Below are 72,089 nucleotides of genomic sequence, written 5' to 3'. Positions count from 1 at the left end.
ACATATTGAGCCTCTTAAATTTAACAAGACAAAGACTTTGGAATGTTTAGGCCTTAAAATAATATTTAAAATAAAACAAGAAGACGATTTTGAAGAAAGAATAGGACCTTTATTAAATATTGTACAAGGTTTTAGCTATGTAGTTCCTATTGTAGCTAGACAAACTTGTTTTCTAATATATTAAGTTTGTTGAAATTTGTACTCTTTCTTTTAGAATTTCATCTGAGCTTTAGACAATGTTGACCAATGTATTTAGGTTTTCTACAATATAAATACAATCCTTTCTAACAACAACAATTTTTTTCTTGCTCAATAAAAGATTTGAAACATATTGCATCAATTTTCATATCTTCTATTTTTAAATATATGTATTAAAGAGGCACTAATGTTGCAATTGAATTATAATAATATTGAGGTCATTTTTTCTAACTTTTGGATCAAAATTCAAAAAATTGATTGTCATGCTTCATAGCAAAGTTAATTAGTTGACTCAATGTTTAAGGATTAGATAAGTTGAACATCAATTTTTTGACCTCATATTTTAATCTATAGAAAAATTGGCTAATAAGTGCAACATCATTCCACTTGATATCAAGTACAAGTTGTCAAAATTGTGAAGCATATAATATTATAGATTGATTGCTTTGTTGCAAAATATAGATCTTATTGATTGCAATACGAATTGTATCATATTTTCCATATATAGATTAAAACTCTACCAAAAAAGCCTCCAAATTATTTATTATTGAATCTTGTTGTTTAAGAAAAGATGAAAACCTCAATAATATTGAATCTAAAAGAAGTATATCAATGAATTTAACTTGTGATCCTAAAATTGGATAGCTTTGGAATTGAAGTTCGATCACAAGTTATACATAATTAATAAATCTTTGAAATTTGGAACTTATGCCATCAAACTTCTCAAATAGGATATTTCTTGATTCTCTAGTACCAAAAGGATGTTCCACTATGGGAGAAGGAATATGATTTAGTGCAAATATTGAAGCAACTCTAATAATATTTATATCTTTAATTCTTATCATTCTTATTGCTCTTTGTAGTGATAAACCAAGTTGATACATAGTAAGCATCAACTCCCTCAATTACTCTTGCATTTGTGTCATTACACTTTTCATTTCAAAAAACTCTGCTATGATAATACTAAGAAAAAAAATGTCTAATATTACTTAAGAGAAGCAAAAAAAAGGACTTAAAAATAAAGAAGATATTAAAAATAATATTATTTTAAAAGAGAATAATTTATAACTTCTAATATGCTTATTTCTTATTAAGAAAAAAGAGCAATCTACTATCAATCAAGAGAAGATAAAGTTCTATTATTGTAAGTATAATCTTATCAATTCATCAAGGACATGAACTAACAAAGATATATAAATTTAAAAAATCTATATCAAAAAAAAAGTTACAAAATAAAAATAAAGTAGTATGTATATAAAAAAGAAATTTAAAATGGCTATTGCTAAAAGACAAGGAAATTAGAGATTCTTGAATCTAGATTAGAAGCAAAAAAAGAATTGAGAAGAGTGAAGAGGGCTTCATTCTTACTTCTATATATACTATTTAATTAGGAGTTATATAGCGATGCTCTATAAGACCTCTAATATGTGTTGACATTGCATGACACAGGTTTAGAATATAAGACAAGTTTTCTATATAAGTACCATTTAGTTAGCTTGTTTTTTTAAGCTACCAATATGTATAGCACATGGCTAACTTTTTGACCACATTTCTAACCTAAAAAATCAATTATAGATACTTATAAATTCAAAATAGCATCTATAAAGCTTTTAAGAAGCTTCTATAAAAGTTATTATGGAAATAATCTATTTTTACTTATTTTTATTAAATCATATAAGTAATTATTGGTTTACATATGTATGTTCATGATACTAGATGAATTTTATTTTCTATTCTCATTTATAATATTAAAATATATAAGGTAAAGTCTAATGTATTTGTTTCTATAAAGAATGGCTTAAAAAAATCGATGTGATACAAGATTGGTGCAAAATCAAAGGCTATCTTCAAAGCTTCAAATATTGCTTCAACTTCTTGATTCCATTGAAGTTTGTCTTTACAAATCAAACATATAAGTGGAATTGTAACTTGAAAAAAATCCTTGATAAGTTTTTAATAGTAGTTGGAAAATTCCAAAAAATATTGGACATTTATTGTTTTTTTTGAAATTCTCTAATCTATAATAGTTTAAATTTTTTAAGCATCTATCATAAGTCCATCATTTAAAATAATATGTACTAAAAAATTGATTTAAGTAGTATAAAATATATATATATATATTTCTTTGCATAGAGTTCTACATTTCTTAATTTTTATAATACATTAAAAATATGAAGTTCTTGTTTTTTTATATTTTTAGAATAGATTAAGATATCATCTAGGTAACAGATAATAAAGTCATCTAAAAACTCTTAAAAGACATCATTCATTAGATTTTGGAAAGCTATTGGTGTATTTTTAAGTCCAAAAGGCATGACATTGTATTTAAAATGTCTATTCGTAGTTTGAAATGCAGTCTTTCATTCATCTCCTTTTTTGATGCATACCAAATTGTATGCTCTTTGTAGATCTATTTTTGTATAGATTTTAGCTTAATTCAATTAATTAAGAATTCCAAATATCAAAGCTAGTAGGTACCTATTCTTGATGGTGATTTTGTTGACACTTCAGTAATTGACACACATTTATAATGATCTATCTTTTTTTGCACAAATAAAACTAAAGTTTTTGCTGGAGATTTGGAATGGCATATGAAGATTTTGGCCAAATTCTCTTCAATATATTCCTTGAGTTTAGGCAATTCATTTTGTGATAAACTATAAATTAGTCCAAATTGCAATTGAGCTCCTTCTTGAAGGTCAATTGAGTAATCATAGGAAAGATGTTTTGGAAGAGTTTTGACATTTTTTTTAAAAAAAATATATCTTAAAAATCTTGATATTAACTTAAAATACTACTTAAAGTCTTTTTACAATTAGAAACTTGTGCGACATAAATGTTACAAGGTAATCTTTCTTTTGTAGTATACTAAAAAGCTCTTGTACCTATATATATAGGTTTAGTTGCACAAGACTTATAACTTTCTACTTGATTAATTACACTCTTAGATACACTTTTAGAAAAGTCTAGATTCTAAGAAATCTAATTTATTTTAGAATTATATACTTTTAGCGATGATAACCTAAAATAATTAGATTAAAAGGAGATTTAATCATATTAAATATTAACAAAGCTACTATAACTATTACTTGTTACTTCTATAAGAAGGATTTTATAAATAACATCTCTTGAAGATAATAGACAATCATCTATGACTTCTATATGAACAAATTTAGTTTTCTTCACTGAAAGTATGCTACACCTTTTAGAAAATTCTTCACCCAAAAAACACATTGAAGCTCCTAAATCTAATAAGATAAAGGTTTTGTAATGTTTAGGTTCTAAATTAATATTTATTGTAAAATAAGGAGGAGATTTTTGAAGAGAAGATAGGATCTTCATTAGGTGTTGTACAAGGTTCCAACTGCATGGTCTCTATAGTAGTTAGAAAAATTTATTTTTTACCATATTATCTTCTTTGATAGCCATACTTCTCATTTTGTGGTTGCATTGCTTCTTTAGATAATGTTAATTAATATGCTTAGATTTCTAATAATACAAGCACAATTCTTTTTGATGATAATAAATCTTTTTTGCTCAATAAGAAATTTAAAATATATCTCATTAATTTGTATATCATCTTCTTTCAAATGTATGTGTTGAAGAGAAATTGGTATTGTCATTGAATTATAGTAATGTTGAAGGATATTTGTGTGAATCTCAAATTAAAATTCAAAAAGTTGATTGTCATACTTCACAATAAAGTCAATTACTTGATTCAATATTTGAGAATCTAGTAAATTAAACATTAATTTTTTTACCTCATATTATAATCTATAAAAAAATTAGCTAATAAATATAGCATCATCCTACTTGATATTAGTTGTAACTTATAAAAATTATGAAGCATATAACAATATTAATTTATTACCTTGTTACAAAATATGGACCTTGTTGGTTGCAATACAAATTGAATCATGTTTTCCATACATGCATCAAAACTCTACCAAAAAAATCTTTAGATTATCCAATATTAGATCTTATTATTTAAAAAAGAATAAAAATTATGATAATATTGAACTTAAAAGGAATATTCCAATGAATCTAACTTACAATCCTAAAGTTGTATAGCTTTTGAATTAAGATTCAATCACAAGTTATATTTGATTAACAAATCTTTAAAATTTGGATCTTATGCCATCAAACTTGTCAAATAATGCAACTTTAGGTTCTTTTTTACTATAAAGATGTTCCACTATAGAAGAAGGAACATAATTTGGTACAGATAATGAAAGAATTCCAATCATTTCTATATCTTTGCTCCTTGTCATTCTTATTGCTCTTTATAGTGGTAAATTGAATTGATGCATCACAAGCATTATCTCTTTTAATTATTCTTATATTTGTGCTATTGTATTCTTTATTTAAAAAAGATTTGCAATGATAATACTTACAAAAAAAAAAATGTCTAATATAATTTAAGACAAATAGAAAAGAAGATTTGAAAAAAAATAAAATACTAAAAATAATATCATTATAGAAGAAGATAATCTATAATTTTTTATGTACTTATGTCTTATTGAGAAAAAAGAATAATCCATCTTTAATCAAGAAAAGATAAAATTCTAATATTATAAGTATACTCTTATCAATCTATTAGAGACAAGAATCCAATGAAAGCAAATAACCAAGTAAGACTTTTTTCAAAGAAATATATCAGAATAGGAATAAATAGTATATATATTAAAAGAAAATTAGAATAACTATTACCAAAAGACAAAAAAAATAAAGATTCTTGAATCTAGATTAGAAAAAGAGAAGAATTGACAAGAGTGAAGAAGGCTTTATTCTTGCCTCTATATATACTATCTACCTAAGAACTACATGGCGATATTCTATTGGACTTCGAATATGTGTTGACTTTATAAGCCATATGTTTTAATTTGTAAAGTAAGTTTTTATATATGTACCACATAGTTAGCTTATTTCACAAGATATCCATACATACAACATGTGGCTAATTTATTGATTAAATTTTTAATCTAAAAGTCAATTATAAATATGTATATAGTCAAAACTATTGAAGAACAAGCACTTTAAAGACACAACACTTAGCATCAGCAAGGTTGCACACAAAGAGAGTATGGAATAAGATATCTCTCACTTCCAATATCCATTACTTATAGATAGTGGTTGCTGTCCTAAAAGACAACTTCTACTCTTTGACTTTTACACATGTGGCCCTAGAATCCTTTTGGCATCTCATGAGCCTTCAGGATATCTTATGATATATACTAATGACTCCTACTTAGTCTTTGAATATTCTTTTGTTAATACTTTATCTTTTTGACTTTGACTCTTGGTCCATGACTTTGTCCTATATCCATTGCATGCCCTTACTATATACCAAGAGTCAAACCTTTGACCACTAGCAACTTACCTAAGTTAATATCCTCCATAATGTAACTTATTTTACTTTTATTTTAACATTCTCACTTTGCTATTGGTCAAATGGCTTTTAATCCTAGTGCCTTTGTCAACATGTAGTGTCTATCTTTTACTAATGCCTTTGTCAACAAATTAGCAAACATTTTCTTTGTTGCACAATACTTCATATCAATCACTCTCATTTCAATCTTCTCTCTTGTAAAGTGATGTTGAATGTAAATGTGCTTGGTCCTTGAATGATGCTTTGGATTCTTTGCAAATAGAAGACATCCTTGATTGTGACACTCTATTGGAGTTGCTTCCATTTGTACATCTCCAATGTCCTCCAAAAGTTGTCTCAACCATATTGCCTCCATTGTACCATGGCTTACTGCCATGTACTCCGCCTCTATTATTGATCTCGTAATTATTGGTTGTCTCTTGTAATTCCATGAAATTACTCCCACTCCAACAAAGAATACATACCCCATTGTTGACCTTCTATCATTTGCATCTCCAATCCAATCTGCATCACAATAACCATGCAAACTAATGTTATCACCTCCAAGACATAATTTGAAGTTCAATGTACCTTTTAAGTACCTCATGATTCTTTTGATGGTTGTCCAATGGATTGGTCTAGCCTTTGACATGCATTGACTCACAACACTCACCGCATATGTAAGATCCACCCTTGTACCAACCATTCCATACATAAGTGAGTCCACTGCAGCCTTGTATGGAATACCTTGTATTTAACTTTCAACTTCAAAAAAATCTTTATCCGTGAACTTCATCAACTTTAAGTTTGCCTCCAATGGTATTCCAATAAGCTTACACTCATCCATATTGAATCGTTTCAATACCTCTTCAATCTACTTGCTTTGGCTCATTATAATGGTCTTTTTAGCAAGATCTCTTATAAACTCCACTCCTAAATAATAGTGAAGCTCTCCCAAATCACTCATTTCATACTCTTTTTATAACTATGCCTTCAATCAATCCATCATCTTCAATGTATTGGTTAAGATGATCAAATCATCAATATAGAAGATGAAAATCAATATGAACCTATTTGATTGCATTACATATAAGGAATGATTAGCCTCACTCCTTACAAATCCTTTACTCATAAAGAATATATCAATGCATTGGTACCATACCCTTGGTGATTGCTTTAGCCCATACAAAGATTTCTTCAACTTAAAAACAAGGTGTTGTTTGCCTTCTTCAACAAATCCTTGAGGTTGTTCCATGTAGATATTTTCTTCCCAACTTCCATTGAAGAAAGACGTCTTCACATCCATTTGATGCATCTCCAAATCCAATGCTGCCTCAATTGCCACAATGGTTCTAATGGTGGTGAATTTGGCCACAAGAGTAAATGTTTCATTGAAATCCACACCAGCAACTTGTGAATAGCCTTTAGCAATCAATCTAGACTTTTATCTTACAATATTATCTATTACATCTCTTTTGGTTCTAAACACCCACTTACAACCAATTGAAGATTGATTTGGTGGAAGTTGAGTCAATTTCCATGTTTCATTGTCTATAAGTGATTTGTACTCATCTTCCATAGCATTCTCTCACTTCAACGCATCCATGGACTTCATTGCATCACATAAACCCTAAACCACATGATTTTCTTTCTCTCAAAGGATATCTCTTTTTATTTGAAGATCCTTCTTCTTGCATTCTATCCTCTCTACTAACCTTCTTCTTCCTTAATGCTTATCTTTTCTCACTCAAAGGTTGATATTCTTTATCATCATCATCACCTTCAATATCTTCATGGTCTTTATTGTTGGTTCTAGCAATTGAAGGCATACTATATTTTACCTTCTTTGGCACTTAATCTTGACTTCTATTTCTTCCATCCTCATTATCATTATCATTTTTTTTTTTTTTTTTTTTTTTTCTTTGGTGAACTTGAAGATGTGTCCACAAATATACCTTTACTCCTACTTGGACACTCTTTCAAGTGCTCAAAAGCATTCTTATGCTCCAAAAATTCTACATCACGACTTTTGATGATCTTCTTGGTTTCCAAACACATTAGCCTATATGCTTTGGTACATTCACAATATCCAATAAATATACATTTTGTACCTTTTGCATCAAGTTTGGACCTCATACAATCTAGAATCTTTGCATAAGCAATGCATCCAAAAATCCTCATGTATAAAACACAAGGTTTCTTTCCACTCTAAGCTTCTTATGGAGTCATTGATGTAAGTGCACTTGTAGGGTACCTATTCCTTGTATACACCGCATTTATCACAACTTCCACTCATTACTCATGCCCAAGGTTTTGTGTATGAAGCATACTCCTTGCCATCTCCACAATTGTCTGATTTGCTCTTTCAGTAACTCCATTTTATTGTGGAAGATAAGGAGTAGAGGTTTGTCTTGCAATATCTTTAATCTTTATGAATTTATCAAAATGCTTTCATATGTATTCACCTCCATTGTCTGTTCTCAATACTTTGATCTTGTACTTACATTGTTTCTCTACAAGAGCCTTAAACTCCTTAAACCTTGAAAAACATTCACTTTTAGCTTTAATGATGTAAATCCACACCTTTCTTGAAAAGTCATCTATGAATGTCACAAAATACCTTGCTCCTCCATATGATGGTGTCTTCATTGGTCCACAAACATCAAAGTGCACAATCTCTAACAATTTTGTTACAAGTGTTGCAACTCTACTTGGAAATGAAGCCTTTTGTTGTTTGCCTTGTATACATCTTTCATAAGCAAGTGTCATGGCATTGTAGTTGAATTGACTAAGATCCAAGCCACTTACTATGGATTGGTGCTCCTTCATGCATTTGACATTCAAATGACCAAGTCGTTGATGCTAAATTCCAAACTTGTCTTGATCTTCTGGGAAATCAGCAAATGCCACCACTTCAACTCCATTCACCTTCTTGCAATTGATGAAGTAGAGATTTCCATCTCTAAGGCCTTTGGCAACATGTTGGCCATCCAATGTCTTGACAAAACATCCATTCATATCAAATTGAACCTTATAACCATGTGATACAAGTTTGTTCACCAAAAAGAGGTTCTTCTTCATTTTTGGCACATGTAGGACTTCCTTTAATGTGATCCTCTTGATTTGGTCCTTCACAAAAATCTCCACTATAATGGAGCCAATTCCAATGGCTTGTACCATGCCATTGTCTCCCAACCACACTTTTGTTGCTAAAATTTCTTCATAAGTATTAAATAAATACTTGTATGGTGTCATGTACTTAGTAGCACTTGAATCTATAATCCACTTTAAAATAGCAGCCATGGAAGTCCCTTTTCTTGCAATGAAAGCATAGTCATCTCCACCAAAATTATCACTAGTATTTTGTGCATTCTTCCTATCTCCTTTATTAGCCTTGTAGCAATTTCTAGCAAAATGACCTAGTTTTCTATAAATATAGTAATTCTTCATATTATTTTTTAAATTATTATGTTGGTAAAAATAGCTACCTTTGCCTTGACTTGAAAATAGAGCTGAATCATCACTTACAAGCTCTTTTTCTTTTTTCTTGGTCACTTCATGGGTAAGTCTTGATGTGACATAGTTCATGGTAAGCTCTTTCATATTGATGGACTTCAATGCCACAATGTGATAGTTGTAGGATTTGAAAAGGCTCATGAGCAATGTCAACACAATGTCCTTATCATCAATTGGTTTGTCAACAACTGCTAGTTGGTTAGCAAGTACTTTTACCCTATTTACATGAGCCATGAGGTCATCTCCTTCTTCCATCTTTACTGTCAAGAACTTCTTCCTTCTTCAAAGGATGTTGGAAAGGTTTCTACTCTTATAGATGTTGCAAAGAGTCTTCTATGCTTCTACTAGTCCATTACAAGCTATAACATGTGAAAAGTTGGCATCATCAAGGTTTATTGCAATCATTCCAAAAGCCTTCTTTTCATGACATTTGTACTCTTTCTTCACCTTAATATCAGCATTGTCACTTGAAGGGTCTTTATTTTCATCAACAATGTTCCAAAGATCCAATGAAGCCAATAAAAGCTCTATTTTTTTCTTCCAATGGTAAAAGTTGTCACCTCTAAACTTTTCAATCACTCTTAAGCTTTCACCTTGACTTGAAGCCATGTCTAAGATAGGGATGTGTGAAAGAAAATTAAGAAAAGAGAAGATAGAGCTCTCAAAATCAATAAGAAGGTGTTGCTACCTTAGAAACCTAAAATGCCTTCTATGTAATTATATAAGTGATTTCACTCTTGTATCACTCTCAACTTCACATATAAGACTTCTCACAAGTCTTATACTCTATCTAAATCTCTTGCATAAGCTTTGCCACTCTTCAATCACCCCTCTTCAATCACCCCTCTAACTACACAAAACACATCTTGTAACAATAGAAGAATCTTTTATAAAGTTAAATATATGAAAGTACAAAGTTAGAGCACCAATGATGAAATTCAGCAAAGAAATATAATATTAAAGTTCTAAATCATCATTATATAGAGTCTAACAACAACTAAGACTATCAATGCAATTAACAATAAATAAGAATAAAAACTACATCAATAATTAGATGCATAAGAAGGATTAGAGGAGAGCAAACTCAAACTTCAGCAACAACCATAAGATCCATTCATCACAACAAGAAAGACTTCAAAGTACTTTAAAACTCACAAGTAAAGGTGAGTGGATCCATAATCTACTAAAGAACAAGCACTTTGAAGACACAACACTTAGCATCAGCAAGATTGCACACAAAGAGAGTATGGAATAAGATATCTCTCAATTCTGATATCCATTACTTATAGGTAGTAGTTGCTGCCCTAAAAGACAACTTCCACTCTTTGACTTTTATACATGTGGCCTTAGGATCCTTTTGGCATCCCACAAGCCTCGAGGATATCTTATGATACACACTAATGACTCTTACTTAGTCTTTGGATATTTTCTTATTAATACTTTATCTTTTTGACTTTGACTCTTGGTCTATGACTTTTTCTTATATCCATTGGATGCCCTTACTATATACCAAGAGTCAAACCTTTGACCATTAGCAACTTACCTAAGTTAATATCTTCTATAAGGTAACTTATTCTACTTTTAGTTTAACAAAAATCATATCTATAAAGCTTTTAGGAAGCTTTTCTATAAGATATTATAAAATTTATCTATTTTTATCTACTTTTGCCTATATCTATCTAGTTATATAGGTTATTATTAAAGTAAATATGTATATCAATGATAAGCTAAAGTTGAATTTTTTGAATATATCATATCTAATAGAGGTTTATTAATGGATCCAAAGAAAATTAAAGCTATTAAAGATTAAATAATTTCTAAGATATTACAAGATATATAATGTTTTTTAAATTTTATTTATTTTTATTCAATATTCATTAAAAAATATTCTCAATTAGTAATTTTTTATTTTTTTGACATATAAAAATAAGTTGAGAGGCTTTAAGTAGAAAATGATTTTAAAGACATTAAAATAACTTTTATTTCAACTCCAATTTTAGTATATTTATATTTTTCAAAATATTTTTATATAAAAATTAATATCTTAGATTTTGCATTAAAAATTCTACTATCACAAAAATAAGAAGATAAGAAATTACTTCTAGTGGTATTTTATTCTTAAAAATTTACATCCACTGAGATTAATTATGAAATCCATAATAAAGAATTTTTTTTACAGATTCATTTTAAGAATGGGATTATTTCCTTGAAGGTACTTTATATCTATTGAATGTCTATATAAATCATAAGAATCTTAAGAATTTCATAATTTCTTATATTTTAAATTATTATCAAGTCCAATAAAATATACTTTTATTTAATTTTGACTTCAATATTACTTATTGACCAAGAAAACAATAAGAGTTGTCAAATACTTTATTTAGGCAATCATATCTTATATCAAAAGAGAAAAAATCAACATATTATGATTATCAAATACTACTCTTAAAATACAAGAATTTTTATTTTTAAATAATTATTATATTAATTCCAATGGATTCTTTATTTTTTAATCAAGTCCATATAATATTGACTATGGACCTTCTTATCCTTTATATCAAATAATATGCTAATAAGATTTAAGATAATTTTAATAAATTTAAGTTTAAAAATGGCCTTCTTTATTTTAAAGAATATCTATATATTCTTGAAGGATATGTACACTTTTGTATTTTGCAAGCACATAATGGCTTTCATGTTGTTAGTCATTTTAGATTTGATAAGACATTGGAACTTTTTTCTTGAGACTTTTAGTGGCTTAAGATTTAAAAAATTAATATATATTTTGTATTTTCATGTGATATATGTTTTAAATCAAAGAATCTTCAATATCACCTATACAAACTTTTTTAACTACTACCTATTCCGAGACAATTTTGGGCTTCTATTTCTATAGATTTTATTACAAATCTTTTTCCATAAAATTCTTTTGATGCCACATTTTGGATCATTGACTAATTTACTAAGATGGTATATTTTATTCTATATAAAAAGATATTCATATAAAAAAATATAATTAAACTATTTATTAATAAAATTTATTGATATCATAGATTGCCAAATAATATTATATTGAATGAAGGATTGTAATTTATATCCAAGTTTTAGAAATTATTCTTTGAATTCCTTGAAATAAATATCAAATTATCCATAATATTTTACTAGAAAATTGATAGTCAAATGGAATAAGTCAAACAAATTTTAGAGTATTATTTAAGATATATTATTAATTATCAATAAGATAATTGAACTTTCTATTTTTTACTTATTGAAATTATTTATAATAATATTATTTATGCCTCTAATATTATTCATGCTTCTATTCAATAAATGCTTTTCTACATCAACTATAGATATCATCCAAAGTTAGATATATTACTATCTTTTAAATAAAATAATCTAGCAATTGAGGAATTTACTACAAAATAGGTAGACTTGTATTCAACTACAAAACTCCAATTAGAAGAAACTCAAAAGATATAAAGTAGTTGTAAATAGACTTCAAAAATAACAACCTTCTTTTGGAATTGGTGACAAGGTATGGCTCCTTTGGCATACTATAGGGAACATTTAAGCTTACAATAAATTAGATGATCAAAAATTATGATTATTTCTTGTTAAAAAAAATATTATCTCTTACTATTTGGAATTATTAGCATCAATAAAAATAAATCTTATTTTTTATTTTATTTTTTATCTTTATAAAGAATTAAGCATAGCAAGAAGAATACAAGTGCCATTGCCTTGTATTGAAATATATAATCATGAAAAATTTAAGATGGAGATAATAGTTGATTTAAAGATAAAATAAGAATAACTAAAATATACTATATATTGATGCAATTATACTAATAGTGACTACACAAGGGGGCTTACTTAAAATTTAATAAATGCGCTTCATAAGATACAAGATTTTTATCAACAATATCCTTCAAAATTAAGAATGGCAACACATGTGACTACTACTAGATAACATTGTCATAATATTTAGCCTACAAATATTAATATTATACTTCCAAAGTTTTTTAGAATTCTTATAGAAAGATAAGAAGCAACTAATGAGACTTTATTGATAATATATGTAGCAAATCAATCCATTCTATCATACCTTAAATTTAGAAGTATATCTTATTTTAGCTTAGTAGTTTTAATAATAGATAATTAAAAAAATAATAGTTTGTACATTAGACCATCTCAACCAAGTAGTTCACATTGTCAACCTTGAGACAAATAATTCTCTAAACTGTAAAGATGTCAAAGAATACCAGGTAATTGATCATTATTAATTATCATTGAAGTAGAACCTACTCATGAAGATTATCTAAAAGTGGTGTTTGAAGGAGGTTTTTACAATGAAGATACTAAAATACAAGCTTGGTTTTAAATGGAAGGTTTTGGTTATTATCTTTGGTTGCAAGGATCAATGAGTCTTTTGATCCCTTAAGAGCAACTAGAATATGTTGTACATACTATGATGTATATCTTTGATTTTTTTTGCTTTTAAGCAATTATAATTTAACTACTTCTTAAAAAACTTGAAGCTAAATGATAAAGTGATGTTATAAACATCTATTTAAAAAATATTTTGGAATATTTAAAAGCTTATATAAGTTTCTAAAAGATTTTAGAAGATCTTAGAAGATTATAGAAAATTCCAAAATAAGCTTGTAAGATTGCTTAATTCCTAAATAATATAGGAAATTACAAGAGAAGGTTCTTGAAATTGCTTTACAATAAAGTAACAAGAAAATTGCTCAAAAAGCATCTTAGGATGACTTAGGAATAGTCCTTCAACAAGAAGTTATCTAAAAGCTTCTTGAATCCTAGTATATATAGGTGTTGGTGATGAAGGGCTCTTTAGTCTCAACAATATATGTCTTATAGTCTAATTTTGGACGTTTTAGTCTTATTATTGTTCTATTATTGCATTGTTTGGTAATAATACTCATGGATCTAGTTATCTTGCTATACTTTTGCATAATCCTAAGATCTTATACTTAATAAAAGATTTGATTCTATTTATTAAATTCACTTGAAATAAAATTTGATACTTTATATGTTTCTAAATATCAAATATTAGATTATAATATTTTCTTAGTTTAAAATTAAATAACTTCAATATACATTATGTTCTAAAATAATTGAAGTAATAAGGAGTCAATACATTGACATATAGTACTTGCTAAAATCTACAAGTTAAAGCATATTTTAAGTAAATAAATAAATAAATTATTAATCATTAATTAACATTGCTAAACATATTAAGTATTAGTGCTGACAAGGACAAGAGATAGAGTAAATGAATCATGACACGACAAGAGAGAGTGTGGTGTTAATAATATTGGAATGTGGCTTTAAAAACTTCATGTATATATATATATATATATATATATATATATATATAAAAAATATTATATTTTTAAATATTGCTAAAATTTTGTAAATTTATTGCGTAATGGTATTTTAAAAAGAATATTGTATGCCTCCATATCCAAATATATCATACTATTTTGATGACATGGCATATCTTACTAAAACTTTATCAAAATTTTAATTGCAATATATTTTAATTGCAAAATTTTACAAAATAACTTATAATTGCAATTGTGCAATAACTTCTAATTGCACCTTGTGTAACATACATGAGATTGGCTAATTCTTTGAACGTTTTGGAACTGCATTGAATATTTTTACAATGTAAACAACAACAATGTAGAAATTGTAGTTGGAAGTAGAGAAGTTCACACCATGCTACCATACGTATAAATAATACAGCGATCATTTTGAAAAGCATAAGATAAGATTCGGAAATAGAGTATCTCAGGACTTAAACGGAGAAGAATGAGAATAGTTTTGCCTTCAGAAGCGTAGGTTACTTACGAGAGGATCCGGTTCATGAGTCTATTTTCACAATGTCAAGAGCTCCTTCTCCATGAATTCTGGTTATTGATGCTAGCTGTGGCAATGTGCTAGTAGTTCCTTCAGGTTACCTGCGAAAGCGAAAGGTTCTAAATGCTGTTTTTATTGTTTTTTTAGCTCAGATATGGAGTTTACTGTGGATTGTGACTGTGATTTCCAATCACGTGTTAAAGTCAACTCAAAATAATCCCCAGGCTCGAAAGACTCTATTGCACCTCTTGCGTTGGTCCATTTTTTGATGTCAGATGGGGCCTGTACAAAAAATCAATACTCGGTTATTCATCTCGGAAAAGATCGGTAGTAGCTCCTCGCAACCCACTTACCCCACCTCACACATAGTTAAGTGACGGGCCCAACATTATAAATTTCTCACTTCAGTTAATTTTGAAGTAGCATCCAACACCGATCAGCAACATGGGCTGTTGCATCCTTGTCCACGCTGTGTGTAAGGGGTTGGCTTTATTTACCAAGATGCCCAGAGCGAAGGTATCATATCCTCGTGACGTTTCTGGTGGTGAGTCTACATTGTCATCTCTTTGTCTTACTCTCCCTGGAATTTCTGTAGCTTCACATGCATCTGATAACATGGAACTTCCTGCTTCCAAGCTACAATCAACAGACACATCACATCATGTATTTGTGAGGAATATCAGGCTGTTACATGTTGAGTTGGTTGTGAAGACGAGATATGACGATTCAACTTGTTCATTTCTTAGCTAATTCACTTCGTTAAATTCTAAGAACCTGTGAAACTTGCACCACAAAGTAGAGGGACGAAAACCTGCTTGTACGGGGACCTAATGCATTTGAAGCCTGCAATTTTTTTGCGTGAGCCTCAAATGAATCTGCTACAGTTGCGACTCTGCCATCTCACACGCCAAATCAAGTCATTTGACATTCTAGGGACAAGTGGAGCTAACCTTCAGTGTAAGCTATGTAATCCTGTAACATACCTAGATTTTACGAATTTCACTTGAAGAGGACGATGCAACTAAATGAGAACTTGATAATGCTTTACAAATACTTACAGAACCATAATATTTAGTTTTCAATCATTCATTTAAGCCATGACTACTGGTGAGAGGTCATCGTCTGAGATAAATGCAAATTTAAGAGCAAATTTTGCAGCAGGAAGGTAAGTTAGCCATCGTAACCCTTTACTTCACAAGCACATGGCTCAATAGTTATGCTACCTCGCTTCATATTTTTCAGCTTCAATTATCATTCTAGACATGTTTTCCCCTGATGAATACGATTCTGTGAGTAGCAGAGAGAGCACAGAAGAGTGGACTCCTACTGCTGGCAATGTCGCAAGTTCTTGTTCTCGGGTGCTTTTTGGAGGGGTGTCAGCAGCATCTCTTATCGAGGCCTCAGGGTTGGATTTTTCGCCGCTGCAAAATAAGGTCGGCACCACATTGTCCGTCAAAGTGTTTTCTGTTGATTTCGGGACATTTGCGGGTGAATACATTGATTCCCCCATAGAACCTCCACTAGGTGTCTTAGATTCAGAAGTAGTCGCAGTTAAGAGCCCTAAAAGAGATTCTTTTTCTGCTGATGCACAGCGTATTCTACAGCTGATGGCGTCCAATTCCAGTTCATTTTCTCCCTTCGTGTTCCTGGCAGCTACTGCAGAAAGTTCTTTGGTAGAGGCGGGTAAAAAAGATGCCTCGGCGAATGTGCAAATGTACTCCAGAGCTTCAGTGTAACCTGACAACATGGTGACACCACTCGCGACGCCTCTTTGAAATATCCCCAGGAGAGCACAACATCGTTGCAAAACCAGATGTACTTATTAGAACATGCAAAACAGGGGAAATGCCAAGATGTTGGTCACCTTCATCGTTCGAATTTTCGCATTTTTTATTCCACTGAGCTGGTTCTTACAGAGGGTTTGGTTGCCAATTTTTTGCACATAGGTAAGTGCGGTTAGAAAGATGAAAGAATATGCGTGTGCGTGTGCGTGTGTGTAAATATATATATATATATATATATATATATATGTTTCTATATTCATGCAAATACCATCGAGAAATTAAGTAAAAAACCATCTGCAGGCATGGACTTTGTCCCAACGCACCAAAAGTTGAGTTCCTGGGTAATTTGAATTTCACACCCAGGGACTTTGCCTTTTCAGTGAGTTTCTCCCCTAAATGGTCAAGATCAACCTCAATAATTTCTAGCTGAGTCTGCAAGATAGTTGTACTGAACTTCAGATGAGCTTCGCAATGTTGCAAACGGTTGATGCTCTAATAATGGAAAATCTACCACATGTTTCGAAGCCTAACCCAGTGGACATAACAGCTTGTAAAATGGTTGAATGTTTCATGGAGCATGCACCTGTAGATACGAATCTGATAATGTGTTGCCACTATCCGACCTGAGTAGTGAATGAGAGAGTATCGATTTCCTTCCCTGCACAGAATTAAATATATACCGAAAGCAGGAATGATTTCTTTCTGGGAAAACTGAATGGAATTGAAATCAACTCTCACATGCCCAGATGAAAATAATGGCAAATGGTCACAGAAACGGAGTTCAATATCACCTGAGTTTGCTGAAGGATGACATGTTTTGCAGCTACTTGCAACTCTGCTTCTGAAACAGATTTGGTCATTTCTTCATATTGTCGACTCAAGGAATAAACCTGAAGTTAGAAGGTTGTCAACAGAAGGGCTCGGAATCACTTGGCATTAACAATAATCAAGCATAATATGCTTTTCATTTATATCATGTTTTCTTTTAAAAGCATAAGCAACGTCAAATCATAGATCGAAGATGTTGATCAAACGAGACAGTTCAAAGAGACCTAAAACAACAATCCGATCGGTTTTGGTGAAAACCAGTATTGCACTCAACACACTAAAAATTTCAGTAATTCAAATCACCTTCTGAAAGCAGTTAAAACTCGAACCTTACGTCTAAGTGTGACAACCTTCTCTGTCAACTCCACGAGCTTGTTGTGACATCTAGTGTTGAAAAGCACCTGTCTTCATGAAAATTTTCTTGGTCAGATCTTCTTCTTCTTTTTTCTTTTTTTCTTTTTTTTGTGATACAATGCATACTGAAAGAACAGCATGTCTTTAGATTACAGCAAATAAAACAAAATATGAAAAAGGCTAAACAAAAAGAAGTCGAGACTTCATAAACAATCAAATAGAGGCATACAATTTCTTGTAGCTTTGAGCGATAATACTCTGCCCTCTCCTTCTGTGACAGAGTACGCCTATTCAAATCAGCGATCTGTAAATGAGCGGTATCCACTTGTAAGCAAGAGCTAAATTTGCATTCAATTGATTAGACTGCTAGCTAATGTTGTTGCTGTCATTCGTCCACCACGTTGGCTCTTATTCCAGTGTGATTATTGTGGAAGATTATTTGAGATCCGATCTCTTGGTGCATCGATGAAATTGTTCCCCGCGAGGTTCCACACAGTGATAATGTTCTCAGTGTTAATGTGTTGCATCTAAATCGCCAATTATTTCAGAACTTGACATATGCCCTCTTACACGAAGGACGTACAAACCTGCTTAATAGGTTTGTCTGACAGTATCGGTGAAGGATGTGTCGCAGAATCTTCTTCAATATTTCACTTGTGATTTATGCCACTTGTGTCACCATGAGGGGGTTGAGGATTGTGACAGTCAAAGTCCCTTCGCGTAGCGGGTATTGAGTACTGGAGGTGCCCTATTGGAGTGGTGGCCAAAGCATAGCGTAAGTGCTGAGAGGCAGATAGTATCATCTTGTCAGGAGTAGGATAATCTTCGCGGTGACTGTCCGTCGGGAGTCTAGAAGGCAGGGGGTGGCCTTCCTTGGATTTTTCTAAGAGATAAACGGCTGTACAGAACTCACGGACCGACAACATATTGTCACCATCTTGATCCGCGAGGTTCCAAACATGCCTTAGCACATCTGGACATAAAAATCGTATCGCTTGAGATCCCCATCATTTGACTTCTCATCATCATCATGTAATTTCGCACATAAAAAAGAACATCATATGAAGAGTACTGCTATTTCACCTCTTGGAAGTTGCCAATTTCGGAAGAGCTCACGAGCTTGCTCTCCTGTAATCTTTCCATCCTGATCAGTATCCACCTGGCTAAAGATGCGGACGAATCGCTGTATATCTGCCAGAGTCATTCTTGGCCAAGGTGACATTAATGCAGGTGCCACTACTGGGCGTCCATCTTGAACACTTCCAGAATTTAAGATCGCAGAGAGGGCTTAAGAAGTTGGTGCGATATCCAAAGATTCAGACTAAGATGCAAAAGTAGGACGCACTGAAGAATTCTGTCATATCATCACGCGAAATTGTGCTGCAAGATCAACGTTGATATAAGCAGAAAGTGTTTCCAGAAATCCAGTTGTAGAATAATAGTCCTGAAGGAATCTTCGAAGGTGCGGAGTTGAGAGTAGAAAATTTGCTCGGCAATGTTGTTGATTGAGAGGTCTGCAGAGCAGGTATCCCTTCGGCGTTAGAAAGTGGCGATGGTGTCATGCGTGGAGGGGGAAGCTGTCCAGCGGCTGATCCTATTAAAGCTGCCTTGATCACCTCCAGCGTAAGCTCTCTTTCTGTCTGTGCTACTGTCGCAAGCTTCAGAGCATTGTATAACTTCTTTCGTGAAAGGAATCCTGTCTGCCCTTGATCGACGATTGCCTAGATCTGAGAGGCGAATGAAAAACACCATGACTGCAACAAGAAAGCTGAAGGTACAGTGTTACATCAGCAATCTCTTGAGTATTCCAAATGAGAAAACACTGGGAAATTGGATCGGCACATCTGCTGTAGTTTATCCCAAAAGTCTCAGACAGTTTATCTAGCCATGCTCTTCTAAAACATTGCATCAGAAGTCTTTGCGGTGCCAGGCATTTCGTAAAACTCCACCCTCTAAAATTCGGCCGCTCGCAACAGCGAAGACATAAAAAGGTTTATGTCTGCAACATTAATTTTGTGCTCCTTTTAAGAGAAGGTATGCTGTGCAAAAACAATTCTCCTTACCCAGATTTGTTTATTTAAATAAAAAAAAATCTAGGTTATTTATTTATTTATTTGTAAAGTGATTATTCATAGGGTGCAAATTAGCTGATTAATTCAGATTTTATGGCAAGGTATGTGTAACTGGTCAACGGTCTAAATGAACGCCTTTCTGACAAAGAGGCTTCTGAACGTACAACGTAAAGAACAGAGCATGAGTTTGAGAACAGCATGCACTGCCAAACAGAGCATTTGCAAATCTGCAATGTTTTGCGATATAAATAGTTATGTGGAAAACAAGTGTTCGTAAAATGCAGTCATAGACCTCGATTAATTGGTACCGCACGATAAGAATCCCCTTGAGTCCCGTTGACTTGTTCTGATCCATGTGAATGGTAAGGCAACAATGAGAGAAAGGAATGGAGTTATAAAGCACCTTGGCAAGAGTGGTCTGAGGCAGAGCAGCAGCTCGGAATTTTTTTCGCAGACTCAACACCACTGATTCGACCATCGCAGTCCACATCTGCCATGTGAAAGAAGGCATCGAGGACCTCTGTGAGTGCCAAACCTTTGGAATTTATCGCCTTGTAAGGTGGGATGGAAAAAAGCAAATGTGTGGAAAACAATGCGTACGTAGGTGATGCAATGGGCATGGAGGGACAGCATTGAGTGAAGCCCGAATGAGACGACTCACGGGAAGCTTGCTTGTGTTGTTCGAACAAAGTTCGATAAAGCGACCCTACGAAATTAGGTTATGATAAAGCTTGTTCTTGGATTTTCAGTGGAGACAGTCCCTTAAAGAATATGTGATGACCATTATCACGCATTATAGAGTTGTGATAGAGGAAGAGAAGTTGGCGTGGGACGAGTCAGACAGATGGAAATTGTTTAAGGAGGAGGACCTAAAATCGTCCCCTAGATGAAAGAGTGGAGGGTCCAGATTAGGAAAGCCTTGCGGGTGCAGGGCAGTCGGGTCAGACCAGGAAAGGGATCGAGAGGTACACCCTAAGTTCGACAATGTAACATTGCTACCCTGGGTTCTTATCCTACCCGCTTAGAATTGTAATGTCCAACCTGGTGCTGCTCCTGTCCTCTTGGTTCTCCCAACTTTCCACTATTGATTTCAGCCTTGACTTGTACAGATTATGGGGTGCTTGTGCTTCACATAGAACTCACGAAATTCTTCATCTGAAGCTCCTGTCACACCCCACTCTTAATTGAAATTAATGCTCATTCATACATATGCAGTAGACCCTTATTTTTCTTTTTTTTCTTTTTTCTTTTTTTAAATCAAAAAAACTTCATGCCTTTTAACGGGATCTTCCCTTCTATTTCCTCCCTCCCAAATGCTTATGAGCTTCTAGAAGTCGGTGAAGAGATTTAGTCATTATGTCGTATTGGCATACAAGTGGCTATGCCTCGATTGACCTTGTAGTGAAGTTTAAGGCGGTTTGAGATTTTAGGGTTTACAGTATGATTGCTGAGGTCATTAGTTGTCCTGCCGTATGCGCACAGTTGGTCATTTTGTACTACAGTTGGTCTGTAATTTAATTTTTCTCTGGTTTCGTGATGACACTATTAGAAACTACAGATGGGTTGAGTCTGTGATTCGACTCTGAACTATTGTGCTGCGTTTTCCTGACAGACTAAGCGCACCAAAAAAGCTGGAATTGTCGGAAAGTACGGTAAGGTTTCTTGAGTCTTATCGCAGTGAAGTTCGTTTGACATCACTATACATATGTGGTATTCTTATGTTATGCTGTTCCATGACATTACTCTATGTCAAGCTTGATGCCTTTTTCGGTGTAATTACGATCCTCTCAAAATCCCGTGATTTTCAGGCACACGATATGGTGCCAGTTTAAGGAAACAGATCAAAAAGATGGAAGTTAGTCAGCACTCCAAATACTTTTGTGAATTCTGTGGGAAGGTGAGTTTTCAACTAAATATAAGTATCTGTTTAATCATATCGTTATGAGGAATTTCCCATTTTCAAATCTTCTCAATTGACATAATCGTTAATTTTCGCACGCGCACACACAGTCACACACAAACCCCGCGGTTCCGGAATAGCTAGGGTGTATTGAATTCAAAATCTTTCTCATATTGCACTATATTTATGCTCACTCCAGTTTGCGGTGAAAAGGAAAGCTGTGGGAATTTGGAGCCGCAAAGATTGTGGCAAGGTGAAGGCTGGTGGTGCTTACACCATGAAGTAAGTCCGCAAATTATTCCTTGTCTCTAGTGAACGTGTATGAAGCAGGATTGGCGTCATCAAGAGTGTTCATATCTATTATTTGATGATTGTTGCTTTTGTTTAGGTTAACTGTTTCCAACCCCCCGCTCTTCAGAAGTGTATGTGGTCCAACTTTTGTTTAACGCCAAACTATGGTCATTTTCAGAAGTAATGTACTAACCTTAAACGCTAAACCTCGTGGTGAGGATACTGTGCTGACAACATGCGTCAATGTTGAAGAGGTAAATCTTGGATTATATGTCGTTCAAGTGTGTGGCTTAATCGTCTCGTAATGTGTCTTTGACTCGTGGACTTCATGCTTATCTGTTGATTTTTGGTGATGCAGCACGGCGGCTGCTGTTACTGTGTGAAGCACCATCAGGCGTTTGAGGGAAGCCACAGAAAGCTAGATCACATGTTGTGTCTGTTATTATTTAAAGATCGTAAATTATTTTTGAAAGATTTTTCTTCGCGTATTGCTTTCATAGAAATTGGATAATTGCTTACTTGAGTTCGTGCGATCTGTCATGGGCCTTTGTTGTTAACATCTAATTAATCACGTACATCTGTCCAGATTGTGGATCTAGATCGTGAACCTCTACTCATCGGTAAAAGTCATGGATTACGACTAACTAATGAATCTACGAAATTTTAGTATGAAAGCATAAACTAGTCCTTGTAATTCACGACGTGTAAATCCTACAAGTAGTCTACGAGCTGCACCATGTTACTGCGGCATTCTTAACGTACCTGAATGGACCGCAGCATTGTATGTAGGTAGTCTTAGTTTTGGACAATTTTCAACTTCTGTCGAAGTTGCAATTATGATAATTATAGATCTGCACCAACGACCTCTGCACATGATAGCTTTCAGTTGGAGATTTACAGGCAAACTTAGATATATCGTTCTTGTCGGCCTTTTTTTGGTTGATGTATGGGATGTAGTGCACATGGTTAGTAGCTGTGCCTCAATTAATTATCTGTCACAACAGAAATTTATTCACCTATTAGGTAGAATACTGCAGGAGGTGTACAACAGTGTATTACTGGGAGAGTCTCTTGCTTTGCTACAAATGCTGCATGAAACACTGTACATCTGAGATTCAAATAATCTTGTACAGAATGTGTATTTCAGACAATAGCTGTAATTTAGAAATATGATTATAGACTAGAATCTGTAATGGAAACGACCCTCATTCTTTGTCGTCAAGACAAAGTGTAACAACAAGAGATGTGAGATTCAATAAACCCACCATAATGGTGTGACTTGCCAACTGATTTGGATATCATGCTTCTATGCACATTTTAATTGCAAGTGGCTATACAGAACAGGCACTCACAAAAATCATAGTAAGTGTAAAATAATAGACTTGTCTTGGTTTAAAATGCTCTAGCATGTGTTCTGTATTTTTTCAATAGCACTTTCAACAAAGAGCTTATTAGGGAGGTACTTGATTGTCAGAAGTAATCTTTGTTAGCTTCAATAGGTCCAAAAACAATAACACTTTCAATCTCATCTTTTCTTGCACTAGCCAAAAATTTCAGTCTTAGTGAGCTTGTAGACCAACCTTGTGTGTGAATCATGAATTAGTCTTGGTAAGTAAGGGTTCCACAAGAAAAAAAAATATATATATATATATATATATATATATACACACTTTTCATTTCATTTTTTTGCCTTCATTTACTTCTTTTTATTTTCAATTATATTCAGATGTTTCATTCTCCATGCTCCCCTCTTCTATTTGGCCCTTCTTCTTCTCAAGTTAGTTTGAGTCTTGTACAATGCTTCAACAATGAATGGTGCTATAGATCCAAACAAACTTTGGAATTACAATAATAATGTTATCTTTTCTTATTATCTTATTTTTGTTTTAGTTTTTATAGGTTGTGTTGCTTGAAAGGATTGTGTGCAATAATTCCCCCTTGATTTTAAATGCAACATGTAAACAATTTATATAAAGAACATTTAAATCTTCCTATTTAATATTAGGGTTGCAATTACAATTGGAGTCTAAAATTGCACAATAGAAATCAACTAACCTCAAATAGTATGCTTTAATGCTAAAATTATAAATATATTAAAAATATTTAAAATATATGTAATAACATTTTAGTGCTTGATATTAAAATAAAAAAATAAATCATATATATAATTTTTATTTTTATTTTGGCTTTAAATAATTGATCTTAAGCTAAAATAATAATCATACACTATGTTAGTATCTAATGTACATCTAAAGGGATTTTTAAAATGATTATATATATATATATATATATTTTTATTATTACTATATATTTTTTATTGACATATAATTTATAAAGTTCTATAGTTTATCTGGATATATTTTAATTTATTATCAATTAAGGTAAAAGACTAATCAATATTTTGTATTAGATTAATGTCAAAAAATACTAACTTAATTACAACTTTTTAAAATACTTGAAAATATAACAAGTAAGACTTATACTATGAATAATCTATCAAAAATATAATATTATTTATTGTGATTGAAAAACAAAACCATATTTATACTTTTGACATTAAAAAATAAATAAGCATAATTTTTAATACTGAAAATATATATATATATATATATATATAATATTCTAAACATTTTTGAAGATTTACTCTCTTTTACAATAATGCAATGAAAGTGAAAATCCTTGGATATCTTCTTAGTTTATAGAAGAATATATATATATATATATATATATATATGCCTTGCAATCAGAATTTAATAGAGTAAAATTTGCTGGAATTGGTTATTTGAAAATATATTATTTCAATATATATATATATATATATATATGCATGTAATTATTGGATAATCTTATATTTACCTATTTCATTTTACTAAAACATACTTCAGAAGTTAAAACTACTTTTATAATTTTAAAAGGGTGTTTGTATATATCTTATGATTCAGCTTTCAATGAAAGATAAGATTTTTGCAGAATAGTTGAAAGTTTTTCTTTTGATTTTTCAAAAATTCAATTAAAAAGTTGCATTACAAAATTCTAGTTTTAGTACCACCACATTTTATCAGTCAGTCTCCCTAGAAGGTGACCTTCATTGGCACACACTCTAGGTTTGGTGCTATTGAGATGGCCTACCTCTGTTCTTAAGCCTGCTACACAGGGCGAAACAGCAATAACAATTTAAGTGTCAGATTCAGCTATTTTGCTTCGAACTGTAATGACCAAGTTTGCGGTTTCTTGTCAGGCTTTCATGAATCGGTTGGTACATTCCTTCCGGACATCATCTTCCACTGATGATAGATAAGATTTTGGACTAAACATAGACAATCAACAATGTAGATGCTCATATGGCACCTGTGCAAATTTGCAAATCAACACCTAGTGTAACCACACGGGGAACTCATGTTCTCAAGTTTATTTGTTACAGTTCGACCTCGTTGGTAGAATTACCTCTGGTTTGCCCTCCAAAGATTCACTTCAAGAGATCCCTCTGCGAATGCATTTTTGAAGAAAAAAAACTGTTGTTGAAAATCCAATTGAATAATTGTTTTGATGGTCTCGCCGGATGATAACCATTTGTATTCCATATAACCCTCAAGTTAATTAATATTGTCATCTGTTTGATATTGAAGTAGGAAACGATATAAATCCTGAAACAGAATCCCTGATTGATTGAGAACCCTAATCACAAAAAAATTGTTGAACATTTGAATCACATGCAAGCTGCAAAATCCTGGCTTTGTGGTAGCAGACACGAGATATGAACAAAGTTAAAATACTTTAGAGAGTATTCAGCAACTTTGAATACGAGATTTCAACGTGGATGGTATCCGGGGGGGGGGGGGGGACAATAGGGCCGGATTGTAAATTGAACAACAGGAGCAGCAGCAGCATAATAAGGTGGCGGTCAGAGAGGGCATGAAACTGCAGCTCTCAACTCAGATGTAATAATCTGTTAGTGTGAGGTGGGGAGTGGGCTTTCTAGAAGTCGTATTCCATGAATTTGACAGGCATCTCAGCAAGACAAGTGACTCCCTCATGGCATCCCAAGGGCCTAAGCTGCTTCGCTCGGCAGGCAAGACTGCGAGCAACCTTGTCATCTCCGAGGAGATGCTCGACATAGGCTCGATGTTTTACCACTTCATACGTTTCACCCAGACTTTTTAAAGCACAATTAAGGTCCAGCATGGCACCCTTCAATTGGTTCATGTAGGTTTTGAGGACTCCACGTTCCAACATGTAGAATCCATCCTCTGGATAGAGTTCCATGCATCTATTGAGTTCATTTAAGACTTCTTGGCAGTTGCCCAACCTGACTTTCACCACTCTTCTCATGCTGCAAGAAATAAAATCTCTTAGTCAGACCAAGGCACCATTGCATAGACATGATAGTGCCCACATCAGCTGGTGAATTTTTGTTTGTGATGGGTAGGCGCACCTTAAAATATTTCCCTTGTCATTTGGATTCAGTATGTGAGCAGCCTCCAGATCAGCCAATGCCGAGTGGAAGTCTCCCATCAAATACTTCAAGCGTCCTCGTGCCATCAAAGTAGCCGAGAAGCTCGGAGAAAGGTGGTGAGCAGTGTCCAAGTCTCCAAGTGCACCGTCGAAATCATTTAGTAATCCTTTAGCCAGGCTCCGTTCAGTGAAAATTGTAGCATTACAGGGTTGAACTCGAGATGCCAAGTTCAATTCAGCCAGCATCCTTACGAAGTTACCCAATTTCCTTTCGCGTGCACTGTTCATCCTCAATGCAATGCTTAAAGTTGCCCGACATTGCTCGGAAAGATCCGTAATGGCCTCCGGCAAACACTTCAATTCTCGACATCCTTTCAGACGTAGTTTTTGGAGATGAGTCATTAGACAGATGTTGTTTGGCAACCCAGTCAGTTTACTGCAATTTTTCAAATCAAGGATTCTCAGATTCGAAAGTTTATTAATGCAACAGGGTAAGGATTCCAACCCGGAGCAATCGTGCAAGTACAATTCCCGAAGTCGGCTGAGTTGAACAAGGTAGTCGGGTAGCTTTATGACGTCGTTGGAGAGACTAAGGAACAATTTTTTCAGCTCACAGAGTTCCGTGATACACTCTGAGGGTTTTTCGATCTTCGACAGGTATAACTCGTGTAAGTACTTGAAGCAGTATACAAAGTCGATGTTGGTATTGCTGCTTATGTCAAAAAGCTCGAAATGCCGCAAACCCGTCAAACTCTCGAGACAATTGGGAAGATTGGACAGTGCTTTGGTAGAGAGAGAAAGCTCCTGGAGGTTGGAAAGCTTGCCCAATGAAGACGGGATATACACAACTGCGCTGCAACCTGAAAGGTGCAATTTTCTAAGCCTCACCATGTGGCCTATGGTTTCTGGAAGTGATTTAAGCCTGTCGCAGTTGTCCATCATGAGCTCTCGTAGGTGGGTGAGTTGTCCAATGGACTCGGGCAGGCATTGCAGTTGTAAACAGTTGCTGAGGTCTAGCTTGGACAATCCTGTTAAGGCTCCAATGGAAGATGGTATGCTTCGGAGCGCACTACAAAGACTGAGGTTAATCGTCTCTAATCGCGTGAGAGCACCGATGTTCTCCGGGAGTCGCTCCAGCCGATCACAACCTCGACAATTGAGTTCTTGCAAACTTCGCAGTCGACCAATGGAAAAGGATATTTCCTGGATATCAATGTCCAGATGCTCGGCGTCCATAACGTGGAAGGTCTACTATTAACTGAATGTCAAGCGACAAAGCAAAAAATAGGGTCCGTCTGAAATAGCTCGACGAAGAGTAACAGGTGCGTACCTTATCGGCACTTTCATCAAAGAGGTATTCGATCTTGCTCGACCCCAAGTTGAGAACAGCTAGTTTATCAAGCTCCTGAATTCCATCTGGAACATAATAGAACGGCATTCTAGGCCATCTGATCATTGTCAAATTTTTAGGGAAGTATGAGAAGCGTTCTCCTGCGGCTCCCTCAACAATAAGTATTCGCAAATCTTTCATCAGAGCGAATGCCTGAGCTGGGAATACTGCCTTGCTTCCCAACAGTGACAGGCCCTGTGATTTGAAGTTGGTCTTCACCGCAATTTCAGCGTCTGGCATCCACAACCGAGTCAACTCTACACGAGACGTTTGGCGTCCGAGGTCACGAAGTAGGTCGTGCATCCTGAGCTTGCCAGTGGCGTCTACTTGTACCAGGCACTTGTCAATGAGGTGGCCTAGTGTCTTCATCGACCATCCAAAGGCATTCCAGGCTCGTTTCGCAGTGTCCGCCGTCTCTCCTAGCAGCACAGAAGCGACGTCCAAGAAAATCTCTTGTTCGTTACTTGGCAATGCTTCGTAACTGATTCGCAGGCGTTTTTGAGTTCGAACTTTCTCGTCTGAAATCAACAGTATCATTCGTAGCTTCGTCAAAACTTCGCCCCAAATGCTAGGGTTTATTTCACCGCATAAGTGTGCACCAGCTACTATAATCTCTAAGGGAATTCGTCCACAAGCCACGGCGACCTCTGTTGCGATTTTATCAAAAGAATGCGGAGGTTTTTGCTGCATAAAAGCATGCCAAAAAAAGAGCTCTACTGCTTCCAATTCTGTTAATTCTCTAACCTCGTATGTATCATGTATTCCCAATTGTGCCACAACTGTTTTGTCTCGCGTAGCTACAATACCACGACTGCCATATCCAAGCGCGTCAGGAAGCATCAGGTTTTCCACTTGCATGCAGTCATCTATATCATCCAAGATAATTAAAACCTTTACGGACCCGCGAAGATGCTCCTTGATCAATGCCTGTCCGTGTCTTGGATTGTCAATGTGCACATCGTTCAACTTGCACAAATCGTGGATGATTTGTTGCTGCATGCGCACTAGTCCTCGTGGATGCTTAGACTTCTCTTTCACATCCTCGACGTAGCTCACCGCAGTGAAAAGATGTGATACATGCTCGTATAAGGCCTTGCAGATAGTGCTCTTGCCTACCCCTCCTGGTCCCAGAACAGCAATAACTCTCGCGGCTGGGCCTATCCGCAGCATGTCAAGAACTTCTGCTTCTCTTTTATCTAATCCTACCTCGTACCTGCACAAAGAGCCAAGTGGTTTTCGCTGTACTGCATCCTGCACTCTGGACACTATCCGCTTCACAATGGTAAGGCAGCACCTGTAGCCATAACCAGAGTATCCGTTCTCAATCTGTCACCAAACTAGACGCCATTGAAGAGATCACGGTTGAAATTGGCACGAATCCTCGAGCAGAATAACACTACAAATATTAAAAAATTACTGTGCCCGATTCAACCACATTGATAATGTGAAACCCAAGCAAGTGAGAAATTAATTAGGTCATATCAATTCGAGTAGTTTGAGGCCTCACCCATTCAGCATCTCACAGTCCCAATTTGGAACATCCGTCGCTCTGCGCAACGCAGCCTGGTACAAGGCTAGCTTCTGCACACCATGGTGTTGTTTAAACTTCTGCAAAGCATGCTTCAAAGCGCCAGTATCAGGCATGAGCAGATCACTTGGGGCGATGTCATACAGACACGGGAGGAAGACCTTCGCGGAGGACAACATGAGGCTAAGCTCCTCGAGGCAGAACTTTGATTCCGCGAAAGCCTTCGACAGCACCGACACGCATACTGGTGCAACTCGAATGGCATGAGCAATGCAATTCCTTGCCACCTCTCCCTCCGAGATATCTTTCGAATCCACATACACCTTGAACCCCGTTAAGTTCAGCGCTTCTTGGAGGTGATCCACAAAATCTACTTTCACGCATGCTCCTCTGTAGCATATGAAAACATCATAATCCTCGTGGCCTGCAATAATGAGCGATCAATGGAGGGGTTATTCATTTGACTTAGATTGTCGACCAGATTGTCGATGAACACAACATTGCTCATCTCAAATGTAGACATTGTTTCTTGGCATCTTCAAGTCATTCTCGCATGTTAAAATTTTACTCTACTTTCAAACCGTCCAGAAGGTCATTTTTATTTGAATGCGGAAAGCATGGTTACCTTCACGACTGTTTTTTTTCTCCTTGATTAGTTCCAAGGAACAAGATTGCGACGCTACCAAGGCCCCACGTGAACAACCAGTAGGTCTGCTGTCTTCTCGGACTCGATATAATACACCAAAGATTGCCAGAAGGCCGGCCAACAGGTAGGCTTTGGACACATTTACTGTAAATCCCCAAAAATTAGACATATTCCTGCAAAACGTCCTTGCAGGTGCTACTTTTGCCAACCCAGAATATTCAAGCTCTTCAAGCCCTCGACCACTGTTTCCATTTTGTCGGTTGACGTCCAGATTCATCGTACAATCAGTCATAGACTGAGGAGTATCAAAATCCTCTGTTAGTATAATCGGGTGGTGAGCTCTCGGTGGAATAGATTGTTCATGGTGTAAGCCTTTTGCGCCACTCACCGGGCACATAATGAAATTGCATTTTTAAGGTCATGGAGATCCATGACCAGTTGTAGACTCTCCATTCTGTCTTAAAAACCATTTGCACTCCAACTGTTCCACCGTGGATTCAAGTCTTGGAGTGAAAAACGTGAAATTTCAAGGCATGAGTTTGAGATTGCGACATGAAAGTGAGTGTAGTTTAGCCTCATCAAAGTGAGCTCCAACATGCTCAGATTCCGGATCTTGGGCATTGGTGATGCCATACATTAAAGCATAATCCTTCAATTCATGCACTCCAACTTTGCATCATCAGCACCAACGATTAATCCACTGAGATCGTTTTAAGCCACTGACCAAAAAGATTAATGTCTAAAAAATAAGACGCGCAGAACTCGACTAACCCACTGATTCTTAGTAAAGCACACCAAGCTACTAATGGGTTAATAATATGGCAAAGCAATGTATTGCAAAGTGGTCAGAAACATGGCCAAATAAGCAGCTTTTGGAAAATGTATGGACCTTGCTCAACGTAAGCTGTGCGAATCCAAGTGAAATGAAAGATATTAGGGATCAAGGATTGAAAACAAAGTTGGTATTGATGCGTTGTAAGGGCAGTTTAAAAGAGCCGAAAATTAGAATGACGTCGCGATGACTGTGGCGCTATGGCATCGGCAACGAAGGAACAAGAGGCACGTCTGTTGGGGGCAGAAAGGAATGCCAAGAAAGTAGCAATCTCGCCAAACCCTCTGGAAGCAGGAATCCGACATATAGGTTTCACACCATTCAGTGTTTTTCTACAACACGATATGGTGATTCTTTGTACATGAGCCTCGAGCTGTGACCCCCTTCTCATCCCAATCTTGAACTTACTCTGTATGTGGATCAAAGGTGCTGGCTTTGATTTCACTACATCGCACAACATCGTCATGGAGAGTGCATAAGATAGCTCTGAAGCATCTGAGACATTGCTGCCACGGCTTTGATTTCACAATGATGTTGCGTGATGCAAGAACAAGTATGAAGGGGGCAGAGGGTAAGGGGTTTTAAAACAAAAAAAAAGACAAAATCATGAACAATAACTCAGGGTTCAGGGTTTACTAAAATGTTCTGGTGGGAAGAGCCATAAGGATTTTCCTTTCATCCAGTACCAGGTACCAGCTGGGTACCTATTCCCCTTAATTTGCACTGGTCATTTTCCCAGTAAAAAGCCACTCATTCTGGATTAACGACAGGAGGATGCATATGGCCAGCTTTGCCATGACTGGATAGATTGTGCATTGATAGTTCCAACTAGCTCAGATAAGAAGGGAATAGGCATAGTTCAGCTGGTATCAATAAATGTCCAGTTCCTGATAATAGAACGCGGCTTTACTTGATGCATAGGATCACTGCACTTTATTTATAGAATCTACTCGCACCGATGTTTTGTCAGTATGTAATCTGACCTGCTACTCCGCTTCACCTGGTGGGTCGATTAAGTCCAAGACATCTAAGACCCTCTGACTGAACATCCAGTTGCCCCGACTGTGAATCCGCATCACTTTAACATTATTTGCCCTATTTGTTTCAAGACTCCTAACAAGAAATCGAATAGTCTACTTCTGTTTCATGGTGATTCGTGTGAAATAATTCACCAGGTCCTATTCCCTACTATTTGACAGAATCATCTTTTCAATTGACCGTTTTCTCATAAACTGCACTGCGGAAGTAGAAGGTTAGAGACAACTGGGAATTGTCACTGTCGAAACGAGCCGTATTGCCGATGCTGAAGGCAGTGTGGAGATGTTGAAGAACCGCTGACCCCGGAGACGAAACGGATACATCGGTAATTTTCAGTGAATTTGAGTGTTACTAGACTGGCACATTTGAGTTACAATTATACCGGTGCATCAATCATTTCATCCTCGTCTTTCAAGAGTACCTCCATTTTTAGGGCGCAGGAAAGTTTTATTACATGAGTAATACTGGTAGCTAGTTGCGATCTCAAACCGGAAGAAAACCATATTGCCCTCGGATACTAGGAATTCTCTGGATACACATTCAACTGCAAAACTGAAAATTAAACATGCAATGGTTACTGTAAAAATAGTTACACATTGTCATTATTCATGACATTTGTTGCTCTCTGAAGTTTAATTAAACGCCCAGAAGACTCCATGCTGCAGAGATAGCCATTACTTTCCGCAGTCTCTTAGAGGAGAGCTGTCTGTCGGGGGCCATTAGATCAGTCCAAACGTCCGAATAGTCTCTGCCTGCCTTATAGCGTACTTCATGTATCGGAGAGCAACGGATGTGGATAGTTCTTTACGCTACGTACCAAAAAACTCTGAAATCTATATGCTCATTTCCGAATTGCTCATGTCGTATACCTCATTTAGGCACCAAAATGCACAGAAAGCAAATCAGCTTAATAATCCCCAGGTCTAAACCTTGCTTCAAAATTTGAGATGCAACTAAAGTCGCAGAGTGTACCCATCGAGAGATGTAAACTAGTAAAATCCGTACACTGAGTCTACTAACAAGACTAAGCCATCAATTCCTAGTTTGAAAATGAAAATGAAAATGAAAGAAACTGTAAATCAAATCAAAAAATCGCGCTACGTCTCAGAACAGAGATTTTAATTTTTACACTCCGAAATTCCGACGATGACATTATAAAAGAGCACGTCTTCCATGTTTCCTCGAGCGGCATTCCTGTTCGTCGATGGGTAAGGGATACATGCAATGGGTCTCGTTTGTCATACAAAGGAAGAGGCGCTCGTAAGCGGATGCCATCTTCTTGGCTGTGAACATTTTGGAGGCGTATGCAAGGCACGTCTGGCCTTTCTCCCACAACTTTTCCTTTCCATCTGTGACAACCTGCTCGAGTGCTGCGACAAGCGATTCGACGTTGGGAGAAAAGGTGTAACCGAATGTCGGATCGGTTATGACACTCCAAACGATACTTGAAAAATGGGTGGCCAGTAGTGGTTTACCACATTGCATTGCTTCCAAAAGGGTGTGATCCAGCCCTTGAGATCGAAGGGTCGGATTCACGAAGATGTCAACCGCATTATAAAAATCTGCAAGCTGCAAGGGCGTCAGAGGCCCAAGGGTTTTTGCATTCGGCGCAAGCTCCTCGTAACGATCACCCCACGGCCCGGATCCCGCTACTAACAAATACACATCCTTGTGCTTCTTCCGGATTTCAGAGAATGCCTCAAATAGGAGTGGATGACCCTTGTCTCGCACCAATCGTCCAGCAGCTCCAAGCACCAGACTCGCATTCTCCGGGACCCCATACCTATTTCAAATTAGTTTTATGAAGACAGTGTTGAACGTCAGGTGGCATCGATGATTGAATGCTCGACTGACTGATGGGTCGCTGGACAGACTGATGATTAGGTTCAGAACCCTAACTCTGATAATTAACTAAAATCCTGTTGCGAGAAAGACGCTTGAGAAACAGAATGAAAGAGCTTGTGAGACATCAACCAACCAGTGGTCAATCCAGCATTAAAAAAAGAAATTTGAATGGAATCGGATTTTGGGACTTTAATAAGGTAGTTCACTCACAGAAGACAGAACAAAAATGAAAGAGAGCAAGGAGGAAAAAACACGTACTTCGCCCTGAACGCAGCTCCTGCAAAGGGGTTTGGACGAAACTCCTGCTCGTTGACGCCGTTGAGAATAATATGTACCTTCTGTAGAGGAAGCTCATAGATCGTGCGCAGTACGTCCCCAACGTAGTCACTAGTTGCAACATGGTGCTTGTAACTAGGAAAGAATCGCACTTCGTCTGCGACCCGTGCCAAGCGCCCGCCCATACTCTGCGATAGCTCTTGAGAACGAGGCTCTCCAGGCTTGCGAATCAGGTCCTGTACGATATCACTGTGAATGACCTCGAAGGCTATTCCATGCCACGATGCGGCAAGCTTCTCAATTTCGCGCGCCCGCCAGTGAGGCAACGCGACACTCTCTGAGTGCACAATATCAAAAGGATGGGTAGCATTTATCTCAGAGAACTTCTCCCACGCTCTGCTGTGATCGAACCCACCTCCTGCGTTCGGCTTCACGAAATGTAAGTGCATGTTGGGATGCCGTTGCTCCTCCTGAGCTTCCTCATCCTCGTCACTTGTAGTTGCACCCGGCTGCCTCATCGTAAACACATGCACAACGTGACCGCGGTCCGCAAGCACCCGATGCAACGTCATGGCGTGGCGCTCCAATCCTCCCGGCGTACCACCAGTAGGCCACTTCTTCACGAATAATGCGATATTAATCCTCTGCGGCGGCTTAGATCCATAACACAGCCGGTTCCATGCCGTGGAAAGATCTCGAACATCCCCAGACCACAGTGCCAGATCCACCCCATCGGCACCATTTGTCGAAAGTTTCCCGGAGTTGGCAAAATTTCGGGCATCAGAACCCTCGAACCCCACGTTTGACCTGCACGAGGCAGATCCCATCAACACCATGACATAGCAGAGCAGCGAGCCACTTAGCATGACGGCCCACACCAACCTCCATGACACCGCCATCGCTCCAAGGTTCCCCTTAGCAGCACCACTGCGCCATCTAGGTTTTTCCCCCATCATGTAAGAATTTGGGAGGAGAGGAGAGGCACGGCGGTCCCTCCGTCGACGTTACCTTCCAGCTTCGCTTGGGCACTGAGGCCATTGACACTAAGTCGCCTTGTTCTCACACGCCCTGCATGTCGTGGCGAACCATGATGCTGCAGCGCGACGTCGGCAGGACAGGTGCATTCATCCCTCGTCATTTCTAAGCAAACTGCAATGTCGCAACCCTGCACACCTCAAAACGTGCGGCTACAGTGGCGGTGATCTTGGCACATGAGAGACCGTAGCCACTATTATCTGCTACCGTATAAGCAAGCGCAAAGGGTTGGGCAGGACGATGATGGCAACGACGACGAGGAGCTTCGTGAGGCGTTCCATTACCTTGAACTGTGAAGCTCGTTCATCCCCATTCGAACGTGCCACCATCTCCACACTTTGTGCGGCATCAAATTGGGATTCCGCGGTCGATCTCCCTCTCTTTCCTAATATGCACAAATTATAGATAGTGACGGAGAATATGGTTTTGCTTTTTATTCCCGCTTTGAAGATCAATTGCTTCCGGTCTTCGAGTTCTTGTTATGAGAGGAAGCCAAGCTGGGAGTTTAGAGAAGAAAGTAATGAAATAGTATCAACGCTCTCGTCCTGGAAAACACCATCACATGTTATTTCCTAATGCCGATGACAACTGTAGAGTGCTTTACACGTGCACCCGAGAAGGAGTTCCCACTGAATTTCATACATGGTGTTGTGAAATCACCCCAAATACACATCTGCACTGGAACCCAAGCAGGAAAGTCTGGTGAGGAGGTCGTGGATATGCATGTGCGGCTTAGGCTTGATTAGTCACTTAATAACCGCCGAGTTCCTGGACAAGCCGACTGGCTCAACGCACCTCGCAGAAGTTCCGAATGCCAGATTTGTACAATGGCGGATTCCTAATCTGCCAACTAGAGACTGCTGATTCTGCCTTGTATTATTATGGTCAAGTCACCGTCACTTTGTCACTCAATCAATCGTCAAACCCAATAAAGCTACTAAATCAAGAATGAATTGAAGGTGGTTTGATTTGTGTTGGTGGAATCTTAAAACTGAGTCCTCTGGTGGCCTGATCGTTGGAATCCCTGTGAATGGGCTGAAACTGGAGACATATTTCACGCTTACATTAGGTCTTGCATTTTTATATTTACTTGTTCACGGAGAAATCCACAGATCATTGCCACGAGTAAACGCCAATAAATGGGAGATAAAGGCAAAATGTATATCTAATCAATACTAGGCGAGACAACTATTGGCTGTCCAGTTCGTATCGTGAACGACTCTCATCACAAGTTTGTTCTCGAGACAGTGCCTCATTCTTGGTAGAGACTCCAATGTGGACTTCAAAAACAGCGTCACAAAAATTGATAGAACCAGGTTCAGTAGCACATCGATATCTGACACACCAGGGAAAACGTGGCAGAAGAGGGTGATAAGCTGACACCTTGGCACCGATAATTGTGCCTAAAAGCAGAAAGTTGCTAATGAGATGTGTCTGATGAGCGATGCCTCGGCGTTCCTTGAGATGACCTCGACTTGTTTGGATTAAATTTCTGTAACTCAACAAATAATGAAACCTTGAATTATTTATCTTTGAATTAATATTCTTTTTTTTCTAAATCTTGATTTTTTTTTATCAGAACAACTTTGTGCAAATGTTCATTTGACATTACAGATTGCAAATTATCCTCCTCTATTTGATTTGTGGATTTAATAAGTTGTTTGAAATTAGAAGAAAAAAATCATGGATGCTACATTTGGTGGATGTTAGAATAGATTTGCAACTATTTCAAATCTTTACAAGCTTATCAACACTCTTAACGTGGGAATTTTACACATTACCAATGTCAACTACAAAAACACTATTTCTATACCTATAAAAGAAGTCTAAAGTCTATGCTAAAAAATTGTGTAGTTGAAGGAAGCACTTAGATTAAACTAAAATTAAAATCATGTTAGATTATTATAAATTATGATAGTTATTATATTCTTTTTCCTTATTTTAATTATGCTATTTAGGCTTGTTTTCTAAATACCAAATTAATAGATAAAAATTGAAGTAAAATTTTATAATATTAATTAGATATTTAATTATAAATTACTTATGTATATTTATTATTAATTTTAATAGAAAATTAAAATTAAGATGTTAAAAAATATTTTAATAACATAATTTAATATTTTATATATTTATTTTTTATAATTATTTTCAATAAATTAAAAAACTCTTAGCTAGAATAGTTGAATATATAATATATAAAAAAATGTAATATCTTTTGTACATGTTAAAAGATATCATCAACTTCTAAAAATATGTGAATATATTATAAATTCCATTATTTTAATTTCAGCACATTTATCTTTTATTCCCTATTGTCTTTGGTTTATCTTTTATTATAAAATATTTTTATTGTATAAAAAATACATATTTTTAATTAAAATATAAGTACATAAAATTATTACAAATTATTTTAAAAAAAATAAAATACATATAAGAAAATTGTAACAAGTTTTGGTTATATTTTTGTGTTTATTTTTATATTTTTAGCCAAAAATGATTAAGATACTAAAAAAATTATTTTGAATATATATATATATATATATATATATATATGTGTGTGTGTGTGTGTGTGTGTGAGTAATTATATACAAAGGATAATATATTTTTACTTTTATTTCTATATTTATATAAATATAAATTTATATTTAAAATAAATTAGAAATAAATATAAAAAAAACTGTTTAGAAATAATAATACCATATTTTATTAGTTGTTTCAAACATAAAATAATTTTTTTACTAAATACTCTAAAATCTTTAAATAGAATGATTTGGATTTTTTTTCAATATTATTTATTTAAAGCTAAAAAAATTATAAGAAATTATTGGTGCAAAATAAAGATAAAGTGAGTTTATTTTATGTTATAAGAAAATGTACTACAATAGTTCAAATCTTTTTTAGATTATTATTTCAATAAAATTAAAGTTTTAAAAAATAAAAAATAATTTAAATTATACATATTTAAATTTTAAAATTATAATTTTATCTATTTTTAAAAATAATAATATAAAGTAAAAACCAACTTTTATGAGAAAATTTTTGAGAATGGAATTACAAACTTTCTTTGCAGTAAGATGCTAATATAAATCATTATAAGTTATAAAGGCTTTATAAATAATATTCAAATTTTCTAGGATTGTATAAGAAAATCTTACATATAAGACTATATCATGGTATGTGGAATTTTTATAAAGTTTTATGATGTAACTACATAGAATACTATAATAGAATATTTACAACAAGTGTAGATCTTGAATAAAAAAAAGCAAAGAATTGAAATTAGAAGAATTTAAAAATGAATTAGAATAAAGAGTATATCAATATTTTATAGATATTATATAGATTAGGAATTATTTTTAAACTAAGATTTAAAAAAATCAAATGATTAAAGAGCGCCACATTTGTTAAATTGGAGTAAAAAACTAATGTATTTCTTTGACCAAAGGTGAAATAGAATTATTTTAAAATAAAAAAGAAAAAAAAAATATATATATATATATATATATATTCTAGTATATTTTAGTGACATACCAATATTAATTTGTCTCAAAAGTAGAAAAATATCAATAATTAAAAACATATTTAAAGACAAACAATAACTTTAAAATCTCATTATTAAATGTTTTGTAGCTAATATTAATTTATTTTGTAAATTAAACGTAGCATATATAATTTTTGTCCAAGTTTAAAGTAGAAATGAAATAAATTTTATATTAAAATAGAATTAATTGAAAATATCTTATTTTGTATGACTTAAATCTAATTGATCTTGTCTTCCATATTGTGTATGCTATGTCAGCTTAGTAAAAAAGAAGCAAACAAAAATAAAAGGCTTGACAAGATAATCTTAAAAAATATCAAAAACTTATCTATAGAATTTACAAAATAGTCTAAGTATAAAATGTGAAGTTATTGTTAAGATTGTAAAGACTAATTTGGATGTAGAAGAAGACATGGATATTAATATTAGTGAAATAATACCATTAATAATACACAAGAAGAAAATAAAATATACTTAAATCAATAATAGAAAATACACTTTATAATTGGCAATGTCTGCCTTTAGTGTTAAAAGATGTATGAATTGTATTATCTTATTCAAATATAGTTAAGATTTGAGTTTTTGCACTAGTACTAATATTGCTTTGAATAGAAAAATATTATCTCAAATAAATTATTTTAGATAACTATAATATAAATTTAAATTTATAATACATTACATTAATTTATAATTAAAGAAACATGTATGTAAAATAAATAGATGTTAAATGAATGTCTTCTTTTTAAACACATTAGATTTAAAAAAAGTCTATTAATATAAAAGCAAATCTAGTTTATAATAAATTACTACTAATTTTATAAATATATTTTAAATACATTCCTATTATTTTTTTCTATTATAGATAATAATCTCCAAATTTAAATTAAAATTTAAAAAACCTATTCGTCTTTAGAATAGTTGAATTTAATTGTAATTGTGCCAATACTTTAGGCATTGTAAGAGGTGTTTTTTCTAAAAATTATAAAGAATATTTTTCAAAATTTAAAAGAAAATTATAAATTGTATATAAAAATAAATTTCTGATTAAATATCTGAAAAAATATATGGTCTTGTGGTTTAAAATCTAAATATCGTAAAATTCAAGAATACTTAAACATCACAACAAAAAATATAGAATAAAATTCATAAAATAAAACTTTATTGAACTAAGTTAGATAAATTTATTTCTATCTTTGTATGTAATTTAGGTGAGTTGTGTCATTTGTTACCATATTAGAGACAAATAGTGTCTGAAGTTGTAAATTTTAGATTTTTTTTGTTATGAATAATATTTATGTTGGATATTTAAGTAAAAAAACTATTGAATCTTAAATTATTTATTAACATTTGATTCTTTCTAAAAATACATATCATAAAAAACATATGATTGAAGTAATACTTTTTAAATTTATGATTTTATGATTTTTTTCTTATTGTTGTGTATATGATTGAAACTGTAAGAAAGTAAAAAATGACATGAATTGGTGAGAGGAGCCAAAGAAAGAGAAGTTTTTTACTCATACTAATTTATTTCAAAGTCTTACGGGTTTTTGATTTAATGTTATAAATAATGATTAACATTGATAAATTTATGTCTTTTATATGATTTTTTTTAAAGCTACATCTATGATTTAAGTATATTTATCTAATATTAATATTGAGACTATAATTATGAATGCTAAATAATATACCTATTAAAATATAAAATTATCTTAGTTAGTTAATAGATTCAGTTTGCAAAATGGACCAAGTAATAATAATTTTAAAGTTTTTATTAACATAATTATATTTTTATATTAAGAAAATTTATTTTAAAATTTTTTTACACGACAATTTTTTTTAAAAAATAATATAAGATCTTTAGTAAAAAAAATATCACATTTTTTATACGATCTCCAAAAAAATAATATTTATATTTAAAATTTTCATTGCTAGTGTTAAAAATAAATCTTGGTAGTTATTTTTTAATAATAAAAGAAAATATTATGATTTAAAATATTAAAATATAAAAAATTATTTAAATAATTAAATATAAAAAATATTCATTATATATATATATATATATATATATTAATTCAATGAATTATGATTTTATTTATTCTAGACTAATCTAATTGGAATTAATCCATATTGGAGGATTTAAACATGAAAAAAGACTATCCACATGAATTTTCACATTAAGATCACACAATTAATTGTCCCTTGATCAACTAAAACACCCAAGAATGCTATATGTCTTTTGTATTATATCAAAGAAAATATTGCAATTGATAATTCTATCTTATGTATGCATTGTTTCTTCTCCTCTCCAAACTTATGACAATAATAGGTTATACTATACTATCTTAAAAGATTGCATAAAACATTCCATAATCCAATTACTAGAATTTTCCAAACTAACTATCATTCCCATTAATTTGCTTTACACAATTCTAGACTCTACATACATCTTCTTGAATCTCAATATTCAATGTATTATAATTCTTTCAATTATATCCATACTTCAAAAACATCTTCTATTATTGACTTTCTAATCCTCTACTTATAATTTAACATATAATAATTTTAATTTTTCATTTAATATCATCAATATCAAATCTTTCTTTCATTCCAAAATATTACTTCATAATATTTAAAAATTATCTATTAGTCTTATTCAACAAAGAAAACAAAGAACAAAGAGGTAGCACTAAGCTTACCCTAGCTCATAACTATTACAGTCTAGACCTATCTACTTCTTCTTCAAACTACTTATGCTTTCTTCAAAATGCCATCCATTACATAACCAATGATAATTACTTTTTTTGACTATATCATCCTTCCTCCCTTCTAAACTATCTATTCATTAATTTATTAGCTTTTTTTTAACCTTACATACTTGATATTGTAAAACAAAAAAATCCTATTTGTTCTACATAGCTCTATTTCTAACTATGCAATGTCTTTGCAAATATAAAATTGGTAGAAACAAACTTCTTCAATGGAATATTTACAAAATCTCTAATTCTTTGGTTTGCTAGATTGATCAATCTCAATATTCTCCAAAGATGGTTCTACTAATTTTGGTTTTAATAAGAAGTCTTCATCTTCTTCTTATACTTCCATTGGCTGTCTCTTCAATTGGATTGATAAGACTTCATTATATGCTCTCAATTCACAAACTTGAGCCTCCAACTGAAGAATCTTGACAACTTTTGCTTCCAAATAGTGTTGGTGATGCTTCACCTTCTCTTTTAATTCATCAATTATTGAAATAGATAGAGTAGACATCTATGACTGACCAATACTGGCTAAATCAACCTTCAATTTTATCACTACAACCTTCAAGTTTTCAATTTTTGCTAGTATTTTTTTTATTTCAATTTTATATTAGTCACTTAATATTTTTTTTTTTTTGTTCAAGTAATGCTATCTTTTTTTATTTCATTTTCAACTAACATGTCGCCTTCTCTTATTCTAATATTGATGTACTTGAAATCTGTATTAGGTCTTGCCTTTGGACTTCCATGATACGTTGAATATATTCTTTTTCTTTTTTTCAAGCTTCTTGTTGCTTCCCAAATTTACACTCCAATTGCAACTTGGATTTTTTTACATAATTTGATCTTGTTTCTTAATTCGATGGCTTTGCTTCAGTAGCTCTTTCTTATTTGCTTCCAATTATTGCCTTAATTGTCTCTTCTCATCAAGTTTACTCATCATAAGCTGTAATTGAGAAATCTAAGTTAATATGACATCATTGAGATTCACTCTTTCCGGTATTCTATCATGTAGAAATGCTAACTAGTTGATGTCCATCAAAACTAGAACTTCAACCTCTACCTTGATTGCCAAATAAATTAGAACTCACTCTAGTAGAATCTCTGATATAGCATTTCGACTCAATGAGTTACTTGATTTTTTAATTTTGTGCACTACGACCTTTAGATTAGCTGTCAGTGCCGTTAAACTCTGAACACTTTTATTTAGACACTAGAGAGGGCATATTTTTCTCTCTAACTGGTGGTATTTGACTCAATATATATGCAATTATGGACTAAACATAATTGAAGCAAAACAAAGATACAAACTTTCTCATCTTTCGCTTGGCTCCCATCTCTGCATGGATTTTAATTGCTATAAAAGTTGCCCAATTAAATACCATATCTTCTAATATTCCTACTACAACAAATAATAGCCATTTGGATATGGTGTGTTGATTTAAACCTAACCGCTTTTGAACTAAACACATCTATTCTATAAGCTCTAGAATAAGTGCTTGTGCCATTTGCTAATCTTGATTCCTCTCGAATGACAACATTCCACCTTTAAAATAGCTTCTCGATTTGAAATCACTAAATGCTTTAATATCCACTACAAACTCACCAATTGGGAGGTGTAATATCTTTTGTTAGATAATTTCACCGATTTTATAAATAATCTCTTTGACAACACTCAAACCATCTTCAAGGTCATAATTGGTTATGTATTCTTCCAAAAATTCTACACCAATTGGTAGCAAATCATCAAACCATCACAGAAACTGATATAACTGCATATTTTGAAAATCTCTCTACTTTTGTGTGTTCGAGCAGAATTCCAATCTCATTGGCTATATATTAATAAGAACCGCTAGAGATGGCGATCTTAAACTATTCTTAGCTCTCATATTATGACAACTTTCTTCTCTATCTATAGCTCTCTTTAATCTTTCTATCTACATTATGGAATACTTGCTTGTCACACTCTTTGCTCACATTGACACTCAATTCTTGCTTACTAAAGAAAACCCTATACTCCAAATTGGTATGCTCCAAACTATAATATATGAAATATTGAAGACAATTGCCATTGTGTGCCTCGCTTCTAATCTTTTACTTGAGATATGGATCAAGAATCCTTAATCTTGTTTATCGTAATCCTACTTCTGATTATTCTTACTAGTTGGTATTAGGATCCAAAACTAACCATCAGCCATCTTTACTATCTATCATACACTATAATTCAAGAAAATCTATCATAAACAAATAAGTATTTTTTTTTTATTTTTTATTTTTTTTCAAATTTAATTTTTAAAATTCGTTCTAATTTTATATATAATAAAGTTGTAATTGATTTTTATTGATATATATATTAAATTGGATATACATAAAATTTTCTAATTGTATTGAATCATTAGAAAAACCTTCTGCTACACAATATAATCTATGCCAATGGACTTGAAATTTCTCCAAAAAATTGTTAAATTGGCTATTATAAAGAAGTACTAGATCATTGGGCAAGAATGCTTTAGGGCATAATTTATTATCATAATAATTCTTATGTCAACATTGCATAGCTTCTATAGTGAGAAGAGACGTAGTTCTAATTTCATCTAATTTTTCTAATTGTGCAAACTGACATTGGAAGGATTCCTTGTTGCCAAGATGTTCATCCAATGCTATCATGTTGTAATTTATTCATAGTGTAAAAATAAAGGTTATTATATTGATGTTATTTAATAATAACCTTAAAAAATAATGAGTTATTTTCTATAGAATTTCATGGTTTATAGAAATCTTAAATAACTTGTGTAAGTTTTATAAATAAAAGAAGAAGTATTAAGGTTATTTAATATGAAAGATGTAGAAAGATATGAGTATTGATATTATAGTATTGTCGCCTTAGGCCGTTTGTGTGGATAGATAAGGCAAAGATAAGAGGATCTTCACTTTCTTTGGCTATAAGTCATGACTAATAGAAAGCTGACTTAAAGGACTTCAACTATTGTATAAAATTTGATAAAATCAGATCTGAAGTGAGGAAGAAATAGTTAGTCGAAGTTAGAGCTTGCAAATTAAGGTAGTAAGTAAATTGAATTATTGATGGTTATGTTTTGAGCCATTTTTTTTTGAGCATTTTTGAATAAATTTTTGCTCAAACATACTACAGGTGTAGTTATAATATTGAGAAGCTATAAAAAAAAATCATGTCATTTGAGTATTGGTTTTGTAAGAAATTGCAAAATCAAGAAATAGGTGTTTGTAAGTCAACATGTAAAGGCCGTGCTAGTGAAATTGTGTTATCTAGAGTTTTATAAAGAATTGACGATTGAAAATTGGATATAAAAGAGTTAAAGGTACTACCTTACTTCTTAGATAATTTGAGCTCAATCTAATAATTGGATTGAGAATTATCAAATTTTAAAGTTCAATGCATCAAAGGGATTTGGTATTGAAGGAATTTTGGTATTACAAGGATTTTACTACTACAAAAAGGATTTTGGAAATTATGAAAGATTTAAAAATTATTGATTAATTTTACTATTATTGGAGGTCTAATAATTATCATTTATTACTATAATTTTACTATTATTAAAATTTTGGTAATTATTATTTATTGCTACAACTTTTACCATTACTAGAGGTCTAATAATTATTACTTATTGCTACAATTTTTACTATTATTGGAGGTTTAATAATTATTATTTATTGCTACAACTTTTACTATTATTAGAGGCTTAGAATTTGATGTTTATTGCTACTATGTTTAATATTACGGAAAGGAATAAAAATAAAATTATAAATAATCTTCGAGTATTTTTTATCTTATGATTAATTAAGAATTTAGTATTAGCCAAAAGCCTGGCACTTTCTCAAGGCAAGCTCTTTTTCTTCCAACAATGCAATTCTAAAACTTTACACTTTTTATTCAATTGGTACTACTGCCTCTTGTCTGTATATCAATTGAAATGGTATGGAATTGGTAGTCACTTTATATACAATACGATATAGCCACAATGCAACAAACAACTTAATATCCTAATCTATTCTTACATTAGATACTTTTTTAGTTAATATTTTGCACAGAATACCATTGGTCTTTTCAATTTACCTATTGGCCCTAGGATAATATGAGATTATTTTTTGATGTTTGATCTCATATTTATCTATCAAGGTTACAATTATAGAATTAATAAAATAGATTCTTTGATCACTAACCAATTCTTTGAGACACCTAAACCAAGTGATAATATTTTTATATAAAAATGAGCCTACTATATTGGCATTATCAATTTTTGTTGCCACTGCCTCAATCTATTTTGTTACATAATCGGTAGCTATAAAAACATATCTTCTCTGACCACTACGTGAGGTTGGAGCGATTGATGCTAATAAATCAATACCACATTTTTTAAACGGTGTTTGTACTAAAATTAGTACCAATGGTATGGCAAAAGTTTGAGTAGGTCAACCAATTCATTGACAAGGATCACAATGTTGAACATATTAGTGTGCATCCAAAAACATTGTTGGCTAACAATAATTAGCCATTAAAGCTATACAAGCAATACTAGCTTTGACAAAATGTCCACCATAACTACTAAAATGGCAGCCTTTTAATATGGTATTGTCACGGATACAAAATACAAACAAGAAAACTAGACAAGAAGTTCAAGAAGAACTGGATTAATCAGATGAGTATAAGAACAACACCAGAAAGGTGAGCTAGAACTCCAAGAGATGTGTTGTCGAGACTGAAGAACCCTTCAGCCTCGACTCCTATATATACTACTGAATAGGAAGCTTCTCGAGCTACTTCCGCTAACTAGGACGCTTCTCCAACAACTTCTACTAATTAGGAAATTTCTCGAGCAACTTCCTAGAATCTATCAGAATATTCTAGAACCTTCTAAGAATATTCTTGAACCTTCTATAAGAATCTTTAGGGAATATTCTAAAAATCTTCTAGAACCTTCTAAAAGAATCTTTAGAGAATCTTCCAATGTATGTCCATGACATCACCTCCTCTTCTAGCTTCGAGGTCTCCGAGAAGCAATGTTGTTATCAGTCAATACCAACGCAAGAAAATGAAAATCTGTCGCATCACATCCGCTATGAATTCCAATTGTTGTTCGCGAGGCAAATGATTCATCGGCCCTTGGAGCCAACGGTAGTGACCAACACCTTCAACCTCTGACCAAGCGTGGACTTCTGTGTCTTCATTGTGAAACTGTCCTCCAAACACACCTTCTGGCTGACCGTCGTAGGCAGGCTCGACCTCAAATACAATTACTAGCGATCTGTTGCTCGGTATCCTCCGACGTCGTCGTGGTGCAGGCGGTTCTTCATCTCGCGGTCGTCTTCGTGAGCTAGTCGCTTGAGATGACATAACAAGTGTAGTATCTTGACTATCCATGTCTAAAGGCTAAAATGATGAGAGCAAACTATAGTTGCTAACAAAGTTCTACACTATCGAACTATGGGTTTTGGAGGTGCCCTCCTCCTTTTTTATGCTACTTGATGAGCAAGCTTCAGCAAGAAGCTATCGTTGAATCGGCTTAGGTTTATGAGGATATCGTTGATGAAATTCTTGTACCTTTTTTAGCGCATTGGCAAGATTTTCGGCACGCTCCCACGTTCGTTCATTGATGTCGTATCCACTCCAATGCACTAAATACTCCAATTTTCTCCTATTACACCGTGAATCTAGTACCTTTTCCACCTCGTATTCCTCATGGTTTTCAATTTCGATACTTGGTGGCGGACTTTGTACTCTTTGGGGAAAAGCTGACTCTCGATAAGATTCCAACAAAGACACGTGAAAGACTGGATGTACCTTCATAGTAGCTGGTAACTCCAAACGATATGCCACCGGATTGATCTGCTTCCCGATAACAAATGGCCCTAATCTCCGATAGTCCAATTTGTCACATGGCCGCTTGGTCTTGATATTCCGTCGAAGAAGTCATACTTTACTTCCAACTTTAAAAGTAGGCGCCTCATTTCGATATTTATCTACAGATGCCTTGTAACTCTCTTGGGCAGATTGCAATTGAAGCTTCAACGTCGCTTGAAGCTCCGATAGTTGCTTCACAAATCCTTCAACTGCTAGGTTGTTATTTGCTGAAGAACTCAATAACTCGAGCTTGAGGTGGTATCCGTAGTTGGAGAAGAATGGTGTTTGTTGAGTTGACGCATGAAGAGTGTTGTTGTATGCGAACTCAGCAAGCGGTAGATATGCAGTCCAATCATCTTGTTGATAGTTGATGCTGCATCATAAATATTGCTCCAAAACTTGATTCACCCGCTCCGTTTGACCGTCAGTTTGAGGATGAAAAGGCGAAGAGAGCTTAATATCCACCTTCAATATCTCAAAGAGGGACCTCCAAAACTTGGATACAAACTGAGTACCTCAATCCGACACGATATCATCTGGTAGGCCATGATAACGATATATGTTATCAAGAAAGAGTCTTGCGGTGTCTTCACTTGACGATGTTTTCTTGCAAGGCACGAAATGCACCATCTTTGTAAATCGATCCACCACAACAAAGATGCTGTCAAATGAATTCGATGGCGGTAGGTCCGTAATGAAGTCCATAGAAACTGAAGACCATGGTCGGTGCGGAATAGGCAATGGCTGGAGAAGTCTATATGGACGATGTCGAGGGATCTTGGATCTTGAACAAACATCACAAGAAAGGACAAATTCCTTCACATCCTTCCACATTTGGGGCCACCAAAAATCTCGTGAAATGAGCTCCAAAGTCTTGTTGAATCCAAAATGTCCTGCAGCTGGAAAGTCGTGGCGAGATTGAAGTACTCGGAGTCGAGTTGGTCCTTTTGGGATATACAACCGCTCCTCAAAATACAGAAGATCTCCCTCCACCTTAAACTTGTCATTATCGGCACGTTGTTTGATGTCAAGAGCTATAGAATCCTCAATGGTCGCAGTACGTACCTCGCTGAGGAAGCCGTCATCGATAGTTGCAACAGTAGCAAAAATCCTGAATTTTTCTGGTTTCAACAATGTTGTACATTGTTGATCAAACGCTGCTTCTCCAGCCTTTGGCGCAAGATACGATCTCCTCGATAATGCGTCAAATAATCCTTGCTGTTTTCCAGGGCGGTAGGTGATAATAAAGTCAAATCGTGATAGAGACATATTCCATTGAGCTTGACGACGATTCAAAATTCGAGCTGTCATGAAGTACTCCAAATTCTTGTCGTCCGTATAAACAGTCACTGGATGTGCAGCTCCTTCGAGGAAGTGACGCCACTCTTGGAAGGCATCCACTATAGCAAGTAGCTCTTTGTCGTGGATCTCGTAGTTGATCTCAGCAGCAGAGAACTTCCGTGAATAGAACGCAACTGGGTGAAGCTTCTTGTCTATGCCCATCTGTGAAAGCACAGCTCCCAAAGCAAAATCTGAAGCATCGGTCTCTAAATAGAAAGCCTTTGCAAAGTCAGGGTGTACCAAGATTGGAGCCGTAGTGAATGCCGTCTTGAGATCTTGAAATGCTTTTGCTGCTTGTGATTCCCATTCGAGCTTGTCTTTGCTTGTTAGACGCGTGAGTGGTGCAGCAACTTGAGAATAATTCTTGATGAAGATCCGATAGAAGTTAGCAAATCCAAGAAAACATTGAACATCTCTAACCGTCTTCGGAACTTTCCAAGATATAATTGCTTCTACCTTTTTTGGATCCATCTTCAAGTCCTATGTAGTCGCAATGAAACCCAAAAATTCCATCTCATTCTGGTGAAATTGACACTTCTCCAACTTGGCGTAGAGTCCTCGTTCGCGTAGTTTTTCAAGAACCAAACAAACGTGCTTCTCATGTTCTTCTTCATTCTTGGAAAATATCAAAATATCATCCAGATAGATGACAAAAAAGTCATCGAGGTACTCCCGAAAGATGTCGTTCATCATATGCTGAAAGACCGCTAGAGCATTGGTAAGACCAAAAGGCATGACATTGTACTCAAAATGGCCATACCTTGTACGAAAGGCTGTCTTCCATTCATCTCCTTCTTTGATTCACACAAGGTTGTAGGCTCCTCTTAAATCAATCTTTGTAAAAATCCTTGCACGTCCAAGTTGATCTAAGAAGCCAGAGATCAAAGGTAAGGGATAGCGATTTTTCTTGGTCACCTTGTTGAGTCCTCGGTAGTCCACGCACATCCGCAGTGAGCCATCCTTTTTCTTCACGAATAGGATTGGTGCTCCAGCTGGCGACTTTGAATGTCGAATAAAATTCTTGGCTAGATTCTCATCGATGTACTTCCGCAATTCTGCCAACTCCGTCTGCGATAGGTTGTATATTGGACCAAAAGGTGGTTGCGCTCCTTCCTCCAAGTCTATGGCGCAATCATATGGTCGATGTTCTGGCAGTATATTGGCGTTCTTCTTCTGAAACACGTCTTCAAAATCCCTATATTGCTCTGGTATATTCGATGTTGAGATATTCTCGCCGCCAGTTGGAGCTGCATAAATGACAAATGGTGCGCCTTCCTTGGACGATCTTAGGAACGCTCTCGCTCCAATAAACATGGATTTCTTCATGTAGGTTCTACCAACAGGTTTATTATTATTTTTTTAGGAAATGTTATCCTTCGTAGCCTCCAATCAATGGACAGATTATGATCTTCTAACCAAGAAAGATCAAGGATAACAGGGCTTGATGGGGTTCTAATAATATTAAAAACAACGTGACTACTATGGTCCTTAAACACCACTTCTATAGGTTCTGATTCGTGGGTAACGTTGCCTGACAATAAGGGTCGTCCATCTATCACCTCTACGTGAACAGGTTTGGACTTCTGTACTAAACGGATCTTGTGGCGTTTAGCAAACTCTTCATCTAAAAAACAAGTAGATGCCCCCGAATCCAATAAAGCTAAAGTTTTTTGTTTTTGAGGGCCTAAAAACAAAGGAATTGTAAAACAACGGGCAGGTTGGACAGAGAAGGAGGAACCTGATTGTTGTCGTGATATTAGATTGTCCAGCCGCACGGTTCCTACTGTGGCTGGGCGTCGTTGTTTTCCGGAATCATCGCACTTCTAGTCTTGACAGGGTGCCAATTTTGCTTCTTTGGGCAATTTCCAACCTTGTGACCTTCTTCTCCACAGTACAAACATAACCCTTCCTCCATACGCCGTTTCTTCTCTGTTGGAGTAAGAGATCGGACACGCGCCGTGTCGATTTGTATGTCTGTTGCCTCCGAATGTGAGTTTAAGCTATTTGCAGACATAGTCACGTCGTAACGAGTCATTTGGTGTCTTAGACGTTGGTCTTGGCGATGCTGGAATAGGCGGTTGTCACACTTTACAGCTTGGCTAATGGCTTCGTTGAGCGTTTGAGGATCAGGAAGAGATAACAGCAAGTCCTTCACATCATCCTTCAAGCCCCAATAAAACTGACTCACCAACGCCTCGTCACCCCAATTAATGTCACTTGCCAATTGTCAGAAATCCGAGGCATAGACTGATGTAGAGCGTGTTCCTTGTCGTAGCGATCGGATCTTTGTTGTAGCCCATCGAACTTTATCATGCTCGCCAAATGCTTCTGCAAACGCCTCCAAGAACGTTTCAAAGTTGCTTAGGATTGGCGATCGCTTCTCAAATAAGGGAGTAAACCAAGACAGAGCTTGTGCTGTAAGCAAGGTTCCAACAAGCCCAACACGCGCTTCCTCCGTCGGATAACGTTCGGGCTGTAAAATTGTTATCAACCTGATTTGGTTGACAAAACCTCGAAACTTGGAACGAGTTCCATCAAACTTATCCGGAAGATTAACTCGAGGCTCCTTTCGTTGTAGGACTACTCGATCTTGTTGAACTGAAGGTAGAACTGCTTCTTCTGGCGCATAAGTTTGAGGCTGATATGCTTTAGATGGCGCTATCCTAGATGCTCCATTGTTATGGAGTCCTACCATGACTCCTTCGATCTCTGTTGTCCTATGTGACAATGAGGTAAGAACATTTATGATGGCGTCTAGTTTGGATTCCAAACTTTCAGCCATATTAACGTCTTAACCTTCGGCTAACCTTCAGAAAGAAGAAAAAAGAGTTTTGACAAGAGGACAATATTGGTTCAGAGGAGAGTACTCCGCAACCTCTAAAACGCCTTAAGACTCCAAGATGAGGGGTAATCCACTCTCTCCAAGAAGAATAAGGCTCCAATATTGAGAAAGAAGAGATATCAGTTTAGAGGAGGGTAATCCGCAACCTCTAAAACACTAGCACACCTTCAAGAAGAGGGGTAATCCACTCTCTAACAAGAAAGAACTAGCTTTGATACCAGTGAAAATGCAGTCTCGACAAACTGTCACGAATACAAAATACAGACAAGAAAACTAGACAAGAAGTTCAAGAAGAACTGGATTAATCAGATGAGTACAAGAACAACACCAGAAAGGTGAACTAGAACTCCAAGAGATGTGTTGTCGAGACTGAAGAACCCTTCAGCCTCGACTCCTATATATACTACTGAATAGGAAGCTTCTCGAGCTACTTCCGCTAACTAAGACGCTTCTCCAACAACTTCTACTAATTAGGAAACTTCTCGAGCAACTTCCTAGAATCTATCAGAATATTCTAGAACCTTCTAAGAATATTCTAGAACCTTCTAAGAGAATCTTTAGGGGATATTCTAAGAATCTTCTAGAACCTTCTAAAGGAATCTTTAGAGAATCTTTAGAGAATATTCTAGAAGAATATTCAAAGAATCTTCCAATGTATGTCCATGACAGGTATGCACTTCACTTTGGAAGATACAAGGGCATAAAATTCCATCCTACCCTTACTTATACAAAGCATCAGCAATCATTGTATACAATGCTCTTTTTGAAAATCAAGCATTTCTTAAGTTTCTCACAATAGGTAGGTAGAAATGTTTGGAATATCAAATATTGAATCAATTTATTATAATTGGATATAATCATGTCAATGGCAAATAATTCCACATCAAGTAGTGCATCATTAATAGGCTCATTATCCAATATATTGGATAAATGGAACATATGGTCCATATTGGCATGTTTTTTTTGCTGGTTTGAAAATGATAATAAAGTTAAATTATTGAAGTAGTAATATCCATCAAGCAATGTATCCACTCAATTAAGGTTTATTAATTGTATATTTAAGAGCATCGTGATCGATATGAAACACAAAGTCATAACCAAAAAAATAATTCTGAAATTTTTAAACAAAATAAATCATTTCCAAAGCTTCCTATTTAGTTGTAGTATAATTTTTTTCAGGTGAAACTAATTGTCAATTAGCATAATATATTGGATAATCTAAAATCTTTTCATCTTTTTGACTTAATACAGATGCATGACCATAAATATGAAAAAGTTTCATCTAATAAGGTGTAACTAGTATTGGTATAGACACCAATTTTTATTTTAATTTCTCAAATGCAATTGTACATTCTCTAGTTGAAATTGAATTAGATCTATTTGACATGGGTTTCTTCAAGAGATTAGTTAAAAGCTAATATATGATAGCAAATGAATGAGTAAATCGTTAATAATAATTGAGACGACTAACAAAATCACGAACACTTGTCTCTGTTTAAGACTTTGGTAAAGGCAATGTATGAGTAACTTTTTTTGAGTTAGTAGCAATACCAGCCAATGAGACAATATGTCTCAATAATTTACTGGACGGTATTTCAAATTAGTATTTTTTCAAATTCAATGAGATTCCATTATAGCCTTAGTAATCTAAATACTTATCGAGACATTCCAAATGATTGGCCTTTGTATTAAATGTACAAAAATCATCTAAAAATATCTCTATTGAATGTTATAAATGATCTTGAAAAGCTTCCATTATTATCCTTTGAAACGTGGCTGCGGCATTACATAACTCAAATGGCATAACTTTATAAGCAAAGGTCGTCCAAATCGTAGTGAAAGTAGTCTTTAATTGGTTTTCTTCTATAATTTTAATTTGATTGGAATCTAAAAATCCATCCAAAAAAGAACAACATTCATGCTAGACTACCACATCTAAGATACTATTTATAAAATATAAAAGAAAATAATCCTTCTTGGTAGTTGCATTTAATTTAAAAAAATCTTGATAAATTTGGATTTTTTCATTTTTCTTTGGTACCATTAGAATTGGTAAAATCTAGTCAGTGTACAGAACTAGATAAATAAAATCCACATCAAGAAGTTTGTCTAATTTCTCTTTTACCATAAGAAAATATTTTAGATTAAGTCAATGTTGTCTTTAATGAACTGGTGGAACATTCTCCTCCAAAATAATTTAATGCTCACAAACTTCAGCAACAATGTCTTTCAAATCCACATATGATCACACAAAAGATGATTTATGATTTAGGAAGAAAGTTTTTCAATTTTTCAACTTAATATTGTTAATTCCATTGTGTACTTAGATAACCTTTAGTGTTTTATTGGTGCCTAAGTTGAAGGATTGGCACACAAGTTCCTTGACAATATCTAGTTTGATTTTTCTCTTCGGCACATTATCTTTCATATAATGTGGCAAATTAAAACTATCAAATTTTGGTTTTATTATACTCACTTTATTAACTACAAATTTATTCATGTAATCGGCAATAGCATGATCAAAGTTTGGTATATCTTCTAGATATATTAAATATTTTTCAGATCTTTCACATTAGTTTAACATGCCTTGCTTCTGCACATGATGTGGATCATCACCAACTTGCATTGTATTGATAACTTTATCATATTCTGCATCAAATTGACCCTCATTGTTAGATTTTGCCTCTAAATCTAGAATTTGAGACTCCTCATGATATTGAACTAGGTACATTTGTAACACAATCTTATCTTTTTCTTTTCCAATAGTCAACATTCTATGGCCTCAATCATTCTTAGCTTTGACTTAATATAGCCATGGTCGACCCAATTAGATTAGATAGGATAATGTAAAATTTTGTAATCAAAAAAAAACATAATCAATCTTATATATGATTCTAGTAATTACAATGGCAATACTACATAAGATATCTATTGATTTTATGTGACTATGATTTACCATTTTTAATATCAATGTCATAGATAATAATTATTTTTAGTCCAAGTCCTCTATTGTAATGGCATTCATTAGATTCATACTAGAGCCACCATCCACTTGAACACCAAAAATAAAAATACTATCAATAGATACATCAATAATTGGTACTCCTAGATCAAAAATTAAACTAATTTCATAATTTTTTTTTTTTATTATGGGACTTACTTCTTATTAATAAGGAATTCAATGTAAAACAACATTCTAAAGCTACTGCCTCAAGTTGCTTCATTGTAATAGAGGATTGAATTGCATCCAAATCTTTCAAAATATCATATGATTCCATATTGGTAGTAATTTCCAGAGTCACCTTCTTTTTCATGGATTTCAACTTAACTCCTTGAGATAATATATCTTTTTTTATGGAATTCGAATGTAGAATAGCTAAATAAACTTTGTTGAAATGTCCATCTATGATAAGATCTTTTAATATATATGATAACTTTTGAAACTTCCTAGATAACGATATTGATTTAAGTTGAACCAATACCTCAATCCTAGGAACATTATTAGATTGCAAAGATAGACGAGGTCTCAACATTGGTAATATTTTTGGTACAAGTATTGAATCTAGAGTTTTTATAATTGGATTGAAATGGTCCTTCGCAATTGGTACTTTTAATTGTAAATTTGGATCTTTTTCTTTTTGCTGGCCTTTAGTAAGTACTACATGAATACATTCTATCCAATTTTTAGGAGAATCTTGTAGTCATTGATTATTTTCCTTTCTCATATTATGCAACTGGATTTGCTAGTCTCTTATATTAAAATTAAACGGAGCATTGCATTGCTAATATATATGTCTCAACTACTTATAATTTCTATATATTAGAGCATATTCATCACTGATCCTTGGATTAGGACATTCACTAGTATAATTCCCTATCTGCCTACAACGATAACATCAAAGTGGTCTTCTTCCAACTCTATTAAGAATATTGGGTGTTTCTACTAATATATATCAACTAGACATATTCTAGGTTGGATGGTTAAATAATCTTAATTGTCCAAGTGGTACTATAGAATCTAAAATTGGTTTTTGAATAGGTGGATATCAAAAATATACTTGCTGATTTTACTCAATACATTGAGAATTGAGACCACATTCTTGGTTATACCTATAATTTTAAAAATTCCAATTTTGTTTATTCAAATAATTTCCATTCTAACCATATCTATTTTCCATCTGGACTTGATTAATATTCAATGAAGTCGATTAAATCATGGTCTGATTACCAAACTGTTGTTGCTTTTGTAAATTCCAAGAATTAGTGGTGGCATACTTATCTCCACAAAATGTATATTGCACAATCATTTAGTATGGTAAAGAACATTTTATTACAATATAGCCTTGTCTTTTATAATTATTACACTAAATATTGGAACACATATTGGTCGGTTTATGCCTCTTTTCCTTATCTTTTGTTAGATTAACAACCAATTCATCCATCTTCTTTATCAAATTTAAAAACAAGGCCTCATTTGGATCTTTTAATAATATTTCATTAGCTAATTCTTTTATAAGCACTGGTTTTTGATATAGGAGGTGTGGCAAATACAATAATGCTGCTGGTGGTAGTACAACTTGCAATGAAACAATATTAACTATTTCCTACATATTAAAATTTATATCATAACCAATCATTCTTAGATAATTGTCTATTGCTTCATTCTAAGCTAGTATTTGATAATCTCCTTGAGATAGAATCATCGTGGCTCTTGTGATTAGAAATTGATCATAATGACATTTCTTTTCATATCTTAGCTCGATCAAGCAAAGAAAGAACAATGGGTGGTTGAACCTTCTTTACAAACATCTTCAATTTTGGTGGATATAATCTATTAATCAATATAGACAAAACAAACGAATCCAACATTTGGTTATTTAGCCATTTATAAAAGATGTTTGCTACTCGACCATAATGATTGCATCACTTCTCTTGATAATATTCTATTATTCATTAATCTTTTCTTGAGATGTTCATTAAATTTAATTAATAAAAAATAGATTAAAAACATATTTTTTAATGCCTCCAAATTAAGAAACTAGTATATAGGCTGATAATTATATTATTCAAATACTATATCTTTTAAGGTTGCTGGCAGCCACTTCAATCAAATATCTTCAGTTCTACTATTATTGGCTAGACATGTACTGAAGAATTGAGACAAATGTTGATCTGAATTTGCAAATGGCAATCCTCTTAAAATAAGTAATGGAGCTACACTAGTTGTGCGATCATCCACCACACCCATTTGGACTGCAATTAGAATTACTAGGCCCTCCATTGCCATTGAAGATGATAATGTTTCACTTAAATTCTTATTAAAATAAACACTGCCTTCTCCATATATCTTTTTTGGACTTTCAAGCCTCTTTTATTTACTGTTATTATCCACAAATAATTATTTTGATTGAATTAGAGGTGAAAATAATAAATTTTAAAATACACTAAATTAACCCTTATTAGTAAGCAATTTATGCCTTTCTAAAGAACCAATCTTTCTAGAATTGGCTGTACCTACTATTAAAAAAGTATCCAATGGAATATCCAATCTTTTTGTACCTCATTCACTTTTGGTTAACGAGCTCAAGAGATATGCTAGATTATTTATAAAATTTCTTGCAAATATTTTTGGAGTTTTTTTAATAGTATATATGACTAAAATATTAAATGTGTAAGATCCTTGGTATGATTGGATATGCTAATAAGCATGTAATCATGGTTTAATTCAATTTTGTTGATGTTTCTTTTTTAGATTATGTTCTTTCTTCTCCCTCAATGAATTTCTTGCTTGTGCTCACTCATATCTTCTTTTCAACTTGCATGTTTTTTTTTAATGCAATATTCTCATTCTTATTAACCATAATATTTCATCATGTAATACTAAAATTTCTTTCTATTTCCAATCTAACTACACATTTGGCTTCACTTTTGAACCAACATTAATTTTGTAACCTCTTCATGTGACATCTACAACCACACATTCAGCAGTTAATTCCTAATTCTTAATACTATTGTCAATTTTTTGGCACTGGCACCAAAATGTGATTCTTGTTTTAGTTACTCTAGACTAATCTAATCATAATAAATCCATATAAGAAGATTTAAACTTAATAAAAGACTATTTGTATATATTTTTACATTATGATCACACAATTAACTGTCTCTTGATCAACTAAAACATCCAAAAATATTATATGTCTTTCACATTATATCAAAGAAAATATTGCAATCAATAATATTATCTTATGTATCCACTGTTTCTTCTCTTCTCCAAACTTATGACAATAATAGGTTTTACTACTCTATCTTAAAAAATTACATAAAACATTCTATAATTCAATCATTCAAATTTTCCAAACTAACTATCATTCCTAATAATCTGCTTCATACAATTCTAAACTCTACATACTTCTTCTTGAATTTCAATATTCAATGTATTATAATTCTTTCAATTATATCCATATTTCACAAACATCGTTCATTATCAATTTTTTAATCCTCCACTTATAATTCAACATATAATAAATTTAATTTTTTATTTGATATCATCTATATCAATTTTTTTTTTATTTCAAAATTTTAAATCACAATATTTAAAAACTATTTATTACTCTTATTCTACAAAGAAAACAAAGAAAAAAGAGATAGTATTAATCTTATCCTAATTCATGACTATCACAGTTGGCCCTATCTACTTCTTCTTCAAACTTCTTTTACTTTCTTGAAAATGCCATCCATTACACAATTGATGATAATTACTTTTTCTAACTATATTATCTTTCCTTCCTTCTAAACTATCCATTCATCAATTTACTAGCTTCTCTTAATTCTACATACTAAATATTGTAAAACAAAAAAATCCTATCTATTCTATAGTAGTTGGCTTAAATATCAATAATTAGTAGCAATAATAATTGTTGGTAGTAACAGTTATCAATAATCAATAAAAATAGCCATTAATAGTAATAATAATCAATAACCAATAACAATATCCAATAGTAGTAAGAGCAATCAATAACCAATAATAATATCAAATAATAGTAATAATAATCAATAACTAGTGATGGTAATTGGCTTTGGTAATAATAATCAATGATAGTAATAGTTACCAATAACCAATATCAATAATCAATAGTAGTAATATTAGCCAATAACCAATAACAAGAACCAATAGTAGTAATAGTAACCAATATCCAATAACAATACCTCCTTCAAAATTACAGAACTTCAGCACTTATTTTTTTTTTTAATTCAATTGTTAGATTAAGTTCAAATTTTTTGAGGAACAAGATAATACTCTTGACTTCTATCACATAAAATAGTCAACCATAAACTTATTATTAAACTCTAAATATTATCTATTCAGTAGTAGGTTTGGTACATATCACCTTTACAGACATCTATATACTGATTTCATTATATCTTACTAATTCAAAACTCAAATATCCCAAAATTCATGTATAAAGCTAAATAACATAAAAATACACATTCTTAAAAATATTTAGCCAAAATCTTGTCAAATTACATAAGATATAGCTCAAAAGACAACCACTAGTAATTTGAGTCACTTACTACTTTTTAGACTCCAAGCACTAACTTCAACTTCCAATATCTCTTTTGTCCTAACTTGTAATTTATTAAATAATATATGTAAAATATACCTTAAAAAGTATTCTCTCTAATCTTAATTGTTGATTTTTTATTGCTTCTCCACAATATAAATACAAACCTTTTTAGTGACGTTGAGTCTTTTCTTGTTTCATGAGGGATTTAAAACATATTGTATTAATTTACATTGGTTCTATCTTTGATGAATACGTTTCAAAAAACTTGGGAGTTTTTGCCATTACTTGGCTTATTCTTCTCTAATCAAGTTTTTATTCTTAACAACTTTAAAATAATCGATTATTGTATGCAATGGCTTGAATAGTAAATTATTTCAAAGATTTTACTTTTAACATGATTAATAAAAAATCTTTGATGCTATCCTTCAATCCATATCAAAATTGATTGATAAGTACTTTACCATTTCAGTCCACATTACAAGCAAGGTTTTGAAATTCAACAGCATATGTAGTAGCTGATTGTGATCTTTTTTGTAAAGATAAGCGTTTGGTCTATTTTACTCATTCTCAATTATTTTTTTTAAATAAAGCCTTAAATAATTTTAATAATGAATTTAAATCATAAATAAGTCACGAATTCTTTTCCATCAAAAATATAAACCTAGAAAGAGCACTTCCAAATATAAGTATACATATGAAGCCGACTTGAGTAAATCCATCCGCATATTGGAAAGGGTATAATCTTAAGTAGAGTTTAACTCGTTGTAAAAACCCTCTTCTTCCATAGGTATAGAAGTAGTATTCTCATGATTGACGATGGTGATGTATAAAATTTCTGCTCTAGGAGTGTTGACAAGCTCATAAAGATCTGTAATAGTTACAAATCTATTCTCACTTTTGTTACGAGTAGCATCTATAATCTTTCTTTTCATAAAAAATTTAAACATATTCAAAAAATTAAATTAGAGGAGGATAATTTGTAATCTCTAATAAAAATTTCTACAAAGAAGAATAATCCACTTTCTTTAAGGAAAAGATTAGTGTTAAAAAACAAAATTTTTTATTTAAAGATGACTGGTCTACAACTTTCAAAATACAATAATAGAAGTGTGATAAACCACTCACTTCTAAAACAAGAAAAAAATAATATGTTAGCACTCTTGTCAAACTGTCAAAGATATGAATCTTGAAGAAATAAAATCTTCAATATACTCTTGTATCACTAAAGAGAACTAGAGAGTCACTCAAAAGGTAATATAATATTAAACTAGAATGGCTATTGCCAAAAATAAAAAGACTAGAAAGTCTTGAAATAAGACTAAAGATTAGAAAGATATTGACAAAAGTGAAGAAAGCTTCACTCTTACCTCTATATATATTCTCTAGCTAAGAGCTACATGGAGATATTTTATAGCAACTCCAACATGTGTTGACTTTGCTAGCCATATGTCAAGGACAAGAACTCGATGAAAAAATAGTTCAGACAAGTAAGCCTTCACTCAAAGAAAAGTAACAAAATATGAATAACAAATATGCATATTGAAAAGAGAAACTAGAATGGCTATTGCCAAAAGATAAGAAAACTAGAGACCCTTGAAACTAGACTAGAAGCAAGAAAGGAGTTGACAAGAGTGAAGAAGCCTTCACTCTTGTCTCTATATATACTATCTAACTAGGGGCTACGTGGCGACGTTCTATAGGACCTCCAATATGTGTTGACTTTGTAGGACACATGCCTTGACTTACAAGGCAAGTTTTTCTACGTGTGGGCCACATAGTTAGCTTGATCTTCAAGCTAACAACATGTGTGGCACATGGCCAACTTGTTGACCACGTTTCTAATCCAAAAAATCAATTAAAGACACCTATGAAGTCAAAGCAGCATCTAAGAAGTTTCTAGGAAGCTTCTATATTAAATATTATAGAATTAGCTTAATTTTATCTACTTTTACTTACTTCTACCTATTTCTATATGTAATTATTAGCTTACATGATTATGGCCGTGACATTACCCCCCCTTCTAGAGACGAGTTCCACGAGGAGCGGTCATCATATGTTGAAGAAATCTATGATGCGACGAATTATATTCGCCACATACTCTGATCTCTGTTCTCTTTGAAGATGATTGATAGGGCCTCTCAACCATCGGTAGTGTCCCATACCAGGGCGGGAAGACCATCCAGTTATTTGATCATTGTTGAGGCCTTCGTAACTTCTTTCGAATAGAATATTTGGAACACCATCAGGAGTTGTTCCTACCTCTAGCAAAATCACCAAACATCGGGAGTCCCTTCCCAAATCGTGATACCAAATGCGTTGTATCTCACCATCTGTTCGAGGAAGAACATGTCGTTCTTGAAGATCTTCATCTCGATTGCGTCGTCTTGAAAGTTGTGACAATCGTAATGTCTCGTCCGACAGGTCAGCAAACAAAGGTTCTTGAGTTGAATCCGCTGGTTGTTGGCTCTCCATCTAATTAGCGTCACAAATGCAAAGAAGTTACAAACAAGGATAGGAAATTGAATGTTATCTTGCCTCAATCTTGTCTCTTTTATAAGAGAGATTTTCATCTTGGTTTTGATGGATGTCGTTAATGAAAAACTTTGACTTTAGCTGATGCATTTCCTAGATTCCTGGATGGCTCCCATGTGCGTTCACTAATATCATATCCGCGCCAATGAACAAGATATTTCAGCTTATTTCGGCGCCGCCTTGAGTCTAATATCTCTTCCACCTCAAATTCTTCATTATTATCTACTTCTATAGGAGGCGGTGGCATTTGACTTCTTCCTTGTATATCCACTGTCTTATATGGTTCAAGAAGAGATACGTGGAATACAGGATGGATCTTCATTGACTCCGATAGATGTAACCGATATGCAACTGGGTTGATCTGTTCAAAAACAAAAAAGGGGCCAAGCCTACGATAGTCCAACTTGTCACAAGGTCGAGTAGTCTTGATATTGCGACAAAGTAGCCATACCTTATCACCCACGTTGATTTGTAGTTGCTCCTTACGATATAGATCTGCGTTTATCTTTTGTCGTTCTTGAGCTTCCTTCAATTGCGTCTTCATTATTGCATGTAACTCTGACAACCGATTTGCCATATCTTCTGCTATAGGATTATCAACTTTTGAAAAATCAAAAGTATCAAGTCGTGGATGATAGCCATAATTGGCAAAGAAAGGTGTTTGTTGCGTGGAAGAATGTACCGTATTATTATAAGCAAACTCTGCCAATGGCAGAAAGGTTGTCCAATCATCTTGTTGGTAGTTGATAGTACACCTTAAATATTGCTCCAAGACTTGGTTTACGTGCTTTGTTTGTCCATCAGTTTGAGGATGGAAAGCCGAAGATAGCTTTATGTCCACTTTTAAAATCTTGAAAAGGGTCCTCCAAAATCTTGACACAAATTGAGTTCCCCTATCTGATATGATATCTTTAGGTAATCCATGATAGCGATAGATATTATCAATGAAAAGCTTAGCTGTTTCTTCACCTGTGATAGATTTTGTACATGGCACAAAATGTGCCATCTTGGTGAATCGATCTACTATCACAAATATAGAATCATAAGATCTTGAGCTTGAAAGATCTGTGATGAAATCCATAGAAACAGAAGACCATGGTTGTTCTGGTATAGGTAATGGCTGAAGAAGTCCATAAGGTCGATGATGAGGAGTTTTTGATCTTGAACAAATATGACATGATTGTACAAAGTCTTTGACTGACTTCCACATTTGTGGCCACCAAAAATCTCTTGATATGAGTTCCAAAGTCTTATTATATCCAAAGTGCCCTGCTGCTGGAAAGTCATGACGTGCTTGAAGAACACGTAAACGTGCTTCTCCTTCTAGAACATATAGGCGTCCTTCAAAATATAATAGATTATTCTTGAACTCGAACTTAGAAGGATCATGAGACTTGGAAGAATTATTCTCGATATCATAAACAAGAGGGTCTGAGGACATACTGGACTGGATTTGCTTGAGAAAAGTTGAATCAACAGTCAATGTTGATTTCATTGCTCGGAGATGAAATTGCTCCAGTTTCAAGAGGACCGTTCTTTGTTGCTCAAAAGCTGCATCTCCTTCTTTTGGTGCAAAATAAGAACATCTAGATAGGGCATCGGACAAACCTTGTTGTTTTCCTGGCCGATAAGTGATAATGAACTCGAATCTTGACAAAGATATACTCCAACGAGCTTGACGACGATTCAACACGCGTGCTGATATAAAATACTCGAGGTTCTTGTGATTTGTATACACAGTGACTGGACTAGAAGCGCCTTCTAGATAATGACGCCATTCTTGAAAAGAATCCACGATCGCAAGAAGTTCTTTATCGTGGATCTCATAATTGATCTTGGCTGCTGAGAATTTTCTTGAATGAAAAGCTATCGGATGAAGTTTGTCATCTGTTCCCATTTGTGATAAAACTGCACCCAAGGAAAAATCTGATGCATCTGTTTCCATAAAAAATGCCTTGGAAAAGTCAACACGATATAAGACTGGTGCAGAGACAAACGATGTCTTCAAGGCTTCAAATGCTGCTTCTGCTTCTTGATTCCATTGAAATTTATCTTTACTAGTTAAGCGTGTAAGTGGAGCTGCAACTCGTGAAAAATCTTTTATGAAGATCTGATAGTAATTGGCAAATCCCAAGAAACATTGGACATCTCTTACTGTCCTTGGAATCTTCCAATCCATGATTGTTTGGACTTTCTTAGAATCCATCATGAGACCATCATTTGAAATGATGTATCCTAAAAAGTCAACTTGAGTAGTGTGAAATACACACTTTTCCATCTTGGCGTACAATCCTGCATCTCTAAGTTTTTGTAATACTTGACGAACATGTATTTCATGTTCTTCGACGTTCTTAGAATAGATCAGGATATCGTCTAGATAGCAGACGATAAAATTGTCTAAAAATTCATGAAATACATCATTCATGAGATGTTGAAAAGCAGCTGGTGCATTCGTGAGTCCAAAGGGCATGACATTATATTCGAAATGTCCATACCTGGTTCGAAACGCAGTCTTCCATTCATCTCCTTCTTTGATCCGTACTAGATTATATGCTCCTCTTAGATCTATTTTTGTATAGATCTTAGCTTGATTCAACTGGTTAAGGAGTCCTGATATCAAAGGTAATGGATACCTGTTCTTGATTGTGATCTTGTTGAGTCCTCGATAATCAACATACATTCGTAAAGATCCATCTTTTTTCTTTACGAATAGAATTGGAGCTCCTGCTGGAGATTTTGAATGGCGTATGAAATTCTTCGCTAGATTCTCGTCAATATATGTCTTGAGTTCAGCCATCTCATCTTGCGATAAACTGTAAATTGGTCCAAATGGTGGCTGAGTTCCTTCCTTGAGGTCGATTGAACAATCATATGGGTGATGCTCAGGAAGAATATCTGCATTCTTTTTCTCAAAAACGTCTTGATACTCCTGATATTGACTTGGAATGCCAATTGAAGTCTTTACGTTTTCAGAAATAGGTGTAGCATAAATAGCAAAAGTTGATCCTTCTTTTGCTGCGTGTATAAATGCTTTTGCACCTATCAGTACGGGTTTTACTATACTAGACTTATAATTTTTTACTTGGTTGATAGAACTATTAATAACGCTTTGGAAAAAGTCAAGTTTACGTGAATTCCAATCTATTAGAGGGTTATATTTTTCTAGCCAGGATAAACCTAAAATAACTGGATTGGACGGGGATTTAATTATGTTAAAAGCTATGTAGCTATCATGACCGTCTATTGTTACTTTTATAGGATGAGTTTCATGAGTGACATCTCCAGAAGACAAGGGACGACCATCTATGACTTCTACATATACTGATTTGGGTTTCTGTACAAAGGGTATTTTACAACTTTTAACAAATTGTTCATCTAAAAAACATGCTGAGGCTCCCGAATCTAATAGAGCAGAGGCTTTGTAATTCTTAGGTCCTAAATATAAGTCTATTATAAAACAAGGAGAGGGTTCTGAGGAGAAGATAGGACCTTCATTAGGAATTGTACAAGGTTCCAACTGCACGGTCCCTATTGTAGTTGGACGAATCCGTTTTCTGACATGTTGTCTTCTTTGACCGTCGTACCCCTCATTTTATAGTTGCGTCTTTTCTTTGGACAATGTTGAGCAGTGTGCTTAGGTTCTCCGCAATATAAACATAATCCTTCTTGACGACGATGAATCTTTTCTTGCTCAGTTAGGAGTTTAAAACGTACCGCGTCAATTTGCATGTCTTCTACTTCCGAATGTACGTTTGGCAAAGATGTTGATGTTGCCATTGAGTAATAACGTTGAGGTTCCCGTGAATGATTCTCGGATCGAAATTCGAAATGTCGATTATGTCATTTTACCGCAAAATCGATTGCTTGACTCAAAGTTTGAAGAACAGGTAAGTTGAGCATCAATTTCTTTACTTCGTATTGTAATCCATAAAGAAATTGACTGATGAGTGCAGCATCATCCCACTTGATGTCAATTGCAAGTTGTCGAAATTGTGAAGCATACACTGTTACTGAGTGATTTCCTTGTCGCAAAATTCGGATCTTATTTGTTGCAACACGAGTTGCATCGTGTTCACCATACATAGATCGAAACTCCGCCAAAAAAGCTTCCAAATTGTCCAATATTGGATTTCATTGTTCAAGAAAAGACGAAAACTACGATAATGCAGAACCAGAAAGTAGAGTGCCAATAAACCTGACTTGTGATCCTGGAGTTGGATAGCTTTGCGGTTGAAGTTCAATTGCCAATTGTACTTGATTGATGAACCCTCGAAACTTTGATCTCGTACCATCAAATTTCTCAAGTAAGGCAATTCTTGGTTCTCTAGTGCTTATAGGGTGTTGTACAATTGGAGAAGGAACGTGATTTGTTATAGTTTTGAAGCAGCTCCGATCATCTCTATATCCCCACTTTCTGCTATTCTTGTTCTTTCATGTATTGGTGAATTGAGTTGATGCATCGCAAGCATTAACTCCCTCATTTACTCTTGCATTTGTGCCATTGCACTCTTCATTTCAACAAGCTCTGTCATAATGACACTAAGAAGAAAAATTTGTTTGATACTGCTCAAGACAAAAGAAAAGAAAAACTTGATAACAAAGAAGATACTAAGAACAATATCAGTTTAGAAGTGGGTAATCCGTAAACTTCTAATACGCTTATGTCTTGTCAAGAGAAAGGGGTAATCCACTCTTACTCAAGAAAAACAAAGCTCTGATATTGTAAGTACACTCTTGTCAATCTGTGAAGGACAAGAACTCGATGAAAAAACAGTTCAGAAAAGTAAGCCTTCACTCAAAGAAAAGTAACAAAATATGAATAACAAGTATGCATATTGAAAAGAGAAACTAGAATGGCTATTGCCAAAAGACAAGAAAACTAGAGACCCTTGAAACTAGACTAGAAGCAAGAAAGGAGTTGACAAGAGTGAAGAAGCCTTCACTCTTGTCTCTATATATACTATCTAACTAGGGGCTACGTGGCGACGTTCTATAGGACCTCCAATATGTGTTGACTTTGTAGGACACATGCCTTGACTTACATGGCAAGTTTTTCTACGTGTGGGCCACATAGTTAGCTTGATCTTCAAGCTAACAACATGTGTGGCACATGGCCAACTTGTTGACCACGTTTCTAATCTGAAAAGTCAATTAAAGACACCTATGAAGTCAAAGCAGCATCTAAGAAGTTTCTAGAAAGCTTCTATATTAAATATTATAGAATTAGCTTACTTTTATCTACTTTTACTAACTTCTACCTATTTCTATATGTAATTATTAGCTTACATGATTATGACCGTGATACCATATGTCTTAACTTGTAAGGCAAGTTATCCATATATAAGCCACATAGTTAGCTTATTTCATAAGCTACTACATAGAATTAACTTATTCTACAAGCTACTAACACGTGGTTAATTTTTTAATCAATTTTCTAATCTACAAATACATTTAAAGTCAAAACTACATCTATGAAGCTTTTAAGAAGCTATTCTAGAAGATTTTATAAAATTAATCTATATATACCTACTTTTATATAATCATGTAAGTAACCATTAGAATAAATGTACATGTTTGTAACATAAAACATCAAAAAAGTATACTATTGAAATGAAAGTATTAATATATAAAAAAAAAAACTAAAATTACTTGTAAAAATAAGCTTCTAGTTTGAATCCTTATACTATTAGTTTAATATCTAATCACATGGACTTTTCAATATAAACACATAAATAACTAGCTTAGTCAATGATATTTAATTAATATATAAATATTCATCTTCTTAAGTAATATGACAACTTGGTAGGTTATGGCTGCTTAATGGTATTACTATTCTTAAATGGTGGCTACAAATTATCAAATGGCAAAGTAATATCAAGTACCTATTCTATATTATGTCTAGTAAAAGTTATATATTCTATTAATACTTCTATTTAATGATATATGAGACTAACTCAATTTAATAATACCTATCATTTCATTGAATTTATAATATTTTTTATAAGTTTAATTGTTAATCAAAACATCTATAACCATGTCTTGAGTCTCATAAAAAACTAAGTTAATGTTGCCATTCTTAATCTTTTCATAAATAAAGTGATGTTGAATTTCAACATACTTAGTACAAGCATGAAATGTAGGATTTCTTTAAAGAAAAATGTAACTTTGATTATCACTTAAAAATAATTAAAGAACCATTTTATAAAAATCCAATGTCTTTAAGAACCTTTTGAAGCTAAATTTTTTCTTTGTAGCATGAGTAGCTACCATATATTCTATTGTGGTGGTAGATAATGTAACTATTGGTTTTTTCTTGTTATTTCAACTAATTATAATATTAGCCAATCAGAATGTATAATCAATGGCCAAACATCATTTATCAATATATTTTTTATAGTTTGCATCATAATAACCAACTACTTATAAATTCAAAGAACTTTCATCATATTATAGTACATGATTTGATGTGCCTTAAAGATATTACAAAATATATTTTACTACTATTCAATGTTGTAGGCTAGTATTTACCATGTATTAGGTTATAACTCTCATTCAATAAGAAATATTAGTTGAAATGCCTATTATTATATAGATTAATGTGCCAATTACATTTTGGTATAGAATTCTATTCATTGCTTCAACTTCTTTAAGAATCTATAGATTCATGTCTCTTGAAATATTTTTGTTAGAATTCAAAGGTGTAGTCAAAGGTTTATAATCTTTTATGCCAAATCTTTTGAAGATATTTTTTTATATATTTTTATTGATTGAAGTAGATTTTATAAATCTTTTGATTTTTTATAATCTTCACATCCAAAATATAATAGATTTCTTCTAAATCCTTCATCTTAAACTTTTTAATTAATTTTTTATTTTATTTTTAAGAGAAGTTCTTTGTTATTAGATACATGCATGAAGTCATCTATATAGAATGCAATGATGATGAAGAATCTACTAATTATCTATAACATATAAATGTTAAGATTGACATGACTTCTTTTCAAATTTTGTGAGACAAAATAATCATCTTTCTTCTTGTACCATGCTTTAGAAGATTGTTTGAGCCCATAGAAAATTTTAGAGAGTTTACACACTAATTTTTCTTCACTTTTTAATATACAACCTTCAAGTTGGTCCATATATATCTCTTTTTTAAGATCTCTATTCAAGAATGGTAGCTTAATATTTATTTGATGAACTTTCAAATCTTCAATTGTATACAAATTGAAGTCATTTTTGCTATTGGAACAAAACAGTTATTGTAATCAATACTTTTTTTTCTTCTCATAATATTTTGAAACAAATCATATTTTGTAGTACTCTACTAATCTATTTATATTATATTTGATCTTTAAAATATATTTGAAATTAATTGATTTTTTATTTATTAGTAATAGTATCAAATTCAAAGTCTTGTTGTCAATGAATCTTTGGTATTCTAAATCTATTCCTTCTTTTCATTTCTAAGTATTATTCTTTCTTATAATTTTAGTGATAATAGTTGGTTCTTTAGTACTTGTGTAAAAAATATACACTATATATGCTGAAGATATGTATGACTTGAAAGGAATCTAAATCAGTATTGATTCATCAGCTGCTTATTATTGTGCCAAAAGTTGGACTCTTGCATGCATCATCATTGATAAAGGTAGAAGTGGAGGTAAAATTAGAAGTGGAATTAAATCCACATGTTATTATTCAAGTGATCAAGCTTGTATTTGAATAATTCAATTTGATTGTTGGTGATCTTTGCTAATATTCAAATTTTTCACTATATCTTCATTACCACTTTTTAAATTTAACAAAGTCTCTATAGGCTCAATTTTAATCCTTATTTCTTGAGATTTATAAATAAAAACCACAAAATTTCCTTGTATTTGCTTAGAATCTTCAAACTCAACAAACTTAACATCATGGCTCTTAATTATAGAGCCATATTCAACATTGTATAAACAATAGCACTTAATACCTTCACTATAGCCTAAAAATATGCATTTTTTATTTTAAGGATCAAGTTTTGTATATTTTTTATTTAAAAATATATATAGGTATTACATCTAAAGATATAAAGGTGTTGTACTAAAGGTTTTATATTTGTTCAAATTTCTTTGAATATTTTTTCTTCTACATCTATTTTATAAGGTCAAATAAGAACATATGTTGTAGTATTGATAGCTTCAACCTTCTATGTATTCAAAAGTTGCTTATATTATAACATGTACTTCACACTCTCAAATAATGTCTAATTCTTGTGTTCTATAATTCTATTTTATTTGAGCATATAAATTATCAAAAATATCTTTTAATACTATATTAATCATAAAATTTTTTGAAGGCTTTAGATGTATATTCTCTACTATTGTCTGTATAAAATTTTTGAACCTCCAAGCTTATTTTTTTATCAATTAAAACCTTAAAAATCCTAAAGTTATTCAAGTTTTTAAACTTTTGTTTCATGAAATATACAAAAATCTTTTTTGAAAGAGCATCAATATAAGTGACTAAGTATTTTGCCTTTTCATGAGATGGTATCTTCAAAGGACCATTTATATCAAAATATATCAATTACAAGAATTTTGTTTCACAAATACTATCTTTTGTTGAAAAATTGTTATGATATTTTTTATAAGCACATCTTTTGCAAAATTCTAACTTTTTATTCTTATTTATATCTAAATAAGTGACTATATCATTGATGCTAATGATCAATCTTATTTAATGTTTATTTTATCTCTATATCAAAAAAAGCCTTTTTATTTTTATGCAAAATTTCTTGTAGCATGTAGAAGCAACCATGCCTAATACCATTGATAGTTATATTGTCTCTTTTTATAACACATGTATTTGCCTTAGAATTAACTTCATAACATTAATTTATTATTTTATTAATAAAAAGAAAATTCTTTGTCAATTATTTAACATACACAATATCATGTATATCCTTTTAAATATTATTTGAAAATTAGAAAGAAATCTTATTCTTTTTTTTGATGGTAAGTCTAATATAATCTTCCAAATAGACTTTAAGGCCTTATGGTAGGTTTTCATAACTTAAAAACTAATTTAAATTTTCTATCATACATTGAAAAGTTTTAGAATTGATGTACCATTTTTTGTGACTTATAGTTATAAATAACATAGCTATAAAGACAAATTCATCTTCTTTTTGATCTTTTTTATATATTCTATTAGCTTGTTCTTTTTGAAAAGTCTTTTTTAGCTTTCTTCACTTCTTGTCTTTTTCTTTGGTATGACACTCTTTTGTCACGAATACAGAAATACAGGCTTGAAATCTAATAAGAAGTTCAAGAAGAACTGGCAAGAACTAGATTAATCAGATGAATACAAGAACAACACCAGAGAAGTGAGCTAGATCTCCAAGAGATGTGTTGTCAAGACTAAAGAACTCTTCAACCTCGATTCCAATATATACTCTTATTTAGAAAGCTTCTCAAGCAACTTCTATCAACTAAGAAGCTTCTAGAAGGTTCCAAAGACTTGCTTCTAGAAGGTTCTAGAAACTTATCTCTAGAAGGTTCTAAGGACTATGTCTCTAACATCTTCTACCAACTAGGAAGCTTCTCAAACAACTTCTATCAACTAAGAAGCTTCTAAAAAGTTCTAGAAACTTGTCTCTAGAAGGTTCTAAGGACTATGTCTCTAACATCATCCCATCTTTTAGCTTCGAGGTCTCTGAGAAGCAATGTTATTGTTAATCAGTACCAATGTAAGAAAATGAAGATTTGTCGCATAACGTGTGCTATGAACTCCAACTGTTGTTTACGAGGCAAGTGGTTCATTGGCCCTTGAAGCCAACGCCTTCAATTTTTGACCAAGCATGAACTTTCGTGTCCTCATTGTGAAATTGTCCTGCAAACATGCCTTCTGGCTGACCATCGTAAGCACGCTCAATCTTAAATACAATCACCAGTGACTGGTTACTCCATCGTTGTCGTGGTGTAGGCGATTCTTCATTTTGGGATTGCCTTCGTGAGCTAGTCGGTTGAGATAATCTGATTGGAATAGTATCTATCTCTTGGCTATCCATATCAGAAGACCAAACTATGGCTACTGAAAAAATTCTACTTTATCTTGGAGAAAATAACTACATTAACAACGAATTTTGCTGGTGCTCTTCCCCTTTCTTATATTCTTGGGTGAGCAAGCTTCAGAAGAAAGCTATCGTCGAATTGGCTTAGGTTTATGAGGATGTTGTTGATGAAACTCTTGTACCTTTTGCGACGCATTGGCAAGATTTTCAGCTGGCTCCCACATTTGCTCATCAATGTCGTAGCCGCACAAATGAACAAGATACTCTAACTTACTCTACCTTCGTCGTGAATGCAACACCTTTTCGACCTCGTATTCCTCGTGGTTCTCAATGTCAAT

At 33.5% G+C, this 72,089-nt stretch overlaps 4 protein-coding genes across 29 annotated transcripts; 1 reads left to right on the top strand and 3 right to left on the bottom strand.

The window, feature by feature from the left end:
* Positions 1-13,724: 13,724 nt before the first annotated feature.
* Positions 13,725-22,522, bottom strand: LOC112277685 (uncharacterized). Of its 17 annotated transcripts, XR_012216813.2 has the most exons (14): positions 21,027-21,628; positions 18,525-20,499; positions 18,167-18,241; positions 17,913-17,984; positions 17,547-17,645; positions 17,339-17,413; positions 17,079-17,187; positions 16,836-16,874; positions 16,195-16,708; positions 15,783-15,863; positions 15,469-15,607; positions 15,217-15,253; positions 14,963-15,072; positions 13,725-14,757 (listed from the first exon to the last, which is right to left on the bottom strand). XR_012216813.2 is itself a non-coding variant. In XM_090248044.1 (13 exons), exons 6-13 carry the CDS (start codon positions 17,613-17,615, stop codon positions 15,104-15,106), a joined length of 1,176 nt encoding a protein of 391 aa, XP_090104170.1. In that variant the 5' UTR covers positions 17,616-17,645; positions 17,913-17,984; positions 18,167-18,241; positions 18,525-20,499; positions 21,027-21,173; positions 22,394-22,522; the 3' UTR covers positions 13,725-15,103. The 17 variants fall into 17 exon arrangements, 15 of the variants coding, with proteins under 15 accessions (XP_090104170.1, XP_073387604.1, XP_073387594.1 ...); XR_012216812.2 differs by having other exon boundaries at positions 14,963-15,253; XM_090248044.1 differs by adding an exon at positions 22,394-22,522 and having other exon boundaries at positions 13,725-15,253; positions 21,027-21,173.
* On the top strand, positions 20,574-23,488 carry LOC112277686 (uncharacterized). The gene is made up of 7 exons (XM_090248066.1): positions 20,574-20,609; positions 20,903-21,013; positions 21,622-21,661; positions 21,818-21,906; positions 22,109-22,191; positions 22,379-22,454; positions 22,559-23,488. The coding sequence occupies exons 1-7, from the start codon at positions 20,574-20,576 to the stop codon at positions 22,709-22,711; spliced, it is 588 nt and encodes a 195-aa protein (XP_090104192.1). The 3' UTR covers positions 22,712-23,488.
* A 1,684-nt stretch (positions 23,489-25,172) lies between these two features.
* On the bottom strand, positions 25,173-31,596 carry LOC112277684 (disease resistance protein L6). Of its 9 annotated transcripts, none has more exons than XM_073531752.2 (7): positions 30,196-31,596; positions 29,550-29,994; positions 27,983-29,336; positions 26,633-27,855; positions 25,974-26,530; positions 25,645-25,844; positions 25,173-25,343 (listed from the first exon to the last, which is right to left on the bottom strand). In XM_073531752.2, exons 1-5 carry the CDS (start codon positions 30,611-30,613, stop codon positions 26,176-26,178), a joined length of 3,795 nt encoding a protein of 1,264 aa, XP_073387853.1. In that variant the 5' UTR covers positions 30,614-31,596; the 3' UTR covers positions 25,173-25,343; positions 25,645-25,844; positions 25,974-26,175. The 9 variants fall into 9 exon arrangements, with proteins under 9 accessions (XP_073387853.1, XP_073387854.1, XP_073387852.1 ...); XM_073531753.2 differs by having other exon boundaries at positions 25,645-26,530; positions 29,550-29,623; positions 29,732-29,994; XM_073531751.2 differs by having other exon boundaries at positions 25,645-26,530; positions 30,196-30,531; positions 30,605-31,596.
* Positions 31,597-32,639: 1,043 nt separating this feature from the next.
* Positions 32,640-36,363, bottom strand: LOC112278158 (uncharacterized). 2 transcript variants are annotated; one of them, XM_024511323.3, is made up of 3 exons: positions 35,527-36,363; positions 34,190-35,372; positions 32,640-33,869 (listed from the first exon to the last, which is right to left on the bottom strand). In XM_024511323.3, exons 2-3 carry the CDS (start codon positions 35,161-35,163, stop codon positions 33,239-33,241), a joined length of 1,605 nt encoding a protein of 534 aa, XP_024367091.1. In that variant the 5' UTR covers positions 35,164-35,372; positions 35,527-36,363; the 3' UTR covers positions 32,640-33,238. The 2 variants fall into 2 exon arrangements, with proteins under 2 accessions (XP_024367091.1, XP_024367090.1); XM_024511322.3 differs by lacking the exon at positions 35,527-36,363 and having other exon boundaries at positions 34,190-35,483.
* Between the last annotated feature and the right edge of the window lie 35,726 nt (positions 36,364-72,089).

This window comes from Physcomitrium patens, chromosome 26 (assembly GCF_059467195.1).
Source record: "Physcomitrium patens ecotype Gransden chromosome 26, ASM5946719v1, whole genome shotgun sequence".
Lineage (NCBI taxonomy): Eukaryota > Viridiplantae > Streptophyta > Bryopsida > Funariales > Funariaceae > Physcomitrium > Physcomitrium patens.
Note: the sequence above shows the minus strand (reverse complement) of the source record. Positions and strands in the feature narration are given on the sequence as shown.

Excerpts from the sequence above, each read along its gene's own strand:
- LOC112277686 (XM_090248066.1), top strand. The coding sequence starts at position 20,574 with ATGGAAAAAAGCAAATGTGTGGAAAACAATGCGTAC. Across the intron at positions 20,610-20,902 it reads GTGTGGAAAACAATGCGTAC|AGTGGAGGGTCCAGATTAGG; the intron begins GTAGGTGATGCA and ends CCTAGATGAAAG. Across the intron at positions 22,455-22,558 it reads CATGCGTCAATGTTGAAGAG|CACGGCGGCTGCTGTTACTG; the intron begins GTAAATCTTGGA and ends TTGGTGATGCAG.
- LOC112277684 (XM_073531749.2), bottom strand. The coding sequence starts at position 30,613 with ATGTGCCCGGTGAGTGGCGCAAAAGGCTTACACCATGAACAATCTATT. Across the intron at positions 29,995-30,195 it reads GAAAAAAAACAGTCGTGAAG|GCCACGAGGATTATGATGTT; the intron begins GTAACCATGCTT and ends TCATTATTGCAG. Across the intron at positions 29,337-29,549 it reads GACTGTGAGATGCTGAATGG|GTGCTGCCTTACCATTGTGA; the intron begins GTGAGGCCTCAA and ends TTATGGCTACAG.
- LOC112277685 (XM_090248044.1), bottom strand. The coding sequence starts at position 17,615 with ATGACCAAATCTGTTTCAGAAGCAGAGTTGCAAGTAGCTGCAAAACAT. Across the intron at positions 17,414-17,546 it reads TCATCCTTCAGCAAACTCAG|GGAAGGAAATCGATACTCTC; the intron begins GTGATATTGAAC and ends AATTCTGTGCAG. Across the intron at positions 16,709-16,835 it reads CGAAAATTCGAACGATGAAG|GTTACACTGAAGCTCTGGAG; the intron begins GTGACCAACATC and ends CCATGTTGTCAG.
- LOC112278158 (XM_024511323.3), bottom strand. The coding sequence starts at position 35,163 with ATGATGGGGGAAAAACCTAGATGGCGCAGTGGTGCTGCTAAGGGGAAC. Across the intron at positions 33,870-34,189 it reads GGAGCTGCGTTCAGGGCGAA|GTATGGGGTCCCGGAGAATG; the intron begins GTACGTGTTTTT and ends AATTTGAAATAG.